General features: G+C 37.1%; 6 protein-coding genes and 1 non-coding gene across 7 annotated transcripts; 2 read left to right on the top strand and 5 right to left on the bottom strand.

Moving 5' to 3' along the window:
• Positions 1-5,135: 5,135 nt before the first annotated feature.
• LOC106136165 (uncharacterized) lies at positions 5,136-6,922 on the bottom strand. Its single transcript, XM_013336624.2, has 2 exons — positions 6,574-6,922; positions 5,136-5,888 (listed from the first exon to the last, which is right to left on the bottom strand). The coding sequence occupies exons 1-2, from the start codon at positions 6,779-6,781 to the stop codon at positions 5,143-5,145; spliced, it is 954 nt and encodes a 317-aa protein (XP_013192078.2). The 5' UTR covers positions 6,782-6,922; the 3' UTR covers positions 5,136-5,142.
• A 1,931-nt stretch (positions 6,923-8,853) lies between these two features.
• LOC106136210 (ribonuclease P protein subunit p21) lies at positions 8,854-10,063 on the bottom strand. Its single transcript, XM_013336681.2, has 3 exons — positions 9,938-10,063; positions 9,384-9,475; positions 8,854-9,096 (listed from the first exon to the last, which is right to left on the bottom strand). Exons 1-3 carry the CDS (start codon positions 9,989-9,991, stop codon positions 8,874-8,876), a joined length of 369 nt encoding a protein of 122 aa, XP_013192135.1. The 5' UTR covers positions 9,992-10,063; the 3' UTR covers positions 8,854-8,873.
• A 379-nt stretch (positions 10,064-10,442) lies between these two features.
• Positions 10,443-25,550, top strand: LOC106136245 (polyribonucleotide nucleotidyltransferase 1, mitochondrial). Its single transcript, XM_060949055.1, has 13 exons — positions 10,443-10,716; positions 10,880-11,085; positions 11,659-11,869; positions 12,574-12,740; positions 15,114-15,270; positions 16,023-16,236; positions 17,425-17,552; positions 18,212-18,402; positions 19,277-19,431; positions 21,702-21,889; positions 22,913-23,036; positions 23,525-23,758; positions 24,777-25,550. Exons 1-13 carry the CDS (start codon positions 10,604-10,606, stop codon positions 24,927-24,929), a joined length of 2,241 nt encoding a protein of 746 aa, XP_060805038.1. The 5' UTR covers positions 10,443-10,603; the 3' UTR covers positions 24,930-25,550.
• Positions 20,311-20,399, top strand: Trnay-gua (transfer RNA tyrosine (anticodon GUA)). The gene is given in 2 exon segments: positions 20,311-20,347; positions 20,364-20,399. It is a non-coding gene; the product is annotated as a tRNA-Tyr (tRNA).
• Positions 25,551-26,470: 920 nt separating the features above from the next.
• On the bottom strand, positions 26,471-38,148 carry LOC106136246 (3'-5' ssDNA/RNA exonuclease TatD). The gene is made up of 6 exons (XM_013336734.2): positions 38,013-38,148; positions 37,763-37,941; positions 37,312-37,410; positions 36,585-36,748; positions 30,606-30,952; positions 26,471-29,174 (listed from the first exon to the last, which is right to left on the bottom strand). Exons 2-6 carry the CDS (start codon positions 37,902-37,904, stop codon positions 29,012-29,014), a joined length of 915 nt encoding a protein of 304 aa, XP_013192188.1. The 5' UTR covers positions 37,905-37,941; positions 38,013-38,148; the 3' UTR covers positions 26,471-29,011.
• Positions 38,149-41,294: 3,146 nt separating this feature from the next.
• Positions 41,295-65,594, bottom strand: LOC106136257 (cyclin-dependent kinase-like 4). Its single transcript, XM_060949114.1, has 9 exons — positions 65,349-65,594; positions 62,521-62,710; positions 61,467-61,586; positions 56,794-56,959; positions 45,793-45,900; positions 43,881-44,023; positions 43,335-43,430; positions 42,878-43,009; positions 41,295-41,503 (listed from the first exon to the last, which is right to left on the bottom strand). Exons 1-9 carry the CDS (start codon positions 65,480-65,482, stop codon positions 41,402-41,404), a joined length of 1,191 nt encoding a protein of 396 aa, XP_060805097.1. The 5' UTR covers positions 65,483-65,594; the 3' UTR covers positions 41,295-41,401.
• Positions 65,595-66,104: 510 nt separating this feature from the next.
• LOC106136258 (gloverin) lies at positions 66,105-66,846 on the bottom strand. The gene has a single exon (XM_013336747.2). It carries the CDS (start codon positions 66,801-66,803, stop codon positions 66,261-66,263), a length of 543 nt encoding a protein of 180 aa, XP_013192201.1. The 5' UTR covers positions 66,804-66,846; the 3' UTR covers positions 66,105-66,260.
• Positions 66,847-71,907: the final 5,061 nt, after the last annotated feature.

The following is a 71,907-nucleotide window of genomic DNA, read 5'->3' as shown; positions in this document are numbered from 1 at the left end:
ATTGTTTGCCTGTATCGAATAGCAGACACCTATCGCCAACACTTTTCTTTTAATCTTCTCAAGAATTTATTGCCAAAAAAAATTACTCTGTTAACATCACACAATTGACAAAAAAAAATATAAACTTATTTGTGTATCCGACACATCTATCGTCAAATCTAGCGTCAATGTATAGATTTGATACATACATAAACTCACGCCTCTTTCCCGGAGTGGTAGGCAGAGATTACATCTTTCGCTTCATCCACATTCATGTCGCTCTTCATAATTGCTTTTGCCAGGACGTCCTTAATTGGATCAAGTTAAGGTAAGAATTGAAACTATTGCACGAAATTAAATGTACAAAACGCGGTCTTAATGCCACATATCTATGTCCCTTAGAAGCTTTTTGGTATCTGGTATTTATGTAATAGTACCTATAGGTATGTTACAACAACATCGTTACCGATATGTAGGTGGACTATACGGCTGGAAGTCTGCCAAGTATGGCTGCCAAAAAGTTTTCAATTTGGTCATACAAGTTATGGTTATACTTACAACACTAATCCCTTTTTTTAAATACTAGTATTTGCCTGAAGTTCTGTCGACGTCGTTTTTATCGCGCGAAAATCTGTCGCTGTTTTAAGCGAAACATCGATAGTTTTTCTACGAGGGCTAGATGTACATATTATGGTTGCGCTTTGACAACGGTGTAAGCTTTTTTTAGTTATTGCAAAATAAAGAACAAAATGTGTGTCGTGTCATATCATTTTACAATTATTTTTTTTTTATCTATAGTCATTTCGCAATTATAAACCTTAATAGCAGTAACTAAAGCTGTATACTATAAAAACTTAGTTGGTAAAACGTGTGGTTCCCGGCACCAATACAAAAAAGAATAGGACCACTCCATCTCTTTCCCATGGATGTCGTAAAATGCGACTAAGGGATAGGCTTACAAGCTTGGGATTCTTTTTTAGGCGATGGTCTAGCAACCTGTCACTATTTGAATCTCAATTCTTTCTTAAAGCCAAATAGCTGAACGTGGCCTATTAGTCTTTACAAGACTGTTGTCTCTGTCTACCCCGCAAAGGATATAGACGTGATTATAAATATCTTTTTTTGTATAACAAATTTATACCATCGGTCGCTAATAACACTCGAAACTAAATAATACTTAATTGTTAAGCTAAAAAAATCTTAATGCTTTTTATGCCATTTCATCTTATACCTAAGAAGTAAATAATATTTTGTACCATATTATAGAAATAAAGATCTCTCCAATAACTTCAATCCTTGAGTAAAAACTGAGCATTTTATTATTCTTATTATATTGAAATCATCATTGAGTTAAATTTCCTTTAGAAAATGTTTGAAAATGTTGGGACTGCTGCATTCACTTAGCATAACGGAGTATTGTCCTTTAAACTTTATGGACTCGCCACGTCTAAAACTTAACGTAGTTGTAACCCTTAATGTTACTGCGCTAAGACACAATTAAAATCGAAAATTCCGACACATTTTTAGACAAGTACAAACAAAGCCGTTGTAAATTAAACTCTATTGGTTTCAGATAAGGTTTCTTGAAGTTCTTGATGTCAAAATCAATATCTTGTGTGGATGGCAAGCAATAAATTCGTGGTCGGGACATTTTGGCATCACTCCAGTCGTCTTCTGACACCTAACTGATAGTCCTCCCGTGACATGTTCACTTCCAGTTAACAACTTTTTTTGGACACTTCCTGTTATATTTTCTCACATCCAAAAGGCTAACTACGTCTACCACGTTTTATTCACGGTGATTTCTACATTTTTGTACTTATTTATTTTTTATTGAAATCCAATTTTTTGCATTCACAAGAACCTTTTTCAATGTGTTCGTATCGTAAAGGAAGTAACAGCACCTACTTACATTGAAAAATGCAAATGAATTTAACCGATATTTTTGACATGTATTGTAGATACAAATTGTTACTATACGTTGTAGCTTTTCTGGTCAAGAAAGACTACACGCTACGACCGTCGTAGCCTGTAGTGGTCGTAGCCAGTTCTCTTTGATTTTGCTCGTAGTTTTCAAAGAACTCTATCGACTACGCCCATCGTAGCCTATAGTGCTACGACATAGCTTATTATTCTCGAAGTTGTAACACGTATCGTTTGATATCGCTACAAGCTACGACCTAAGTAGCCTGTAGTGTAACGTCGTAGCTTACATCCCAATGTTGTAAAATGTAACTTCGAGAGAACGCTACGAAACTTCCACAGTCGTAGCCTATTAGTGCAAGGCTACGTTTCAATATTGTTAGATAATGCATTCCATTCCATTATGCAACCACATATTTTGTAATAGTCACTCGCCATACAATGAACCTGTAAAACTACACGTACATTCATACATATAATAAGTAAGCAAATTTTTTTTTTCATAATTACATCTATTAATTATATTATTATTATTATTTTACTCATATAAAATTTGTTTTCCTACCATTTCCACTTTATATTGATAATATAACTACTGCATTTATAATAAAAAAATTGCGTTTCACTTGCGTAAATTTAATCATTCAGCCTTTGCACTACTATAATACATTATGTAGTATTTTCAACACGACAAGTTGCTCTCCCAAGACGCCCATGCATCATAAAGTTTGGAGATCAGTTATTACTTAACATCTATCATACTATCATATCAATACATATAGTAAAACTGTAAGTGATCGATATTTGCTAAAGTATCTTACAGAATAGAGTGGATAAAATGTACGATTTGTTTGTAAGATATTGGATTACTGAGTTGAAATCCCTTGTAGCCGTAAACGTTACAACGGGTTAAAAATCGTATTGTTTTAACGCAAATATCTACTTACCTTTATTTATATAGGTGCTGAATTATAACAAAATATTTTTCTTTTAATTACACTTTATGAGTTAAATTTTTCACTATGACTATGACTTGATATTTCTATCGGAATAGGCGACGAATTAGCAGGCGATAAATTATAAGTAATATGCACCGTAGCACACACGACGCGGTTTTCATCGCGCGAAAAACTATCGCTGATTCGCTTTTTACTATGATGTGAAACGAGACAGCAATAGCATTTCGCGCGATAAAAACGGCATCGCGCGTGCCATGCTACGGCGGATGGATCTTCGTAAAGACCAACACCCATGACCGAAGAAGGTTTAAATTGTTCTGTTAATGTACTCGCATACATTATGCCAGAGTCTTTTCGTGTCGTAACTTACCCCCTCCTGAATTGCGAATACAGGCGATTTGCTCCTCTCCAGAGTGGATACCACCGAGACAAACGTCAGGACGATAAATAGAAGACTGTACTAACAAATCTACGTCCAAAAGGAAGACATAAAACCCCCACAAGCTAACGATCGTACATTAATAAGATAACATTTCTGCAAACACCCATACCCATCGAACCATGTCGCACCCACTCACTTAGAGACACTCAACGTTTAAAAACCTGACGTAACTAATTTAGGATCATGGTCGTAAGCGCGCGGTCTCTCAAACGAGTTAGGTATAAGGATGCAACCGGGCCTAATGATGATTTTTTTTATGTAACTACGTATCATAAACGTATTCATCTCTCGTAGTCGAGCTTTTTCGTTTACAGTCGCATTTCTTTCAGAAATTAACTGCTGTCTGAAGTACAATGTTGTTAATAACATAGTTGATTTACATAGTACCAAGGATGTATGGGTGCGATGTCCATTAAAAGCAAATGTTACAATAATGTTGTTTAAGAGCTCTTTCGCGCGTTTATTGGGCAATAACGACCTATAAAGAAAAATGGCAAAGTTCCTTGTCCTATTTCCAGGAAACAAATTGAACTGCGTGCATCTAGACCAATAACTTACAATAAGAAAGGAGAGGCAGAAACAATTTCGTGTTTTTTCAAAAAACACTACATTTTAAATTTGTCAAACATAGCATCTTGTATGGATTGAAACAAGTGAATGAAAAAAAAACATCCTTATCAATACAATTATGTATGTCTCCCGTTCCGATTTTGACGAAGTTTTGTTTGAATATAGTAGTTGTAGATAGTAGTTCTTTTCCGCGGTCATAAAGGCTACATGCTATGAGAACGATAATACAATACTTGTTGGTAAAATAACATAACATATCATCACGTCTTCAAAATTCAAAATTCAAAATTCAAAATTTTTATTCATTATTATAGGATATTATTATATCGCTTAATAATTGTCGTATGGTTTAACAACTTGGTTGACGTCAAATAAATTACTTAAAAACTAAGTTTACTGCCGCTTCCAAGGCGTCAGTGCAGAAGAAGCGGTAACAAACTGCACTGCAGCATTTTCATCAACAACGTCAACTTCACAATATTAAATTATACTTAGAATAGAATGTGGACGGGAGAATACATTGTTCACGGGAGATTTATATATTTATGAGATTTAATATTGAAAAAAGAAAAATATATATATATATTATGGATTGCCAATTTTAAAAAGATTTATGTACAGAGTGTACTGAAATTTTGATTTAAGTTCAAATTAAACTACAATTAATTACGAGGTTCCTGTGCCAAGCTCGAGCCAGATGTTTTTATCATTAAGGTAATCATCAGTCCTATAATAAGCCTTCCCACAAAGTACTTTCAATTTATGTTTATTACGTAAATTTCTATCAGTTGTGGCACTAACTTTTTGAAAAAAAGAGGTATTTTTCCTAACATACATTATAAGATCAAAAATGTACTGGGACGCTACTGTAGGTATGTTTATGTTTAAGTCTATAGTTTAATAGTCTATAGTCGTAGACAGAGCCAACAGTCATCAAAACACTGAAAAGCCACGTTCAGCTGTTTGGCTTTATGATAGAATTAAGATTCAAATAATGACATTTTGCTAGCCAATCACCTAAAAGCGGAATCCCAATTATATAAGCCTATCCCTTAGTCGCCTATTACCACATCCATGGGAAAGAAATGGAGTGTTCCTGTCCTTTTTTGTGTTGTGTGTGTTGTGCGGTATGGTTCCCGGCACCAATATATACATAAAGAGGTAAAATAAAGCAGGTCAAAGTGTGATATTTAAATTAAACTTACCTAACCTAACCAAAAAGCAAGGCAAAATTAAACATCAATCGAAACAATTTACACCGTTATAATTTCAGTAATAAAACATACCGTACTCCACATCGTAATCGAGATAATCAAGCGACCCGCTCCGCCGCTTCACATTAACATTGATGTACGACTCCAACTCGGGATATGCTTCCATCAGCATCCTCGCCATTTGCCTGTTCAGAGTCCCATTCACGATTATATCCCTGAATGTTTCGTTCTTAATAAAATCCTGATTCATTTGGAGGATCTCGTTCAGTTTCTTCATCAACGCATCATCTATCTTTATTATCTCGTGCTCGTGTATATCTTGTACGGCTTTCTGGTCTTTTTTGTACTGGCGTTTCAACATCTCTATAAACTTCTTGAGCTGTTTAGTCTTCCTCTTTCGCGCTTTCGACGCATTCCTGTCCTGTCTGTTAATGATCTTCCTTATTTCTCTCTGTATTTTCTTTATCTGCCTTCTGATTAGCCTCTTTCGCCTTTTTCTGGCAGCTTGCCGTCTCCGCTTTTCCCGCGCTTTGTGTTTCTTGAAGCTTTCTTTGGATCCTTTCGCTTTGCCTCTCTTCTCTTTGGAATCTGTTGCTAAGCCCGAATCTTCGAAGGATAAGTCGAATCCCTGGTACATGTCGTAGGCGGTGAGCTGCAAGGCGCAGCAGACGAACTGAGTCCGACCGCAGTTGTAGTCCCCTCGGTAGATGCGGTACTCGGCGTCGCATTCCATGGGCATCATGCAGGTACCCCAGGGCATGTCGTGTTGGTTCGGATCACCGCAAGGGACTCCCCAAGGCCCTGTTGCATTTTGTTGACGGAGAAATTGAAATTTATTTAATCTTCATTGCACGAAATTCAGATGAATGTTACAGTGGGCTGAGTTCTTATTATCTACAGTCAAAATATTGCGTTAAATAACAGTCTACGTAGTATTATTTACCCAATAATTGACTGAATATGGGCGCAACTCGTAAATGTAGTCAAATTCGATTACTCAATCTAACAAGACGTCAAAGACTCCAGTCGGTCTTTCGCAAACTAGCAATCTTAACAGAGAAAAACAACCCGTATATATCATGGTTACACATATACATATGTAGTTGCCTGATTGTGCAGGTTTTCTCACGATGATTTCCCTCACCGTATGAGCATCTTATTTATATATTTATGTACAACAAGGAAAATAAGAGAAAAAAAACTTAAAATAAAGAGAAATTCAGAACAAGGGCACTACTTATTTATAGAGAAATTTCTTCCAGCAGGCCCACGACAGGATCTCTTATTAGTAGATATAGTGGTAGTCCAGCTAAACTATACGGAATATAGAAATGACACCCTAACAATAGCCTTTTTCGACATTTTCTGATGAGGTTTGAAAATCGACGATTTGGAACACCTGATGAAGTACCACATCAAAAATCGATCAGCCACGCGAACGAACTTGCGGGCTTCAGCTAGTCTAAAAATAAAAAGGATTGCTCACTCGCCGCGACCATATTCACTTGGTCCCCAGGCAAATAGGACGAGTTGATGGCTTCAAATTTCTTCTGGATCCAATGCTCCCTCCACTCATTCTTCCAGTTGAGCATCTCCAAGCTAGAGCTGGAACTGCGATCTTTGGAATCCGACGAACTCTTCTTTTTTCCTGCCAATATATAAATTTCACACTGTACACAGCTACGCGACGCCATGCACACGCGTGCATCGAAAAATCCTGCTCATTTCCGTTTCCCGCGGAAGTTTTGAGAAATTATCTCTAAGCACACGCCTAGATCACAAAAGAAACTAATAGAATACCAAATTTCTGGATCAAGCTATTTATGTTTTTTTAATATGTGAGTCAGTAAGTCAATCAGTGTTCTGTTTTTGTCCTCATTTTTATAGATAGATAGATTTATAATCACCTCAAAGTTAAACTTAAGATAAGTATGTATATCCATCATGCATATACCTATACTCTATATACATCACGTTTATATCCGTTGCGGGGAAGTCAGAGCCGTCAGAACAAGACTGAAAGGCGACGCTGAGCTGTAGTTACATATGGCTTTTTGAAGGAATTAAGATTGCTAACCCATCGCCTACAAGAAGAATCTCGAGCCTTTCCCTTAGTCACCTTTTACAACATCATTTCATGGGAAAAAATATAGAATGGTCCTTATCAAAAGAGCCGGGAACCACAAGGCACCATAAATCCGACTATCTTGCAGTTCCTGCGAGTAGAAACTACTCCACGATTAATACATGGTATGGTATTATTCTAGAAAGTATTCTATTTAAAATACATGATATAGAATATTACCGCTTCTTCTGACAAAATTCAATACCGGGTCCAAACGGAAATGCGCCAATTCGTTTTTCTCTTCTTTCTCGTGTGCTCTATTCACCCCGCGACTCTCTTTCGCGAAGAACGGGTATTTTTTATTCCCTTTTCGCATATTATTATTTTCGTACATAGATAAAACATTTGCTTTGGGGTTGCCATGGTTTATTTTCGACCGCGTTGTGGTAATAAAAATATGCGTTGCCAAAATATATAGAATGAACTTCATTTTGAAGTAGGTATTTATAAATTATTAAAATTAAAAAAACAGATTTAAATACTTAACAATAATATGCGAACTACATTTTATACAATTTTGTCAAGAACTCTAGTTTTTTCGAAATTATCAATAAAAATATTTATGACAATAACTAAATCGAAACACGCAATGTTGATATGTAAGTATTATTTTATTGCAATAAATTTATAATTTATCCACGTGCTGTTTTATATCCGTACTAAAAATAATACGAAATTAGGTGTGTTTATGTTACTTTCACACGCCGCCCGTCCGATTTGAATGGATTCTTAGACGTAAACCATCGCTTCGAAAGGCGAAGGCGTAAACAGATATTTTCAATAGAATACCAATTTAGTAACGAAGTACGCAATATTATTTGAAACGTTAATTTCAATGAGAATAATAAAATAGTATTGGAAAAATTTTGAGAGCGTTGGTGCCCGATAAATGCTTGGAGGCCACGTCTGCTATGTACCAATGATTCTTTACTAAGTTATGTACATTAGTTTGAGTGCTAACGAATGCTCTTATCGTGAGGAAACTGGCACATTGTGTAATACATGTTAGGTTTTCTGCAAAGGTTACAGAGATCAGATTGCAACTTTTTAAAAACCCTGTTCGATATCCGGTTCCGTATCTGACTCACCCAATCCAGGATCAATAGTCCAGGGCGTACCCCGGACTCCTATCAAGAGTGGTGAAGATATAACTGACGCTATTGCTACTAGCCAGGATGAACAACTAGAGGTGGCTGATAGCTGCGTTAAACCAAAATTTCGTTGAAAGCCGTTCTCGCGGGAATTTTGGGAACCCCTTTGTCAATGCAGCTCTAGACCACATAGAGACCTACATGCCAAATATAATTTTCTTGACCCAGCAATTTGGGCCGGGCGTCGTCAGTATGTCAATCAGAAATGAAAGAGTTTAATATAAACAGATTTATCTACAAAACAGGCGGTTCAAAATACAAGGTGTCACCATAACTAGACTATAATTATATCTACTACCATTTTTAAAGCACAAGTGTGAAAGAAGAGGTGGAACAAACTACACTGCAGCACTTTTACCAGATGGCAATTTACAATTAAAAATTTTTAATCTAAATTGTGGACAAATGTACATTGTTGTACAGTACAATATCCACTATATATGCAAGGTTTTTATAAGAATTACAAAAGTGCTAAAAAAAAAGTCACAGAAATACTGAAATACTTATTATTTATTCCTGTTTAATAACTTCTACAACAGCTTCTGGTCTATCCACCCATAAACTATGGTCATCATCTTTACTGGCTGGAAAAGTCCTTTTTGTACCACATGATTTGCACGTCCACTCTATTATCTTTGATTTATTTTTGTTTTTAATTTTCATCTTGGCTGTGGTGTTGTAAATGAGCATGCATCGGCATTTCTTGCAAAGCTGCCTTTTTATATCTGGGTGTCTGAAAATAAAAATACATCTTTTTTATAAAATAAAAATTAAATTATGTTTTCATAATTAATAAGACCACTTATTCTCACTCTTTAGATCTCATACAGACATACACACTAAACTCTTATAGAACATCATAATTAGTCTATGTGATATACATTTGTTTCTAACTGGAAAGAAGAAGAAAGAATATGCAATTTGAATCCAGTGACTTTTAACATAAATCATGTTTTCAAACTCTAACAGAGTACACTGAGTTGACAGTCTTCGAGACTTTTGTATCCCAAATTAACTTACATTTTCAAAACATTCTTCTTAGCTATATTGACTATTAGATTTCCGTAGTATGAAGATAGGGCGGCATTATTTTCTGATATACATTTGCTGGCCTGAAACAATACCACATTTCTATTACACAATGCTATCATTTCAAAGAAATTAATGAGCACCTAGATGTCTTTGCCAAATGGGCCAATAACTATGTATAACTTGCCAAATTTAAACCTGACATTTGGACAGTAAAGCATTGAGAGTTATTAACAGGGACATAGAGACCTGCCTTGCCGCGTTGGGGATATTATCACCAATGTTTACTTTCTTTGAAGGAAAGATAAGGTTTATGGATACTAAACTTATATAGGATGAATCTGTATGGTCTACAAAAAGTTACTACACCCTAAATCGGAACTAAAATAACTATAACTCAGAATTACCTTTATGAACCGACAGTGAATTGACTAGTTAAGCATAGAATATTGTTATATCCCTATATTGGCATATAAACATAGCCGAAAGGTATTTAGTATTTTTAATTCAAAAATGGAATAAACAATATAAATTTATTTCCTTGCCTGATACAAAAAGTTAATACGTTGGAAGGCATCGTTTCCCTGTACTTTCTTCATAATTTAAATGTAATAAATAATGTAAGATGTGAACATATCCTTACTCTCTTATCAGTCAAATCAAATTATTTACCTACCTTTAATTTTGACATTGACATTTCAGTGTGTAGTATTGCCATTTAATTTCAAATTATCCTTAAATAACAAAAGAATTCATGTATTTTATTTTCCATAATTCAGGCTAAATAGACTGTTTATACGTGATACGTATTAAGTGACTAAGTAAAAATACTTAATAATTAATAACCCAGACACAAATCATTAAAAGTCGAAGAAACACACATTTTGGGCAAAATAATACAGCTCAACCAACATGATAAGGTTTTTATTTCAGCTAACAGTGACATTTACTTAGCCTGACTATGACAGTGACATTTAATCTTATGATTTGATTGATTTGATTTGTGTAATCTTTCGGGTCGAATTCAAAATAACCTAATTTTTTATTTTATTATTGATTCATAATACATATGCACTTCACTTATTTCTTTATTCCCACTATTAAAATAAAGTAGGCTAATATAAACGAATCTTATTTAATTATTATTAAAAGTATTTTTGATACTTTCATGACCTTTTCTAATTTCAACCCGACAAAACTGATTTAGTAAAATGCTTAGTAGAAAACGATTAATTTTATCAAAAATTAAAGCCCGTGCCCGTTTATACTGTCGTTACTTCTCATCAGAATCTGTAGGTCATGCGGACGTATCATTTTCAAATGGGTAAGTAAAACTTAGAGGTTATGTTCAGGGTTATATTATGAAACCATAAAGGTTAAAAAGTACGTCAACAAATGTATTATAAAATGCTTATAAGAAAAACTAAGAGCCCAAAGAAAACATCTGCTCAGAAAAATGGCTTTATTTAAGATCTTTTTGTTTTTAGAACATCTCTCAAATTATCAACCGGCCAATATGCACGCTTTGCTGACGGCGCGTGTGTAGCTACCCTTGGAAACACCAGCGTCTTATCCACTGTAGTCTCCAAAGCCAAAGCAAGCAACAGTTCCTTTCTGCCGCTTGTGGTGGACTACAGACAGAAAGCGGCGGCTGCTGGACGTATTCCTACTAACTTCCTAAGAAGAGAATTAGGTATTTTTGCTTTTAATTTATAGAACATGGAAAGCAACTCCATATTTTTCTCAGAGATGTTGTACAAGGCGACTAAGGGATAGGCTTTAAAACATTGGATTCTTCCCATAGGTTAGCAACCTGTCAATATTTGAATCTCAATTCCATCATAAAGCCATAAAGCTGAATTGTGGCCTTTCAGAGTTTTTTAGACTGTTGGCTCTGTCTACCCTGCAAGGGAAAGTGACTATATGTATGTAACATATAATGTGAGTTCTTTACTTTGGACCATCTTACGATCAAATAGATAAAATTATTTAGATCAGGCACAATTTTAAAGCCTTATTCTGGTTGATCTATCATTGGAGAGGACCGAAATCTAAAACTGAGATTGAAACCTGACAGTCAATTTTACTTTTGCTTATGAATTGAATATGTGTGGTGTAGTGAACATTTAGCTGTCTGCCAATGACGCTCTGCAATCAAAGTATGCAGTTCATTCCTATATTTCTCCACATTTTCCTCCTAAACAAACTGATATGCACAACTTATATCTTTAGGAATGTTTTCCCAAATTATCTTTTCACGTTCCAGGTCCCACAGAACGAGAGATCCTAACATCCCGTCTCATAGACCGCTCTCTCCGGCCGCTTTTCCCTCAGAACTACTTTTACGATACGCAGATAGTTTGCAACATGTTAGCAGTAGATGCTACCAACCCTCCGGAGACAATAGCTATCAATGCAGCCAGTGCGGCTCTTGCTTTATCAGACGTGCCTTGGAACGGCCCTGTTGGGGCTGTTAGGTAAGTTACATACATACATACATATCATCACGTCTATATCCCTTACGGGGTAGACAGAGCAAACAGTCTTGAAAAGACTGAAAGGCCACGTTCAGCTATTTGGCTTAATGATAGAATTGAGATTCAAATAGTGACAGGTTGCTAGCCTGTCGCCTAAAAAAGAATCCCAAGTTTGTAAGCCTATCCCTTAGTCGCCTTTTACGACATCCATGGGAAAGAGATGGAGTGGTCCTATTCTTTTTTCTATTGGTGCCGGGAACCACACGGCAATTTTACGGTTAGGTAAGTTTCCCACCTTTATTTACTGTGATGATAAACTGTGTCCTTATTTGCTTTGCTTTTTTGAATTTTTAATTTTACTTAATATATACAAAATTTTGCGCTGGGCTAGTTCTAGGAAATTTAAAAAAAAACCTATGTTATTCCTTAAGGTCTTTTCTATCTCTCTTCTGATAAAAATTCAAAAAGAACTATATTATGTACGTACATACATACATAATGTCACGCCTTTTTCTCCAAATGGGTAGGCGACGACTACCTCTTTCCAGTTGCCACGATCTCTGCATACTTCCTTCACTGCCTCCACATTCATAACTCTCTCACGCAAGCTTGGCGGTTTCGGGTACTCCTGACCTGACCTTTTGCCAGGACGTGATGTATTATGATGTGCTGTATTACTTAATATTCTTGTTATTCTCTCACAGAATAGGCCAAATTGACAACGAAATGATTATAAACCCTACCCGGCGTGACCTTGAGAAGTCTAACCTCAACCTCGTGATATCGGCAACGAAGAGCAACCTGGTAGTCATGTTGGAAGGCAGTGCCAATGACATACTGCAGCAGGACCTACTGAAGGCCATCAAATTAGGTACGAAAGTAAGTTATTTTCATACTTATTTTAATTTGTTTGTTGTCTGAGTCTTCTGGGCTGAAGAACAAATGAAGAGCACCTAAATGGACGAGCTTGCGTGAAGAATGTGAAGTGAAAGTGGTTTTTTTTGACGTGACCACATCTTATAAGCCGGCTCGCACGAGAAAACATGACCCATGCGGCGTTACCTCGCTCTGAGGCGTTCCATGTAAGGCTTGCACTAAGCGAAATCGCGGAACGAGCGACAAAGAGGCACAATCGGTCTTCGCGTTCGGCAGCGTATACTTACCTCCTTGTCTATATACATACATATCTATTATCTATATCTGATTGACAACAATCTTCTCAATCAATATCAGTCTGGTTTTAGGCCCGGTCACAGCACAACTACTGCTCTGCTTCGTGTTACTGATGACTTAAGAAATTGGTGTTAATTGATTTTAGTAACGCGTTTAATACTGTCGATATCGATATTTTATTAACTATCCTAACCCGTTGCAACGTCTCCCCTTCGGTGATTGATTGGTTCTCGAGTTATCTTCGCGGTCGTCGGCAGCAGGTTCGCAACGGCGCGGAGTCATCCGACTGGTGTGATCTGAAAGCCGGCGTACCGCAAGGCGGCACGGCATTTTATCTCCTATCCTTTTTTCTATTTTTATTAATCTTCTCTCGTCTCATATTACATGCTCTTATCACTTTTATGCAGACGACTTGCAGCTTTATACACATACTAATATAGACGACATAGATAAGTCAATATCCGTAATAAATAACAATTTAAATATTATACTGGGGTGGTCTAAAAACTTTGGGATCCAGGTTAATGTTAAAAAGTGTCAGGCGGTTGTAGTTGGAAGTACCTATCAAATTAATAATTTAGACCTCAATAGTACGCTGCCTGTGATGTTCGACGGGACTCCGATACCTTTTAGTCCTACTGTCAAAGACCTCGGTCTTCTCATCGATTCAAACCTTTGTTGGAACCCATATGTCGTTGAGCTCAGTCGAAAGGTCTACGGATCTCTACATTACCTGCAACGTCTGAAACATTTTCTTCCCATCAAAACTAAAGTAATGCTGGCTCAAGCACTTGTTATACCCATTATTGATTATGCTGATGTGTGTTGTCTGGATCTAACTGAAGAACAACTGAATAAGCTTGAACGTCTTCTCAATAATTGTATCAGATTTATTTTCTGTCTTCGTAAGTATGACCATGTCTCTGAATTCCGTTCTCAGCTTAAGTGGCTGCCCATCCGACAACGTAGGAATCTTCATATTCTTTGCCAACTTTATAATATTCTTAATAATCCCCTAGCTCCAGGTTATCTTAGATCTGAATTTCAACTTTTAAGTTCCACTCATGAAAAAATCCTACGTTCCTCTAACAGGTTGACCCTTGCAACACCTTTTCACCGTACAGGTTTTTATTCGAATTCTTTCGCTGCTACAGCTGTTAGACTTTGGAATGCACTTCCCGATTCCGTTCAAGCTTCTCCGAGCCGCGCCAGTTTTAAGTCGCACGTGGTCCAGTTGTTCCTGACCCAGTCATGAGAGAGTAAATAATCTCTGTATGTAATCTGCTGCAAATATATGTATATGTATATATATATATATATATATATATAATATATATATGTATATGTGTATGTTTAGTGTAGTATATAGGTATATATTATGTATAGGTTTTTAGTATATATCGTATAGTAAGTATGTTTGTTATACATTATTATTATCACCCACACAAAGGTTCTCCGCTTTACCCAATGGTAGACTGTTAGATAATGCTATTAGCATTAAGTCCGCCTATTGTACTTTACAAATTGTAATTGTTACAATAAAGAATAAATAAATAAAAAAAAATAAATATTAAACAAATGAAATTAAAATTTTCTTTTGATAAATGCTACCATTCCATCAGTATTTTCTTAAGACGTTGTCACGTTCAACTATCGTAAGTAAACCGTAAAGTCGGTTTACTGACGATAGTTGACAACCAATTTTTCTTTTGTTATTTGTATTAGGTATATCAAACAGCTGAACATGACCATCGTTTAGTATTCAAACAAGTGTACATAACTTTAGAAATACATAGTCATTGGTACATGGCTAAATTAATGTTTTGATACACTTGAATAATTTGTCTGTATCAATATTAATTATTATTAAAATCGGTTCAGCAGTTTATGATAAACATACATACATACATATATATAATCACGTCCATATCCCTTGCGGGGTAGACAGAGACATCACTCTCGAAAAGATTGAAAGGCCACGTTTAGCTGTATAACGATGTAATTGAAATTCATATATGTAATTGAGAAATTTGTTTTTTTTTCATAGAAAAAATTATGTACATTATTTCAGGGACGAAGGAAGCCCAACACATAGTAAGAGGTATAGAACAGCTGCAGAAACTGCACGGCAAACGGAAACGGGTGATTGAGGAGGCGACGCCGGTGAGCAGTGACGTCATAGACTCCATAAAGACACTGTCCACCATGAAGATTAGGGAGATACTCAGGTTAGTTAACCGCCTTCATGGAAATAGAAGAGGTTCTCAGTTTGACATGTATGTATGTTTGTTTGTTTGTTCGCGATTATATCGCGTTTCGCTGAACCGATTTTCGATGCGGTTTTCAGGATTAATGTTTGTAACAATTTGGAGAAGGTTAAGGAAGGTTAACCAAATTTAAATAGGAGGTATTGGTTGGATGCCATTCTCTGTTTTACAAATATAACTTAGAAGAAGAATAAATGTCAAAATATTTATGTTAATACTAATGTCAACAGGTTGCTGGTGGGATGGGGCATAGTGACAGGTGAAAGACTGGATTGGAAAAAATTTAATGAGCATTTGGCTAACTTGGGTAGACCGATCACATCGCCTAACTAAAGAATCCTAAGTTTATAAGCCTATCCCTTAGTTGCCTTTGTCGAGATCCATGGGAACGAGATGGAGTGGTCCTATTCTTTTTTGTATTGGTGCCGGGAACCACACGGCACTTGTATTGGTGCCGGGAACCACACGGCACATTTACTTACTTACTTATTTCGTAAAAGGCGACTAAGGGATAGGCTAACAAACTTGGGATTCTTTTTTACGCGATGGGCTAGCAACCTGTCACTATTTGAATCTCAATTCTATCATTAAGCCAAATAGCTGAACGTGGCCATTCATTCTCTTCTAGACTGTTGGCTCTGTCTACCCCGCAAGGGATATAGACCTGACCATATATATGTATGTATGTATGTATGTACTCACTTATTTTACAGCGACCACAGTCACGACAAAATGTCGCGCGATCATGCGATTTCAGAGCTTCGTCAAACGGTTCTCAACCAACTGCGGGACACTGATATAGACGTGGGAACGCTACAAGACACCTTCAACTCTCACCTCAAGCACACGTTCAGGGAGATGATCTTCGAGACAGACGTCCGCTGTGACGGCAGGCACCTGGACCAGCTCAGGGACATCAGCTGTCAGGTGGGTTTCCTTATATATATACATACATACATATGATCACGTCTATATCCCAAGCGGGGTAGACAGAGCCAACAGTCTTGAAGAGACTGAATGGCCACATTCAGCTTTTTGGCTTAATGATAGAATTGAGATTCAAATAGTGACAGGTTGCTAGCCCATAGCGTAAAAAAGAATCCCAAGTTTGTTAGCCTATCCCTTAGTCGCCTTTAACGACATCCATGAAAAAAAATGGGAGTGGCCCTATTCTTTTTTCTACTGGTGCCGGGAACCACACGGTCTTAATAAAACAATTGAAAGAATCCTCTTAAAATAGGTAGTGTGCAATAAACTCTTGTATCTCACCATCAGCATTAGTCAAATGGACGAATTAAAGTCATGCTCTCGACTAATTCCACTTTCACCCTCATTTGTTCCTAGTTTGGCCATCAGTTGGCCAAACGAAGCCAAACAGCTGAAGTGGCTATTCAGTCTTTTCAAGACCGTTGGCTCTGTCTACCCCGCAAGGGATATAGACGTGACCATATGTATGTATGTCTCACCATCAGCATTAGTCAAGTGGACCAATTAAAGTCACGCTCTCGACTACTTCCACTTTCACCCTCATTTTACTCCTAGTTTGGCCATCAGTTGGCAAAACAAAGCAAATAGCTGAACGTAGCCATTCAGTCTTTTCAATACCGTTGGCTCTGTCTACCCCGCAACGGATATAGACGCGACCATATGTATGTATGTATGTTGGCCATCATTTTTTTTATTTTACAGTTATCGGACCACCCGTACATCTAGCTCAGTTTGGTCCAAAGGTTCGACTGGCAGAGAATGCCTTGTGGCATTAAGTCCACCTGTTGTACATTTAAAGTGCCGTGTGGTTCGCGGCACCAATACAAAAAAGAATAGGACCACTCCATCTCTTTCCCATGGATGTCGTAAAAGGCGACTCAGGGATAGGCTTACAAACTTGGGATTCTTTTTTAGGCGATGGGCTAGCAACCTGTCACTATTTGAATCTCAATTCTATCATTAAGCCAAATAGCTGAACGTGGCCATTCAGTCTTTACAATACCGTTGGCTCAGTCCACCCCGCAAGGGATATAGACGTGACCGTATGTATGTATAAAGTTTTAATAAATAAATAAATCGGCAATTGCACGCTTCGGAACCCACTTTTAAATATGATCATTGCATCAGGTGTCTCTCTACGAACCGCTACACGGCAGCGCCTTGTTCCAGCGCGGGCAGACTCAGGTGCTGTGCACGGTCGCGTTCGATTCCCCGGACAGCGCTCTCAAGATGGACACGCTCACGATGCTTACCAGGTATTGTAATTAAAGTAGATAGTACAGATACACTGTTAGATTTTCAACTCTATTGTTAAGCCAAAACGGCTGAACGTGGCCTTTGTCAGTTTTTTTGAGACTGTTGGTTCTGTCTACCCCGCATTGGATATAGGCGTGATGGTATTTATGTATTTCACTGTTAGATTTACACATTAAATTCGACTCCGCCCATAACTATTATTTTAAGAATTTCAATTATCTTGGTGGCAATTTCTTCTTTAGTCTGCCTCGTAAGGGATATAGACGTAATATGTAAATATAATACATACATAGATATAATCACGGTTATATCCCTTGCGGGGTAGACAGAGCCAACAATCTTGAAAAGACTTAAAGGCCTCGTTCAGCTGTTTGGCTTAATGATAGAATTGGGATTCAAATAGTTATAGTGACAAATACAAATACACAAAATGGCAACTTTGAAAGAGAAAGGCACAAAGAAACATGAGTACTTTATAAAAGAGATAAAAGAATAAAAGTATCTAGGGATTGTGGCAAGTGCATAAATGTAGTTTCTGCCTATTATTCAGTTAAAAAAACGTGATCATACACTAATTTCATCTCTTATACTTGTATAATTAAACCAACTTTAGCTAGTTATACGATAGTCCAAGTAAAGTAAAGTTCTTTTCCACCAGCGGCATAAAAGAAAAGAACTTCTTCCTCCACTACGAGTTCCCGTCGTACGCGACCGGCGAGGTGGGCCGCAGCGGAGCCCCGGGGCGCCGCGAGGCGGGCCACGGCGCGCTGGCGGAGCGCGGGCTGCGGCCCGTGCTGGCGCGCCAGCCCTACGCCGTGCGGCTCACGGCCGAGGTGCTGGAGTCCAACGGTGAGGTTGCTTGCTTCCTTCTACCAGAAACTACTATTTTCTGCCAAAAAATTACTATTTTCTACCAAAAACTACTATTTTCTACCAAAAACTACTATTTTCTACCAAAAACTACTATTTTCTACCAAAAACTACTATTTTCTACCATAAACTGCTATTTTCTACCAAAACTACTATTTTCTACCAAAAACTACTATTTTCTACCAAAAACTACTATTTTCTACCAAAAACTACTATTCTCTACCAAAAACTACTATTTTCTACCAAAAACTACTATTTTCTACCAAAAACTACTATTTTCTACCAGAACTACTATTTTCTACCAAAAAAGTACAATTTTCTACCAGAATGCCGGCTAAAGCTTAGGTAAACCTAGTACCTAATTTTTTTTTAACAAAATCTATCTATGCTTTTATTTTCTCCCAAGCTTCTGCTTGCATTACAGCTCCAGGCTACATGGTTCTGAGGACTCTGCAAGAAGCGTAAACCTGGTTAAGAAATACCAGTTATACTTTCCCACACTAAAATTAACTTCGGATTTCTGCCAAACCTGTTTAGAATAGAACCACTCCATCTCTTTCCCATGGATGTCGTAAAAGGCGACTAAGGGATAGGCTTATAAACTTCTCTTCTTCTTATCTTCTTGATAGGATTCTTCTTTTAGGCGATGGGCTAGCAACCTGTCACCTCTATTCCTACATCTTTATTTGAAACTCAATTCTATCCAAATAAAGCCAAATAGCTGAACGTGGCCCATCAGTCTTATCAAGATTGTTGGCTCTGTCTACCCCGCAAGGGATATAGACGTGATTATATGTATGTGTATGTAATTCTTATGTAGCAAACTGAATGAACCTTGTTCGTTTGTCACAAGGTTCAAGTTCCATGGCGTCAGTCTGCGGCGGGTCGTTAGCGCTGCTGGACGCGGGAGTCGAACTGGCGTCCCCCGCCGCCGGCGTCGCCGTGGGGCTCGTCACCCGCACCTCAGAGGGACTCCTCACAGACTACCGCATCCTCACTGACTTGTTGGTGAGTTTAGTCTACGCATCGCTCCCGTAAAAAGAATAGGACCACTCCGTCTCGTTCCCATGGATGTCGTAAAAGGCGACTTAGGGATAGGCTTATAAACTTGGGATTCTTCTTTTAGGCGATGGGCTAGCAACCCGTCACTATTTGAATCTCAATTCTATCATTAAGCCGAACAGCTGAACGTGGCCTATCAGTACTTTTCAAGACTGTTCGCTCTGTCTACCCCGTAAGGGATAAAGACGTGATCATATGTATGTATGTATGTATCGCTCCCGTAAAATCTTGTTAAATATGTTTTCTCATCGGTACTTCACAATATTTAATTTCTCCTGCACCGTTCAAATATCGACATGTGCCATTATGTACCTACTTTCTAAGAGGCAACAGTCTTGACTTGAAAGACTGATAAGCCACGTTCAGCTGTTTGGCTCAATGCTAGAATTGAGATTCATATAGTGACAGGTTGCTAGCCCATCGTCTAAAAGAAGAACCCCAAGCTTGTAAGCTTAGTCGCCTCTTACGACATCTATGGGAACGAGATGGGGTGGTCGTATTCTTTTTTTATTGATGCCGGGAACCACACGGCACATCACACAGTATTAACATCTATTAGAAAACTTACTCCATTCAATTAAGTATTTTATTAATTATTATATTTTAATAATTCGAAATATTGAAACAAAACGGACTGTAATTCATACAATACATATTATGTATATTTTAATTACATAAACAAATAAATAAACTAACAAACGTACAAATATATTATATAGTACAGAAACCTCGTCACGAGTCAATTTGTATGTGAAACTTGTTTCCCTTTCACCGTAATTACATAATGCATTGAATGCGATATACATTTTGCGTGGTGATAATGAACCTTCGATAGCTCAGTTGGTAGAGCGGTGGACTGTAGTTGGTTAGAAATTGGCATCCATAGGTCGCTGGTTCAAATCCGGCTCGAAGGAGTTTTTTTTTTTATTATTTCAAATGCAAATTAAAAATGTTATTTGCATAATGAGAGTACAACATGGTATTAAATTTGTATAACCCATTTTCATATTTACCCTTTCGGATATTGCAAACATTTATTTATATGTACAGTAGTATACATACTAACTAGAAACTAACGTAGGTATACATAAATATATTTATTTTATTATCCGTGAACTTGTACTAACGGTACGAATTATTTTGGTTTCAAATGACTAAGATAAATATTACATACGTAGGTACATACCTACCATCACGCCTCTTTCCCATTGGGATAGGCAGAGACTATGGAATTTTACTTGCTACGAAAAAAAAATATTACATCCATTTTAAAATAAGACCTTTTACTATAAAACTGTGAAAACTGCATCAAATTAAGTATTTTTTTGATGAACGTGATTTGTGAATGATAAATCTAGATATATCTTATACAAATACGTTTTCTTTAATAGACCTTCAAAGGGCCACAATTTTCCCCCAAATTTTTATGTTCCAAGCAAACTCAAAACCTTCTAAACCGATTTTTTAATTAAGTTAGAAAAAAAACATACAAAGGTTTATATGAGGAACCACACGGCATCTTCTAAACCGATTTTTTAATTAAGTTAGAAAAAAGCATACGATGGTTTCTGAGCTTTACTTTTCTTCATGGCATTTTACATGCATAGGGACATATCCCTTGCGTGGTAGACAGACCCAAGGGGGGCTCAATTTTTTTTGTTTTTTTTTTATTCATTATTATAGTATACTTCATATCGCTTAATAATTATTGTCAAAACGTATGTTTTAACAACATTGGTTGACGTCAAATAAATTACTTAAAACTAAGTTTACTGCCGCTTCCAAGGCGTCAGTGCAGAAGAAGCGGTAACAAACTGCACTGCAGCATTTTCTTCAACAACGTCAACTTCACAATATCAATTAAACTTAGAATAGAATGTGGACGAGAGAATACATTGTTCAGATTAATATATTTATATGAGATTTTAATATTAAAATATATTATATTATTATATATATATATATATATATAAATAAATCGAAGAAGATAAAGAGGTCCCGGGTTCGAATCCTGGCCAGGGCATGATGAGAAAAGAACTTTTTCTGATTGTCCTGGGTCTTGGATGTTTATCTATATAAGTATTTATTATAAAATATAGTATCGTTGAGTTAGTATCTCGTAACACAAGTTTCGAACTTACTTCGAGGCTAACTCAATCTGTGTAATTTGTCCCGTATATATTTATTTATATTGATTCATGATAATTCCCCCCCAGGGTATAGAAGACTACATGGGCGATATGGACTTCAAGGTGGCTGGTACAAAGAAGGGCATCACAGCTTTGCAAGCCGACGTGAAACTGCCGGGTATACCGCTCAAGATAGTGATGGAGGCTGTGCAGAAAGCGTGCGATGCCAAGAGCAAAATTATCGATATTATGAACCAGTGTATCGATAAGCCTAGGTAAAATTTTTCCCGGTTTTTTTTTTTTTTTTGAATCTCAATTCTATCATTAAGCCATTTGGCTGCTGAACGTGGCCATTCAGTCCTTTCAAGACTGTGGGCTCTGTCTACCCCGCAAGGGATATAGACGTGAACATATGTATGTATGTAAAATTTTTCCCGTGCAAGATACGTCTTCTCGTCTTAGTTTCGATGGCGATTGTCCTTTTTTTCACAGTCTGTAAGTCGGTTTTGGTCATCTAAATTGTCAAGTCAAAAAGTGTTTGTCCATGGAGGCTGAACGGCCGCTACAATAGGTAAGTTCGAAGTGTTTTTTCCGGCACTATAGAATAAGACCACTAATATTTGTTATAGGTGTCGTAATAGGCGACTAAGGGAGAGGCTAATAAAAGTGGAACGCGTCTTGTGGGCGATGGGCTAACAAGCTATCGCAATTTGAATCTCGATTCCATTATTAAGTCGTACTGAATGTGGCCATTCAGTCTTATGAAGACTGTTGGCTCTGTCTACCCGGCAATGGATATAGTCGTGAATGTATGTATGTAAATTTAACAATTAGGGGAAAATGAGAAGGCCTTTTTCCAGAAAATATTTTAATAATTCCCTGTCTCATCTTTGCCTTTTTTCAAAGGCTGCTAAGTGTGAATTCAGTTACGCCGTAGTTTGAAACGCGCGACGCCAATTTTATCGCGCGTTAGACTATCGACAATAGGCATGATGACAATTTTTTTTGTGTTTTGGACTTAATTTAGTTTCACAACAACTAAAACATTGGTCAAATAACGGCATAAATAAACAATAAACTACCTAGAGATATACGAAGTAACATAACACATTATTTGGACTAGTCCAAAACGCCCCTTACAAAACGCAACTCAAGTGTGACGTCACACTAGTAAGAGTAAGAGTAGACAAAACTAAAACGTATTTAATTACGTGTATTCTATCATGTTATTAAATCATTAATATTGTTTTAAGACCTCGTCATCATCCCTATTATAATATATTTCGTACTGGTTCCAGGAAAGGTCGCAAAGAGAACATGCCAGTTATAGAAGAAATGGAGGTGGAGCTACACAAGAGGCCGAAACTGCTCGGCTTAGGAGGAATAAATTTGAAGAAGTTATACGTTGAGACTGGAGTTCAGGTAAATGAGGAATTCTTTAATCGCTCGACCACAGATAATTTCTAGTGTAGTCTAAAACTTGTAAATGTTAAATCTACCTGCTTTTTGTACCGTGTGGTTCCCGGCACCAATACAAAAAAGAATAAGACCACTCCATCTCTTTCCCATGGATGTCGTAAAAGGCGACTAAGGGATAGGCTTACAAACTTGAGATTATTTTTTAGGCGATGGGCAAGCAACCTATCACTATTTGAATCTCAATTCTTTCATTAAGCCAAATAGCTGAACGTGGCCATTCAGTCTTTTCAAGACTGTTGGCTCAGTCTTCCCCACAAGGGATACAGACGTGATTATATTATGTATTTATGTTAATTAATTCCCAAAACATAGATGTCTTTACAGTGTACCTGCAAATCAGGTTTATTTTTATATTTATCTATACTTCGAGGCTAACTCTGTCTGTGTAATTTGTGCCGTATTTATTTATTTATTTAATTTCTTATTCACAGGTGACACCAATAGACGAAACTAAATATAGTGTGTTCGCGCCATCACAAACTGCCATGGAGGAGGCCAAAGCGCGCATAGCGACATGGTTGACGTCGGAGCGAACTCCAGAATTAGAGTTCGGCGCCATTTATAAAGCTAAAGTCGTTGAAGTGAAAGATATAGGAGTTTTGGTGACTTTATATCCGGGAATGGCGCCCGCTTTGGTTCATAACTCGCAGTTGGATCATAGAAAGGTAAGCAACATAAGAATTTTGTCCAACATAACATATAATCACGTCTATATCCCTTGCGGGGTAGACAGAGCCGACAGTCTTGATAAGACTGATAAGGTCACATTGTGCTATTTGGCGTAATGATAGAATTGAGATTCAAACAGTGGCAGGTTGCTAGCTCGTCGCCGAAATGTTAAATACCAAGTTTATAACCCAATCCCTTAGTCGCCTGTTACGACATCCATGGGAACGAGATGCAGTGGGCCTATTGGTGCCCGAGAACCACACGGCACATTTGACCAATATTAAAAAGAACAAGCTAAAAATACTTGACCAGATCGAGGATCAAATAAATATATAAGAATATTTCTTTTGAAGAAAAGTAAAATTTTGACCAATTTCGAAAGATTGGTCACGTCGAGCGATGACATAAATTACCAAAATCCAATTGACTGTGTGACGTCATACCGCCGGTCTCTGTCTACCCTGCAAAGGATATAGACATGACTATATTATGTTTTTACCTAGCACTCATTCCCTTTTTTATAACTTACTTTTGATTATCTGTTTAAGACAAAACAAATAATTAGGTATTGTCATTCACCTTGTGGGGAGAGGCTGGTGCACTGAGATACAGGCTCTGCTTAGTTCAGACACGAGTCTCTCGCAATCTTTTGTTATATTCCTTACCTGTGATTTGTTTGTTTATACACTTACTATAAGATTGTAGAGAAAATAAAGAAATTTTTGATTTTGAAATTTTTGATATGTATCTATCTATTTAGAAAGAAAAGAAAGAAAGAAAAATATTTTATTTGATATCACAAACTTAACTATACTAACTAACAGATTTTACAATTTGTGCGTTTTTGTGAATATCAAAAAGGCTTCCTCTCAGCATAATGTTGCGGTGGTAACCACAACGCTGGTCTTCCGAGGACACCATTTTTAAAAATTAAAATTATACACTAATAGTCTATTAATTTTAAAGTTAATATATTTATGTATGTATGTATTAACATTCCATTACTTGTTCCAGATAATGCATCCTTCGGCTTTGAACCTGGAAGTAGGATCGGAGATACAAGTGAAATACTTCGGGCGGGACCCCGTCTCGGGGCAGGTGAGACTCTCCCGCAAGGTCCTGACATCCCCGCCGCCGGCGCTCGTGAGGAAACTCGACAAGAGCTAGTGATTGTGAAGTGATTTGATAGTGAAGTGATAGTGACTGATGTGAAGCTTCTAATTTTTGTGATAGACTATTGCTTGTTATTTCGTGTATGCCCAGTGTAGTCACGTCCCTTTGTATCCCTTACGGGGTAGACGGAGCTTATCAGTCTTCGTGGGACTGATGGCTCCGCTGTATGGCTTTAATATGGAATTGAGATTCAATAAGTGACAGGTTACTAGCCCGCCGCTTTAAAGGAGTCCAAGTTTATTAGCCTATTCCTTACATCCATGGAAAAGTGATGAAGTGGTCCTATTCTAAAGTGGCAGGAACTTCTAAACAGCTCCATATATCTATATAATCGCGTCTATATCCCTTGCGGGGTAGACGAGCCAGCAGTCTGGAAAGATAGGCTATAGTCGTTACACGCATGGTATAGTTCCATGATGGACCTACTGACGACTACACAAGAAAATAGTCCCTTTGTAAGTCTTCTCTACATGTGTGAGACAAATTTTAAAACTGCTTTGTCATTATTTTGATTTTATGTTACGAATCACTATTTTTGTAAATATGTTTAATGACTTTATGTTAAAATTATAGTAATAAATTACTGCCAAAATTAAAATTTATAGATATTCAATACATTTGCTTCTATATTTAATGTCCCTTTAAAGGTGAGATGTTAATAATAAACATAATCCGGGGTGCATAGACCGGTGATATCAAAAAATAATAATGTTGCAATCTTAGGGATTATTTTTTCAACAACGCGACGTGTAGCAGTGGATTTCATGCCACTATCCTTGGCAAATGAGGAGTGACGTAAACCCACAGACATGAGTACCAAGAATCGCAAGGATATATGGATGAACAGGTTTCATGAGCGGTACTCAACCGGGCCTTAACATGTCCCGATAAAATTCTGCAGGCCTAGATACCAGTAGCTCGAGTCCAATTCCGCTGCTAGTAGATAACAAAATTATTTTTTATAAACAAATATTATAAAACTAGAGGCCGCCCGCGACTTCGTCCGCATGGGAACCCTATCAATCCCGCGGGAACTCTGAGATAAAAAGTAGCCTATGTGTTATTCAGCTATCCACATACCAAATTTAATCGTAATCGGTTCAGTAGTTTTTGCGTGAAACAGTAAAAAACATCCATACTGACATCCTGACATACAAACTTTCGCATTTACATATAATATTAGTAGGATATTGATTTAAGAAATTTTTATAAATAAATGAATAATAATTCTTTATTTCATTCCAAATTCACTTAAACATGGTTAAGCAATTCGACTGTTAGACACTTTTAAGATAAGTTACTAAACAACTTTACGTCAAGTGTGAAAGAAGGCCGGCATGGTGGCTTATTCATGAAGTAAGAGACTGCCACGATCCCTACATACTTATTTCGCTGCATCCACATTTATGTCTTTTCATGAAAGCTCATCAGTTTCGGGTACTCCCGACCTGACCTTTTAATATGAATACAGATATTTTAACAGCGCTTTTTTTCGTAATGAGTCGCATATTCAAAATGTAAAAATAAAACACCAATTTATTCTCATTTGTATATTGAAAGAAATATTCTGTACAATCTATGAAAATATTGTATCACAAAGGACGTTTTGTCGAAAGGCACTGCGTTACGTAGGCCGAGGCCTTTCCTTTAGTCGGAGTTTACTAGAAAATATCACATAGCTATACAATACTCCTATAATCACAATCTTACTGTAAGACATAGACTTTCTATAGCCTGTTATTGGGTTTTCTGTTACGTTACTAGGATAAATAAACTGTTTCGCAAAAACTTTAACGTATACGAACTTTACAAAGTAACTTGAATGACCGTTAACAATTACTCCTTGTTCTAACAAGTTACATGAGTTGTTTTTTTTTTTTTTGTATTATGGTCATGGATACGCATAATTTAATTGCACAATAAAAATAGATTTATCATGTTATATTTCCAAGTAAACTCCACTCTTATAATCTACAACAAAGTAATTGTCAAAAAATAAGGAATCAACAATACTCCTATACATTTAAACGATTAAATACGTAAAAAAATTATTACAATAAAAAAAACATAATAGTAAACATGTCAAATTCCACTTAATTTCACAATATTAATACTTGCAGTCTTTGATTTCGTTGTGACTACAGTATTAATTATAATTAACAATAATTATCTATTTACAATATTCGATGTAATACATAATTCGAATAGGAATGCTCTGCGCAGAGCTTATCAAAAAAAATACCTAACACCGTGCTAAGATATTTTATACAGTGGCAACGGATTTTAAAAAAAACTTAGCTACTAGATAATCGACCATATTGTCAAAACAAGTGAGTACTTAAATTCTAAAAATAAGTTCCAATATTCATAAAAACGATTCGTAAATATTTATATTTCTCTTTTGTAAATCGGTAACATGTACAGTCGAGCGCATAACTCCATAATAAAAAAAAAATGTTTTTTTTTTTTTGCTCTTGCCTGCATTCCCAGTTATTATACATTAAAAAAATTAAAAGAATTACTGTTTTGTTAAACACAAGCCGAATGCTTATATTTTCAGTCATTCTACATGAGATCAGGTCGCCATTGCCACTGTTGCCTGCGTGCAAACCACAAAAAGCAACGCATAACGTCAAGAAAATATAGTTATTATACACAAAAATATTATGCATCTGAGTGATTTTTAAATGACTATAGTGGCTATAAATAATTCACTTTTAAAGCGTGTAAAGTACGCTAAAATCAAAGAGCCTTTTACACTTGTCAATTCTCGAATAAATCCCAGCGAAAATAAAATACTGGCATAGTGTAACAGGCTCCTTAATTATTATTATTCATGGACATCGCTAAAAATATTGATTTGACAACATCATAATTGTAACATCATCTTGGAGGCAAGATACATTCGTTCGCAAGTCTTTTGTTGTAATACTACGTTAGTTCACAGAGGCTTGTTAGTTTTATTATGTATCTATATTATTCGTTGGCAAGACTTGATATCTTTTCATAGCCTCATTCAGTGTTACCCGATACAAACACAAAATATTGCACATAAATGCGAAATAACTGCATTTCTCCCTTTAGGAGATTCTTAGGCGCAACGCATACTATGCTCTTTGTGGGTTTTGTTGAAGTAAGGTTACCTTACCTTTGGTATTCTACACTAAACACAACGTTCTATGTCTCGACGAAATTTTACCCACAGTATGCTCCGCGCCTTATTTGTGTTAAGGATAACACTGTCATATGATTAGGCAGTTCAAAAATGTTAATTGAGTATTATTTCGAAATGTTTCGTTTACGACGACGTCTGAAGAAACACTGTTATTATTCTATTCTTCTTAATCGTACAAATCTATATAACATGTAATAAAATCTTATTGTAATCCCAAATGTAAGGCACAATCATGAAAGGCTTAATTTCGATTCATTTTAAATTAAGAAGTCGCCATCTTAGCTACAATATCAGATATATATTTTCAATCATATTGAATTGTGCTCTCATGTAGAATCGTTAGGGCTTCTAACTAAGACATCTTTACGACATTTAACAGCTCAATTTTAATAATAATTTTAGCTTACTAAAACCGAACAACTTCAAAATCCCATATCATGTATGCATCAAAGCTAGCAGTGGACATAACAATTAACAATAGGCCATTTTTCGGTTCAATAATACGATATTATTCATAGAATCTTTGAAGGCAATAAATGTAGATTTTTCAAAAACTTTACTAACCTTCAAAGCATTTATAGCGATGGCCAGTGCTCCATCCACATGACTCCAACCCATGAACCCTGACGATGACTGACAAAGAACACCACCTAATTCACCAGCAGTAGACATAACAATAATTGGGTACTATGATATCTTTTTTATCCAATTCTCTACATCTCACTGGCTAAGCCCGAACAACTTCAGAGCGTTGAAGGCGGTGGCGAGCGCTACGTCCTCGGGACTCCGGCCCATGAACCCTGCGACGATGACTGACAAAGGACACCACATATTTCACCAGCAGTAGACATAACAATAAATGATAATTGGATATGACTTTTTTAATCAAATTCTCTACATCTCACTGGCTAAGCCCGAACAACTTCAGAGCGTTGAAGGCGGTGGCGAGGGCTACGTCCTCGGGACTCCGGCCCATGAACCCAGCGATCAGCTCGACGATGGCCGGCAGGGCGCAAGGCTCGTTGCGTTGGAACGTGCAGTACCGGTTCACGAAGTTCATTGACCTGGAAATGGTAATTGTCTTGATTATACATATATATGTACATATAAAATAGAATAGATTTATTTTCAAAATTGGATACAAGGTATCACTTATTGACGTCACATCACTTAAATCTAATTATAACTACAACCGCTTCCAAAGCGCATGTGTAGAAGAAGTGGCGGAACAAACTACACTGCAGCATTTTCATCGGACGTCAATACACAAATAAAGATAGATCTCTTAAATCTAAATCATGGACGAATGCCATTGTCTACATTAAAAAACATGAATGAATGTAGAACTATAATCACGTCTATATCCCTTGAGGGGTAGACAGAGCCAATAGTCATGAAAAGACTGATAGGCCACGTTCAGCTGTTTGGCTTAATGATAGAATTGAGATTCAAACAGTGACAGGTTGCTAGCCCATCGCCTAAAAGAAGAATCCCAAGTTTATAAGTCTATCCCTTAGTCGCCTTTTACGACAGCCATAGGAATAAAACTAGTGTGTGTGAGTGGTCATATTCTTTTTTTATTGGTCCTTTTTCTATATATGTATTTCAAGCCCTTGATATAGATATTGCAATCTTCATTGGAAGAAAATCAAAGTTAAAAATTTAGTCGCTTTTTGCATTATATAGATAGAAGCACCAAATTGCAAAGCGTGTTAGCCATTTTTATTACACAGATAAATACAATCGATCAATAACATAAAATACATACGCGATAAGGCAATCATGATGTTATCTCTACAAAATGCACCTGTTTTCACGCGGGTAGAATTATATTTTGGTCCAATATGATTAAGACACACAATCAGGTTGGAATTTATGTCAAATGTTAACGAGATAAAATGTGATATAAACGGGAATACTTGATAAACAAATATGCACATGTTTTTTTATAAAGGCATTGCCTAAAGAGGAATTCCTACCACCATTAAGACACTCAACTGAACTTGGCCTTTGAATGAATGAATGAATCTTGAAAATGTCTACTCTTTCCACCCCTATATCTGTATGTTTGTACACATTTAAACAAAGAAAACATTATTGAAATTTTTGACTCTTGTCTACCCCGTATATCTTGAAGGTTAGTAAACATTTAACAAAGAAAACATTCTTCAAATTGTTGACTCTGTCTACCTCGTATATCTGTATGTTTGTAAACATTTAAAACAAAGAATATATTTTATAATACTTATTAAGGGATACCATATTAGCACTGCCAAATCATGTGTAGTTTTGGAAACGATTTCACTTGATTCAATAAACATTACGAATTTATACTGTATAACTGTATAACTTCATGATGGAATAGATATTATAACACCTTTACAACTAAGAATAAGAAATATATTTTATATGTAAGTCTTTGCGTCTCAGTTTGTGACTTTCGGCTTTATATACCCGTAAGAGATATGTGTATGTGTTTGTATGTATGTCCTCACCTCTCAGTCAACGAGTCCTTAACATGCAATGGCAATTTCGAAGCCCTCATATTCGGGTACATAAACGGCGAATCGGTTTCCACCAGCAACTTGTCCAACGGCAGTATACTCTCAGATAACAACCGTCTGATCCCTCCATCGGACTTATCCTTGCAAACGTACCCTGTAATCCCTATATAAAATCCTTTTTCTATATATTTCAAGCCCTGTTCTACTGATCCTGTGAACGAATGTATCACAACGGGCGGAAGACGGTTGGCGAATTCTTCTAGAATTTTTAATAAGTCTTCTTGAGCTTCTTTCTCGTGAACGAATAGAGGTTTGTGGAGGTCGCATGCCATTTCCACCTGGAAAAGTAAAGTTTTATTATTTTAAGGCTTCGATTAATGAATTTATTACTTTGAGAGAGGTCAGTGGTTGAATCGGTCAGGTACGGTCGCGTTCATAATTGCAGTCATAGTTCGCAAAACTTTATAGCTTGCAGTCACCGCTGTCACTCACACATTCACACAAATAACACAATAAACAACAAGCGGTGAAACGTTGGGTAACGCGCCATCAAGAAGAGGGTAGTGTAAAAAGTCGACCGCTCAGCGACCGTCGTCCGCTAATAATCAACACAGCGACAGCCACACAGCGGAGATCCATGGTGGAACAGTACGAAAATAATGGCTTCATACCGACCAGAACATTTGCGGAACAGTTCGACACATCAGTGGTTACTGTTCGTCGAGTTTGCACCGTGAGGGACTATTCCACAGACAGCCAGCAAGAAAGCCGTATTTATCCGAAATAAATAAGCAAAAACATTTAGAATTTGCTCGGCAGTATTTGGATTTTGACTGGAACACGGCGATATTTACGGACAAAAAGTTCGTTTACGTCATCGCAACACGGTAGGCTTCATTTATGGCGAAGAAATGCAACTCGGTATGAAGAAAAAAATATTGTGCCAAATATGGAGTCTGGACGCATATCTGTAAATATGTGGGGCTGGATGAGTGCTGCTGGACCTGGGGAACAGGGGTGGATAGCAGGACGCGCTACAGCTGCTCATTATGTGCAAGTGCTGCAAGAAACCATGTTACCAACTGTGCGGTGTATTTATCCGATTGATGATATGCAATATCATTTGTGCAAGACAACTATCCTGTGTATCGAGTCCATATAGTGCGTGAAAGGTTCTGCCAGTTTATATTAAAACTACTACTTAGATAGTATTTTAAGGACAGCTTCAATATCTTTTCTTTACGAAAACGAATAATTAAGCTGTAACCTTAATAACAGGAGATAGGTAAATTAGTGTAATATGCTGTATGTATACCTTTATATAATCATCAATATGTAAACAAAACTATAGGTAAACTGTTTCAATAAAATTTACTAATTTTAATTATTGAGTGTTTTATTTTGCTCCCTCATGTTTAATATTTCTTGCTGATTTCCGTGTTTGAAGACACGGGTATCGTAATTCTTAGATATCAGTTAGTTACTTAGTCAGTCAGTTACTTAGTTCAAATGGCACCTTGAAACATTAAAAATTGTCAGTAACAATATATTTTTTTTTTAATAGACAGAAATTCCTTGAATAACTTCGGAATCCGCTAGTAACTAGAACAAGCGAGTGTGAGCAAGCGAGATTATCTAATATATCTTAGATCTCACTTGCACAAACGAAGTAATAAAATTACTACCCAATAACTTTCAAAGGAACCACTACCTATGTTAGGGTCGTGTGCAGACAAACTTTCAACTTTATTGAAATGACATAAGTCTGGCAGTCGCAGGCTTCCCTCTATAGGCAAATCTTATGCAAATAATGAGAGACAACGATATCTCGATCGACAATTATCGGGCCCAGTTCGGACATCGTTGATTACCCTCTCTTTCTGTTTTGTTATGTTATATGTCATAGAATAATAAACTGTTTTACTTAGTAATCATTGGTATTAAAGACCGTATTCATTTGAAGGAATATTTATTCTTTTTAAATATGCATGTGTGTGTGTATCTACTGGAACCACAGTGCACGCTATTTTAACCCGTAAGAATTTTAAAACTATGACTGCAGATATGAACGCGATCGTACATACATACATATAGTCACGTCTATATCCCTTGCAGGCTAGACAGAGCCAACAGTCTTGAAAAGACTGACAGGCCACGTTCAGCTTCTTGGCTCGATGATAGAATTGAGATTCAAATAGTGACAGGTTGCTAGCCCATCGCTTAAAAGAACAATCCCAAGTTTATGAGCCTATCCTTTAGTCGCCTTTTACGACATCCATGGGAACGAGATGGAGTGGTCCTATTATTTCGGATTTTTATAGAAGGCGCAAAGGGAGGTTTCTCAAAAATCCCACAGAAATAAACGCTTTTAAGTTTTACGCATATATATAGTAGGTACCTACTATGGTGTAATTTTGTCATAAATAAATAAAATTTATTACGAGACTCAATTTCCAAAAGGTGTTTCGAAAGGGATTACATGATAAGATAAGTGGCTCCTTTTATGTATCACGTAATTTAAAATTCATGTTAATTATGTTCGCCGTGAGGGAAAAATATCTTTAATTGTCAACATATTGTATGATCGGGGACGTCCTGGAGAAAGGTCAGGTCAAGATTACCTTACCGACGATGTTGTATGAAGAGAATTAACAATGTAGATTAAACGAACGAACTATGCAAGGTTCGTGGCAAATGGAAATATGTCCCCGGGAAAGAGGCGTGATTTTTTTTATGTATATTACGAGATTATTTTTCGAGATATTTTTCTGTCTTTTGCCGTGTGGTTCCCGGCACCAATACAAAATAGAATAGGACCACTCCATCACTTTCCCATTGATATCGTAAAAGGCGACCGAGGGATAGGCTTACAAACTTGGGATTCTTTTTTAGGCGATGAGCTAGCAACCTCCTGTCACTATTTGAATCTCAATTTAATCATTAAGCCAAATAGCTGAACGTGGCCATTCAGTCTTTTCAAGACTGTTCGCTCTATCCACCCCGCAAGGGATATAGACGTGACCTTATGTATGTATGTATTTTACGAATGTTGTCCTCCTGACTTCACTCTATACGTAAGTACGCAAAACTTATGGAGATTATTTTCAATTTTTAAAAATTGTGAAGAGGCAACAAACATACTGACTTACGCATTTATAATATCAGTAAGTGTTTCATAGTAAACTTCTATAACAAGTACACGATTTGTACAAGTCTGGCGGACCGCCAAATTGCAGTCAAGGACGCCCGATGTAAACCAGACGCCGGCGAGATGCGCTCTTAATTATACCTACATTTACATTACATGACTTACCTACTGCTTTGTGTGGTACCCAGTACTTTTGAATAAGACCACAAACCTTTATTTATTTACTAGAGGCCGCCCGCGACTTCGTCCGCATGGAAACCCTATCAATCCCGCGGGAACTCTGGGATAAAAAGTAGCCTATGTGTTATTCTGGGTCTTCAGCTACCTACATACCAAATTTCATGGTAATCGGTTCAGTAGTTTTTGCGTGAAAGAGTAACAAACATCCATACATCCATACAAACTTTCGCCTTTATAATAGTAGTAGGATTTACATGACTTAACTCGTTTCGTTACATGGAAATATGCAGAGATAGTGGCAAGTGGAAAGAGGTAGTCTCTGCCTACCCCTCCGGGGAAGAGGCGTGGTTTTATGTATGTATGTATGTTACTGTTTCGTGTGGTACCTCGCTCTTTTGAATAAAACCACAAACCTTTATTTATTTATTTGTTTCTAACTACCAATAGGTACATTTTTAACCACAATGTAAGGTTTGCCAAACATTTCATCATATCGTAAGGTTCTTGCTGAAATAAAGTTTGAATCTGAAAATGTATTTCAATCAACAAATACATTTCCAAAACGAAAATAATTAATTATGATATTTTTAATTTAATTTTGTGTTGTTTTGTTCTAATATGCTTTAAATAATTTAAAAATGTATATTTCAACAAAAAGGCAACTAAGAATGTTTATTTTTGTTTCTGTTCCCAAACAAATGGACTTCTTACACAACTCTATGCTATTTGTAACCGTTTTGTGTGATTTTAGAATCTCCGGGCTTTTCAAAATAAAACAAGTCAGATTCACTGATAAAAGCCGGTTAACATCCGGCTAACTTATTACTAATCTTCATTTCTAAATACATAATTATTAAGAGGTAATGATAGTCAACAATAAATAAATAAACAAACAATTAATTAATTAATGCATAAACAACTAATTACTGGAAATGTTACGAATGGAATCTTTTATATTGAAGACTAGCTGTGCCTGCGACTTCGTCCGCGTGGAATAGTTATTTTGGACATAATTGAAGGATGGATAATTTTCCCCGTTCATTTCACATTTTCCATTATTTCTTCGCTCCTAAAAGTTGCAGCGTGATGTTATATAGCCTAAAGCCTTCCTCGATAAATGGTCTATACAACATAAAAGAATTTTTCAATTCGAACCATTAGTTCCTGAAATTAGCGCGTTCAAACAAACAAAACTCTTCAGCTTTTTAATAATAGTATAGATGACATATTTATCGCTGTGTAACAGGTAAGTAGATTTGAATTTGATTGTAGTAGGCATGACAAACTTGAGCCGCGTGTGCGCATGGAGTAAGTATTGTTTTGATCGTTTAAAAATCGTTTACCTACCGAATTTTATGTACGAATCCGTCCTTAATTTGTAAGTTCTCAGAAGTGAATTTGTAGATTTTTTTATGAGAATAAAATCTCTTTAACCTCAATCGAGAACCAAGATGCAGTTCTCCCGTAGTCTCTGACTCACGCGCGCACTCAAAAATTAACACCATTTCTGACATAAATCATACTAATTACCGCCTTTCCTGTGTATCATTCATTGTCTTGATCTCTAACCAAGATGCGAGAAGTAATCTCTAAACGAAGTGCATTCAGATTAAGATAAATTAACTTTTTATGAAAATGTATAAGAAATGCGCGAAGTGCGATATACGAGTATGGTCATTCACACGACACGGCAAGTAAACTTACATACATAAAATCACGCGTCTTTCCCGGAGGGGTAGGCAGAGACTACTTACATCTTTCCTTCGCTCCATTCGAAAGTAAATATAATCAGTTTATAGCAAACTATCTACCTAGGATAGGACCACTTATAAGGCGACTTAGGTAAAGGCTTATATACTTGGGTTACTTCTTTTAGGCGATGGGCTAGCAATTTGTCACTATTTGAATCTCAATTCTATCCCTTAAGCCAATCAGCTGGACGTGGCCTATAAGTTTTGTGACGTGTTTTGTCTAAAATCTATCTCATATAGACGTGATCTAAGTATAATAAAGGAGATAGATATCAAACATTAACAAAATCCGTCCACAACTTTCTGATACAGTTAAGACATGCAAACCAATGCGACATTATAGTTTAATCGTAAATTCTACGGACAGACATCACACTTTTTTTACAATAAGATGAGTATCAGAGCATGAAACTTGTTCGAATAATTTAATTATGCAAATCTCAACTTCCATATTCACTACATTATAATTGTGAAAGTATTTGTTGCACTTTCATGCCCTTTTTTGGTCCGAAATGTTTATTATTTTTTACCGAAAGACGAAAAGTAGAGTGTTATTATCCAATCAAATAAAAGAATATCGGAAAACCGCCTGGTATCAGAACGAATGTGCTTCTGTCAGTCTTTACAAGACTGTCAGCTCTGTCTGCCCCGTGAGGAATATGTATGTATGTTTTTTGCATAAGACTTGTTAGAATAAGTGAAAGCAGAGAGTGCAGTGAGTATGTTAGTTTATTTCATTAACATAAAATCTTAGATACACATAAGACATGACACGGCAGATGACAGAAGTGAATAAGAAGTAGTTCTTATTTTTAATCTACTTGACACAATATACAATGGCCAGGATTTTCATTATTCATATTGAAACCATGAAGGTTTAACAAGACTGACCTGTCGTTTGAATATCTCCCTTTGCACATGTGGCTCCGAGAAGTCCTTGCTGTAATTGAGCCCGCACTCGCCGACCGCCACACACTCTGGGGCGCTCGCACTCTGCCTCAGTTCCGTCCACATGTCTTCTTCAACCATCGATTTTGCATCGTGCGGGTGGACGCCTAAGTGAAATTAACGATTGTATATTGATAAATTTAATTGACAATTGTAATTGCCGATTGATATTGTCAATTTTTCTTGTCAATTGTAAATAACCAGAGTAAATCATTTTTTCATGTTCTAAAGAATTGTGAATACACAACATATATATAATACATTAAATATTCAAGAAACTTTCAAAATTCTAAAATTAGAAAGAACAATCAGAGCACAACTTAACGTGAACTTTATGTAACAACTGTACAAAAAATACTCAATCATTATTATCTTAATAAAGAAGATTTATGGAAATTTGGTTATTTAAAAAGAAGATAAATACAAATAAGTATTAACGTCATTAGTAATGATTGTACAATAATCTTTGTAAGCACAAAATTAATGACTTTTTAGTTTGCATTGTACACTGCTGTCCCATATGACTTTGGGTTCAAAGTGAAATTATTAATAAATGACTTATGGTATAAAAAATAAATATTTTTCACCCACATCAAAAAAGAAGGAGATTCTCAATTCAACCATATTTTTTATGAAGGAAAAATTTGGAAACAATCTAATAGCCACTTACCAGCAGTACAATATATAGTGCCGGGATATAGGCGAGTCAGTCTTAGGGCTTCTTTACTGTTCCTCACTGATGTGCCCGTGACCATTATCTTTTGGACACCTAAAATATAACAGGTATTTAGTCTCTCATCAACTAATATATCTCATCAAACACCATCATCATCTCATCAAGCAACCTGATATAGACATTATTATTTATATAATATAATGTTTCTTCAACGTTAGATTAAATGAAAAATGTTCAATTCTCATATTTATGGCAGTCCCAACTAAAATATGCCTAGTATGCTATCACAAGTATTCCACATAAATTACTTAAACAGCAAAAGTAATGAACATCGGCGTTGTAACACTGCCGCATATATTACTTATTCATTGCATTATTACACGCAATTTAGGCCACTTTTTACCCAACTGTAAAAAGGGAGTGTATTGTTTAACCGAGTACGTACCTGCATCTTTTGCCCTTTGTATCACAGAATCGAGATCACGGCCGTATTTCTTATTTGTCAGGTTAGCGCCCACGTCGATTACAATAAGATTTTCATAACACCCTTTCAGCTCTTCAGATATTTGTGTTTCTTCAGACGTCATCTTCCAATCGGATGAAGCTTATTAAAATGGTGTTTACCTGGAATATATTACTGTTGTTATATTTTGTTTTGATAAATATGTAACTAATTGCTTACACTAACGACTTACAATTTGTATCAAACACTCAAACAAAATAAGCTTCGAAAAATTTAATGACTAGCCGAAATAACACCTTCTTCACTGAACTGCCACCATGTTTCTGTTCTGCCTGTCAGCGTCAGCCAGTCTGTCACCTTGATTTGTCAGGCAGTGGAATGAGAGGAGAATAGAGGTGAGTGTCAATACTGTCAACTTGTGACTGTGACAGTAAGTCAAACGTCAATCAGTCTATTTCACGGAATTCATTAGCACTTGAATGGAATGAAATTTTCATTTAGTTCGTACAAAACCCCTACATGATCCAATAATTATACACACATAAAAACATGAACAATGTCCAACCTGAATAGTCGTAGTCGCTTATTCAGAGAAATAAACATTACGACTATGTAAAATTTACGCATTCTCGTCTTTGCATAACCTTATATTTATTTCTTTTTGTTTCCATTGGTTATATTTTCATGTGCGTAAAATTGTAATGAGGTTTTGTATGAAAAATATTGAGACACCACTTCTATTAGTATTGTTATAGCACTCCGCTACATTTTAATTTGCTTTCGTTTTTTTTCGAACTGTATGTCAAATCAATGTCAATAAACAATAATTTGTCAAATCAGTTGACAGCTGCCTGATCTGAATTGCTGTCAGCTGATCTGAAAATAAATAAAAAGAAAATTATAAAATTGTGAACAGCCTCTAACAATCAGATAGCAAACAGTTTTAAAAAATGAAGCCCCTATTATTCATTAAGAAAAACTTGGTCGTCTTGGTAATGGTGCCATTTATTATCGGCGGCCACTACACTTGGTACAAAATACAAGAAGACGAACGTCTTGTATCCCCTGAGGAAAGAAGTAAACTTCCATTTATGAAGGTAATTTATTTTAAAGGCATTTCAAAATTATTTTATGACCATCGTCATTGTAACGTCTCTGCGCCTGGAGAGGAACCAACGCTTAATACCGGGCTCGAGCAGTGGGAAGGTTAGGTTCTTACAGGGAAGAGACTAGTCTGTCCACAATGATCCTGATAAATCTGACCATAAGACGTGTACGTACGTGACGTAACAGTCACATGCAAAAGAAATTTCAAGTTTCAACTTTAATTTATATACTATTAAAACTTTAATTTATTTAATTTATAACTTTAATAATATCTTATGAGAATATGCAATCCAGTGACTCTGCTGCTGCTGATATTGAAATGAGATTAATTTCTTCTACAGTAATTCTTGGAACATGTAATGTTTGCAAATTGTGTAATAATTATATAATTATTTTTTATTTATATTTCATAGTCATTTTGGAACACAAACACAAATGAGCCCTCACAATAACTACACACAAAAAGACTGTAAGTTGCAGAGAAACTGAGTTAAAGCATGTGACAACAGCTATTTTAGAAATTACTCTAAAAATATGCATGCCTTATTTATTATTGTTTTATCCTGCTTCAAGCTTTACTAACCCGAAATGTTGTGACCAAAATATTTCCCTTAACTTTTGGCTTTTACCCAGCATACTAACTATATGTCTTTGTATTTGTTTCAATTGTGGCCATTCATTCTTTTCGGGACTACTGGCTCTGTCTACCCCGTAAGGGATATAGACGTGACTATATGTATGTATTTTTTTCAATAAAATACTTGTATGGTATCCTGAACTTGTCTTCTTAATCATTTACCATCAGGTGAGATGGAAAACAAATGCCTAATCCAATATTGAATAAAAAGATAATGATAATGTATGTATGTAAATAAAAAATCTTAGCATTAGATCAATTGGCCATTTTCAGACATCAATTTTCCTGTAAGGCTGTAGGCTGCATGATAGCATGCCTGCTATCAACACAAACTTATAAAATGTTTCATAATTATGATCAAATCAAACTATGTGTCACATATGCATGCATAAAATTATGCCTTTTCCCAGAGGGATAAGTGGATGCTACATCTTCATTTGCCACTATCTCTCCATTCCTATTTCACTTCAACCACATTCATGCTCTTTTTACGCAAGCTTATCGGTTTCGGGTACTTGACCTATTGTCATCAGCAAATACATTTATATGTGTCTTTTTATTTTCCAGCCTAATCTCGTAAACTACTCACCAGTGCCAGGCGAAAGTCTCCTGAAGCCTGGTAGACATTAAATTCAAAGTTACACAGACCTACATAAATGGAAATACCAACATTTTTATGATAACTTCTTGATGGGTAGATGAAGTAACCATTTTTATATTTTTGTACAATTAAAGAAGTCCAAAAAGTAATTTTACATTGGATGATTAAATTGCATTGTAATAAAAGTTTCTTGTGAATATAGATAGGTAATATGTAAATTCGTTATAGTTACATAGTAAAAGCAGTCATTGTTATATCACTTGTAATAAAACTAGTTTAATAATTAAAACAACTTTAATATTTTCTGAGCTAACCCAGTACAATGCAACTGAGTTTCATGGACTAGTAGCTGGAGCAAATTGTTTGGCTAGACCGCCACCAAAGGGAAGATCTTCCGCCAGACTAAGTGTGCGACTCCGACGATGTGTCGGAAGTTTTATATATGGTCCAATCCGTGAAATCTTTGCTTGCGCGATTTAGACCATTCATTGTTTTTGACTGATAGCGTGGCGTGATTGTTGTGGCTTGTGGCGTAGAGATGTCGCCGACCTTCTTTTTATTGTTTTAAACTAATAAAAGTTAAAAAATAATTTACTGTACCCTAGTTTCTATCTAGGTAATATATATCTGGAATTAAACTCAAAAATTGGTAAAATTTACACTTTACTCTTGACTTTTTGTCTAGTAGGTATGCCATCAATCCATAATAAGCTGTATGGCACATATATCAAAACATCTTCAGGTAGTAATTATATGGACAGAAAGATAAATGACAAAAGAGTGTACCGTTTAATATAAGACTCAAACAGTTCGGCTGTCGCACGGTAATCAGAAAACACCGTTTCTTGGTGCCCATACTGACAAGCAAGCAGGTGACTTCACACGTAAGTTCAAAATTGCACTTCGTCTCATAATCAGCTTTATTAGGATACAAGTGGAAAAATAAAAGACAATAATAGAGTTGTTGTAACGTTTAGTTCAGTGTAAAGTAGGATACAAGTGGAAAAATAAAAGACAATAATAGAGTTGTTGTAACGTTTAGTTCAGTGTAAAGTAGGATACAAGTGGAAAAATAAAAGACAATAATAGAGTTGTTGTAACGTTTAGTTCAGTGTAAAGTAGGATACAAGTGGAAAAATAAAAGACAATAATAGAGTTGTAACGTTTAGTTCAGTGTAAAGTAGGATACAAGTGGAAAAATAAAAGACAATAATAGAGTTGTAACGTTTAGTTCAGTGTAAGATCACAATCAGTTCCGCTGGCGCGCGGGCGGCAGTCAGATGGTGGGGAGGTGGCTGCGCGCGTCCAGCTCGGACTTCTTGCCCTTCGGCTGGTGGCGGTCCACGATCAGCTGTGGCAGGAGTGGGGACGATTGCACCTGGAATTTTGTACGTTCGTATGATTTATGTCACTTCGTTTTAATGCCAACCACACAGCCCTGTGGTTCCCGGCACCAATGAAAAAAGAATAGGACCACTCCATCTCTTTCCCATGGATGTCGTAAAAGGCGACTAAGGGGTAGGCTTACAAAATTGGGATTCTTTTTTTTAGGCAATGGGCTAGCAACCTGTCACTATTTGAATCTCAATTCTATCATAAAGCCAAACAGCTGAACGTGGCCATTCAGTCTTTTCAAGACTGTTGGCTCTGCCTACCCCGCAAGGGATATAGACGTGACAATATGTATGTATGTATGTCGTTTTAATCATGAAGGAACTTAGTGCCGGCCAGTAACAAATGAAGCCCACGTTTTTCCAGTAGAGATGAGAAAGCAAGGGACTCACGCCAAGACCACGATGGAAACTTGTAACGTTATAAACAATTAACTTCCTTATCCATTGCGGGGTAGACAGAGGCAAAAGTTTTGAAAGGACTGCAAGACTTCAGCTGCAGGGCTCAATGATGGAATTGAGATTCAAATACCCTAAAAAAGGATCCCTAGTGTTCAGCCTCCATCAGTATCAATAATCAACGTTATTGGTAACCTAATTTAGCTGTTATTTCTTGGTTTTCTTGGAAGATACGGTGGTAGCACTACGTGATTCCGCCGGCTCCGTCTGCTGCTCCTGCTCTTCTTGGTGCCTTCCCTGGAGCTCTCGCTGAGTCGGGAGGATAGAGGAATAAGATTAGAAAGGATTTTATTAATTAGGAATAAGGAAATTTAGGATTCAGCGACCTAAAAAATGACATTCGAAAAAAACGAAGGTATATCTATGTGCTTGTACTACAATGTTACTAGTACTTATAATACTTGGTTAAGTAGAATTTACTTATTTGATTGTGTAACATTCTGGAATCTATCGCGTTCGTCTTTAGTTCAGACTAAAAATTGACCACGAAGACTCGAGAGAAATGATGTACCTATATCTTTAATTGAATATTAGAGGAATGTGCACAAAATGTATGAGTACGGAATAGAGGATCTGGTTAAATGTGAGGTTCGACAAAGTTTCAAATCTATACTAATATTATAAAGCTGAAGAGTTTTTTGTTTGTTTGAACGCGCTAATCTCAGGAACATTTGGTTCGAATTGAAAAATTCTCTTTGTGTTGAATAGACCATTTTTATCGAGGAAGGCTTTAGGCTATATAATATCACGCTGCAACTATAAGGAGCGAAGAAATAATGGCATATGTGAAAAACACGGGGAAAATTATTCATCTTTGAGGGCTTCAATGCTGCCCAAAATAACTATTCAACGCGGACGAAGTCGCGGGCACAGCTAGTAACTAAATAAAGTAATTATGTTACCTGTGCTCTTCTTATTTTCTCGAATTCATCATGGTCGGAGGGAGGCACTGTGAACAGAAAGTTCTCGAAGATGGGGTGCCTCAGCAGCTGCTCGCATGTCCATCTCATCATGGGGTCCTTATCTAGGCATTTCTGTTAAACAAAATATAGGTATAATTCATATGAGTTTGATGACAGTCTTTATCTTATAAAACTAACATTTACAGTTATTTTTTACATATCATAGCATTCGTAGCAAATAAGTCGTAGCGTTCGTAGCGACAACGTAGTAACGTTTGTAGCAATATCGTAACGTGCGTATCAACGCCGGAGCGAACTATGAAGTTGTTTTTAATTTTTTTAAACATACTTACATAAAATCACTACTTTCTCCCTTACAACAGTCACAAGAAGACTGAAATGCAACGTTATTTTTTAAAATGTTAAATTAGGATATTGACCATATTAATAACCTTACCTTTAAAAAATCTATTACCAAGTCGTTATTAGCATATCTCTGTGGTATTTTCTTTTCTAATGGTTCGAACATCGTTGGTTCAGGCAACGCCATCCCCTGAAAATATGATAAAACGTGTAAGCGCATGAAAATAAGTAACTATATTCTTTTTGTATTGGTACGATACGATTATAAATTCTACTTTCAAGTCATTAAAGAATAAATATTAAGTATATACTTATAGGTATATCGTGGGGCATTCGTTTATCATAATCATCGAATGAGTGTCGGTAGTCGAATTCTGTCGAATCGGTAAGATAGTTATAACGCGTATTGCCCATAAAGACACCGGTTCGAATCCCGATGCGGCCATGTACAAACCAATGACTGTTTCCGAAGGTCATAAGTTTGATAACTAACAACAAAAACAATGATCTTACGGTTAGGGAAAATATCGCGAGGAAACCTGCTAATTCAGGCAACTGGCAAAAGCCTCTTTCGTTGTAATCTACGAGTATGGCTTAAACTAATCTGTCCTATTTGTCTTCTCATAAACATCTTACTTACTTGAAAGAACGTGTTTTGTGAGAATATAGTCATGTGCCGTGGCAGAAGGTCGCCCAGAGTCTTCCTTATCAGATACAGCTGGTCCAGGTCACTCTTTCCTGGCCACAGAGCCTCGCTTGACAACAGCTCGGCAAAAACACAGCCTGAAATAAGCAAGTTTCCATTTCAGAACAACTGAAACATGATAAATGACTTATGTTATGTGGTTTCCGACACTTTCGATATCTTTTTCATGGATGTCGTAAGAGGCGACAAAGGGTTATGCTTATAAACTCGGAATTCCTCTTGTAGGAGATGGGCTAGCAAAACCTGTGATTATTTGAATCTCAATTCCAGATCTTCAGTCTTTCCGAGACTTTTGTCTCTGTCCACCCCGCAAGGAATATAGACTTATGTATGTATGAATACCTAATCTACTATAAGTCATTTAATAACTAAATTCGATTAATAATCGTACAAGGTCAAGTTGAGGTAAGGAATGAAGGTAAATTACGCCTAGAGTTTTACCACAGCAAATAAATTAAAAACATTAACATTGCTTGTTTAATTACATAAGTTTTAGTTTCATTCGTAGGGTAGTAGTACAATTAAATGAACTGAATAATAAAATTACTAGAGTAATCGATAGCATTGCGTGCGAACATGAACACTTGACAATTTACACAGAACAAATCGTTTAACTCATGAACAGCCGCAGTCGTCATTTTTTTTATATCAATTTGAGTGCGTTCGACCTCAATCAACCTGGTGGTAAGCAAAAAGAGGCCTTAGGTGGTGCACGCAAACTCAAATAATGCCTACTCACTCTTGCCTTGAAAATTCCCAAATTGTATCGGGGAAGAGAGACGCGGGGAGGGAATTCCAAATCAATACATACATACATATAATCACGTCTATATCCCTTGCGGGGTAGACAGAGCCAACAGTCTTGTAAAGACTAATAGGCCACGTTCAGCTGTTTGGCTTTAAGATAGAATTGAGATTCAAATAGGTTGCTTAAGAATGGGATTCTTCTTTTAGTTTATACGTTTATCCAAATCAATGCGTTTCGCAATTCAAGATTTTGCGAATCGTAAGGGTGCGAAGGGTGGAGATCTCGACTATAATATCGTGTAAGCACGGTTCAAGCTAGTTCAGGTTTCCTCTTAGTATGATTCAAGCTGGATCAGGTCGGTCATACTTGTGCATTTCGAACGGGAGACGCTTCGTGTAGAAATCTGACTTACACCAGACTGCGAACTTGTGGCTTCTTGAAAGAGAGAAGAGAATGAAACCGGCATTAGTGTCTAGAGGATGATGAGATACAATACCTATGGTCCACACGTCGACCGGCGTGCTATACAGGGTGACTTTTAATTCAACTGCATAAATTTAACTGTTAAGTGTACTCATCTAAAGGATATTTAAAAACGTTAAAAGAAAAATATCGGTTCATATTTCAGAAAGTACGAAAAAAATAAAAGTATCAAAATCCACGATCCTACGTCATATCACCCCGGCCGGCGGAAAAGCGACGCGTAAGATTCAGAGGTCAACGACACAATTCATTCAGCTGAGCGATCTCGACAACTCTGTACTTTACTTGATCTTGATACTAGAAAAATAATTTATTTTTCAGACATATTTATTTACATACTCAGTATCACCTCGTCTCCTTTTTCATGTAGCTCTCTTCTTCTTCTAAGACACTGGTCAATCTCCATAGCCTTGCCCTGGCCAATCAAATTCTTCAAACCACCTTTATCCTTGACCTGACCTCTCCAGTTTCCTACTCCGAGTCTACTTTTATCTCGTATTCCATCTAGCCACATAAATCTGCCAAAGGTATTCCTAAGTTCTACATGACCAGCTTATTGGAGGCGTCCCACCTTTGTGAACAGTTGCTCTCGCCGGGTTCGAACCTGAGACATACCTATGGCCCACACGTCGACCGGGGTGCTGTACATGGTGTCTCCGACAAGCAGCTCGGGGGCTCGGTACCATCTCGTCGCCACGTAGTCCGTATAGCTCTCGCCGGGGCCTGGGCATGTATAGCGGAAAGATATCTGTTAGTTACACGTAAAAATAATGTTCAAATTTTCGGGTCGCATCATCAACAGTATTGCGTCCACTTTTGGTAGGTTTAAACTGTCAGCTTTCACGAAATTGGTTTTTATTAGTAAATACCTATGCTATCTGAGCAATCCTGAGCGATTAAACACTTATAAAATCTTGAATAATAATAGCGAACACCAAGGAATTTTACCTACGATCCACAGTCTGTTTATGCGTAATATACGTCATAATAGCCAATCACGGTCGTTTTAGTCACGTGACAGCTGCATAAAAAACCTAATTTTCGGGGACGGATTTTGTTAAAATGATGCAATATTTTTATCTCGCGTTATTACAAATCGCTCCAAAAAATAATATTAAGACTGATGACATAAAAGAAATGTATATTTTTATTACACTCAAATAGCCTATTGCCGCGTGGTTCCCGGCATAAATAAGAATACGACCACTCCATCTCTTTCCCATGGATGTCGTAAAAGGGGACTAATGGATAGGTTTATAAAGGCGATGGGCTAGCAATCTGTCACTATTTGAATTTCAATTCATGGCCTGTTAGTCTTTCAAGACTGCTGACTCTATCTACCCCGCATGTGATACAGACACACTTTATGAATGGATGGATAGTATAAGTGCCAGGAACCACAGGGCCAAACAGATTGAAAAGAATATACCTATCAAATTAATAACCCAAATTAAATCAAGTCTTCGGAGCTCTTTATTGTAGAATGTCAAAGGTTTTAAAAGCATTGTGTTTAAGTATACACTAAGTATACGTATTATTTACGATCTTTATCGTGGTATATATTTCCATTTCATTGCCAGTACGTGAAAGGTTAACTTGATAGATGATGTGTTGACCTTGATAAATTGTAAGGCATATATCTCTATTTTTATCGAACTGATTCAGTCAGTCTGTTACAACTATTATGCAATATGATTAAAGCTTATATGTATGAGGCAGCTAAAGCTTAAATTATAACGGTGGAAAGTTCTTTTTTATCTAGATGTAGGTATCTCTGAAACACCATTGTCATGACATTATTTTCATTTGTACCTACCCATCTTTTAGCAGTAGTTCGATTGTTAGTCTGGTTGACTGGGAATAGAATAGAATAGAATAGATTTATTTTCAAAATTGGATACAGGGAATCACTTATTGACGTCACATAACTTAGGAATCTAATTATAACTACTACCGCTTCCAAAGCGCATGTGTAGAAGAAGCGGCGGAACAAACTACACTGCAGCATTTTCATCGGACGTCAATTTACATATATAGATCTCTTAAATCTCAATCGTGGACGAATGCACATTGTCTACATTAAAAAACATGAATGAATGTAGAACTAACTGGGGTGGGGCAACTTTTGGACTATGAGCAGTAAGTAGTTCAATGCATAATTCCCAGATGACGAGCCCATGACGAGAAACAAAACGGACTGAAAAACTGGTCTAACCTGAAAATACGACTGCAAACACGCAAGGATAGAGGGGAGAACAGAGAGAGGATCTTAGGAGTATGTTTTTTGCTACGTAATTTCTTTTAAATTATTCTCTGCTTGAAACATGTGAACGTGCGAAGATTTGGTATTGCGATGTCGCAAAATTTCTTTGCTACAAAAGCAACTGCTTACAATAATATTATGCTGATGGTCATTGAGATTGCGTTCAAATCTCAACAAAATCTGTGTTTCTCAATGTTTGTGATGGCGGCCGGTTGGCAATGAACAGTTGTTGCAACACTTTCAACAATTATTTAATTTAATGTTATATCTGCTTGTATCTATAATTTATTCGTAAAATATTATAATTCATAATAGTTCCTCCTCAGCTTTTGGGTAGGAGTCCGGGGTGCAACTGTAGACCATGATAGTGGATTGGGTTAATCACGTTTTTACACAAAGCTACTCCAGAACCCAATTCATATTGGACCATGATTTCACATTCAGTTCTACAGCAGGTTTCCTCACGATGTTTTCCCTCGCCGTAAGAGCATTGGTTAGCACTCAAACTAATGTACTTAAATCAAACTCACGGGTCGTAATAGTTTTTACCGAAAAGAATCACTCCTTCACCCCTTCGTTTCTTCGTCAAGTGTATTGTAAGAAGCTATTAAAAACGTGTTCAACAAGAATTTTCAAATCCTTTCTTATTGTGCCGTGTGGTTCCAGGCACCAGGATAATAGGATCACTCATCAAAGAGGAATACCATGTTTATAAGCCTATCCCTTAGTCGCCTTTTACGAAATCCATAGGACGATATGGAGTAGTCCTATTCTAAAGTGTCGGGAACCACACGGCGAAATGATTGTACTCGGAATGTAATAGAAAATACGTCAAAGATTGATATACTTTCTCGCTAGGTACTATTTAATATGCAAGTATTAAAATACTAGAGCGGAATGTCGTTGCGGCCAAGGTCAGGGTCACATGGACAGTTACGCAACTCAATGGTTGAGAACCAGTTGCGCACGCGCCGGAGCAACGACCTGGCATCACGTGATCTAAATGCATCGCTACTGGTGATGGAGTGACATTCATATAATAAATTGATCACCAGGTCAGGATCAAGAACACCCTGAACCGACGACTTGCATGAAAGGAGTTATGAAAATGGGAGCGATAGAGTATGCACGGATCATTGTAAGATGAAGTCTCTGCCTTACCCTCCGGGAAAGAGGCGTGACTTTATGTAGTACCTAGGTCATACGAGTATACGTCTCCACTGCAGGAACATAGCCCTCACTGTACTTTCAGAGCGAATCATCTTACTTGGAGATTTTGGCCTATACTCGTCAGTAAAATAGTTACTTAATACCTACGCCTTTACGGTATCCATGGGAAAGGGAAGGAGTTGTTCTATTCTAGGCAATAAACCACCAGCATCACGAAACCATACTTAATTATGGCCTTTCGGTATTTTCAACACTGTTGGCTCTGTCTACTCCGCAAGGGATATAGACGTGATTATATGTATGTATGTACCTAGGTACGCGAGGTGCGTACCTATCAGTAGTTAGTAGAAGTTTGTATAAAAACATATTATAGATACTTAGGTAGTATATTTATCAATAATACAGGTATTAATCGCGCAAGTACCTAACGAATCTTTATTTTTATCTCGCGTGTTTATATAGAGCGACCAGTTGCTTGGGTTGATAACTGATTATTTATAAATAGTATAATGCAACGCAAAAGTTTAAAATCAGTTTAATATAGCTACTTAGTTTAGGTAAAGACGTAAGAGGAATTTTTGTGACTAGATATACAGGGTGACATTTAAAACAACTGCATCCTTTTAAACATAGACCCCGATACCCATGCTTCTGAGCCATTTGAGCCTATTTTTATTTAAATTAAACGTCATCATTTTCACATTTAAAAAACCCTCAAAAACTACGTCACACGCTTTATAAAAGACCAATACTACAAAAAGAAATTAAAACTAAACATGTAAATAAAGGTCTGAAAAAAAATTATTTTTCTAGTATCAAGATCAAGTAAAATACAGAGTTGTCGAGATCGCTCAGCTGAATGAATTGAGTCTTTGACCTCTGACTCTTACGCGTCGCTTTTCCGCCGGCCTGGGTGATATGGCATATTTAGGATCGTGGATTTTGATACTTTTATTTATTTTCCTACTTTCTGAAATATGAACCGATATTTTTCTTTTAACGTTTGTAAATATCCTTTAGATGAGTACACTTAACAGTTAAATTTATGCAGTTGAATTAAAAGGCACCCTGTATAGGGTACTTAAGAGTAATTGAACCCATATCGACTAGCCAGCAAGTTAAGCAATGGTGCTTAGCAGAAATGCCTCGATATTGTTGCGAAAAGTTTTCACACTAGTGCGAGATGATAAAATATGCCACGGTCAGACTGTACCTATGTTTCATTAATTTATTGATAGTTTGAGCCGCCGATAGTAATTAATATAGCCATCGATAGTATTTATAATATCAATTGAGTTGTGATGAATTACCATAACGTTTAATTTAAGTGAAAGTTGGGTTTACATCGAACAACAACAACCCTGACCTGTAATCAAATCCGTCACCGATAATGTGAGTCTAAAGTCTTACAAAAATTTGGGAATTTATTTACATGTAGGTACCTAAACTATCGCTGTTTCGCTTTTTATTATGACGAGAAACGGGATAGCGCTAGTTTTTCGCGCGATAAAAACGGCGTCGCGCGTGCAATGCTATGGGAGCTGCACCTCACTTAGTTTTTTTATATATTTTTTTTTATTTTAATTTATTTCGAAAACTAGCAGTGCTTATAACTAACATAGTTAATACTGGAATCATAACTGAAACGCAATTATCAAGTTGTCACATACATATTGGTATATCTAAATGTTTGCTTGTAACTATTTAGAAGAATACACTTTGAAGATAAATTCAAAAACTTTTCCTCTACTATGTAACAAGACACAGCTGAAACTTTTAGTAGTACTATACAGAACAGCAGATATATATATATATATATATATATATATACCATTAAAGCATAGTCTAGCTAATACGGTCTACTTAACCAAACAAACTAAAAACTCTAAATAACACCAATTTTTAGGGAGAAATCATAATCGATTAGGATTATAACCGCGACGTGGTTGAATTATGAAAAAGATAATGAAGCGATACCCAATCGGAAACGAAGGGGAAACACAAACAAACAATAAAAAGTTATTAGTAGACGTAAAAAATAAAAGTTGATGCGTCACCAGTTCGTTTCGTTAGAAAATTTATTGAATCGGTAGTCTCGTGCATGGTAAATGTTGAGGTAATTTCCACCCTCATAATGTAAAGGAAGTTACGCTTTCTCGTTAAGGATGTGAAAAATTGTTAATAATTTATATTAAGCCGAGCAGTGTGGTTTGCGGCACTAAAAGAAAAAAGAATAGAACCATTGGATATAATTCCATTAACTCCATAGAATCAAATCTAAGGTACAAGTAATTTAAGCCTTCCATACATGGATACATATAATCACGTCTATATCCCTTGCGGGGTAGACAGACCCTACAGTCATGAAAAGACTGAAAGGCCACGTTCAGCTCTTTGGCTTTATGATAAAATTGAGATTCAAATAGTGATAGGTTGCTAGCCCATCACCTAAAAGAAGACTCGCGAAGCGAAAGCGAAGACGCCTTTTACGACATCCATGGGAAAGAGATGGAGTGGTCCTATTCTTTTTTGTATTGTTGCTGAGAACCACACGGCGAAGCCTTCCATTGGCTATTAAGTTTTTTTATGATTCCCAAAGGATTCGAAGGCACGACCCTCGAGCCTCAAGGAATCGCCTAGGCCACGTGCGAGGTCGCATAAATAACTAAGCAACTTCAAACAGCTGTGAATAACAGTTTTACTGTAGATTGAAGGTTGATAAGGAGAGCTTTTTCAGGTTAGGTACCGCTTATCGGCAATCGACCTCAATGTGGGGGTGACGCGAACTATACATACATATAATATAATAGTATACAAATATATTACCGGTCAAGAAGAAGTTTCACTAGAGTGTTTAGGGTGTCATAGATACCTTTTACTACAAATAAAACTATAGCAGATATAAATGTTAAGTAAGCTAGGTGCCGTGTGGTTCCTGGCATAAGTACAAAAAAGAATAGGACCACTCCATCTCTTTTACATGGATGTCGTAAAGGCGACTAAGGGATAGGCTTATAAACTTGGCATTCTTCTTTTAGGCGAAGGGCTAGCAACCTGTCACTATTTGAATCTCAATTCTATTATTGTGCCAAATAACTGAACGTGGCCGATCAGTCATTTCAAGACTGTTGGCTCTGTCTACCCCACAAGGGATATAGACGTGACGTGATATGTATGTAAGCTAGATTTTTATACGAAGCGACTCCCATCCGACATTCTCAACCATGGTAAATACCTAAATCTGTATTAGACAAATGAGCTAGGAGCTTTCACAAGGTGCGACTGACATTTGACCTCCACAACCTTTGCAGGGGACCTAACCCACAATGGATCATGTTTACACACCCAGTTGTCTGAAAGTGCCAGTCTCTTTCACCATAAAAGCATCAGTTTGCAATGAAATATATGTAGGTAGGTATGTAAACATCTCAGAAAAGTGTCATCGGTAGGTATATATATGAACTATTTTTTGGGTGTCCTTAACTCTTCGGACTTCGATGATCTATCTAGATCTATGTCACTGGTTTTCTCTCAGCCTATTAGTAAAACTGATGATCAAATAAAGAAAAAAGTCATTGCGGAAGGCTGCTGTAAGACTTTAATCTACAGCACATTTTTTCAGATGCCTTAACCCTTCGGTCACCGACGACTTAGCTAGAGGAAGGGTAGGCTACCTGCCTACCCCTCCGGAAAAGAGGTGTGATTTTGTGTTAGCTAGATAATTTTCACACTTTGCGGCGCGGCACTTTCTAAAAAAGATGGTATAAATGGAGCTACGGTGATAACCGAGCCATGACTATGGAATCATCGTATAGGCCAAGATATACTGGCAATCTGTGATCTACTCAACTTTCGCTACCGTCAAAGTTAAGTATTAAAAAAAAACTCAAACATACCTAAACGCAAACACCGGAGTGTCATACACATATAACCGCTCTGCGGCTATAGCCGTAGTTTTTCGAGGTAGAGTATATTTTGTACTATTATAACAGTACGGTTATGTCCGTGATGAAATTTGTATGGAATTTTTGGCGTCATTTCATGAAATTGTTAGGTCGAACTTCCGCGTCGCAAAGTGGTAAGTGGTTTTTCCTCAGCCTATGATGAATAAAAGTGAATAAGAATTAATAGTTACTAGCTCTTCTCCTGACGTCCACTCCGAACGGGATCATGGTGTGCACTGAGTATTCCGACGAGCAGTTGCCACCTGGGGAAGGAAAAGGATAGGAATATAGGATGCTGGAACGAGTGAGAGGAAAGGATGCTAATAGGGAATCATAAGTACATTTACACACAGCTATTAATCTAGAAAAGGCTAAAAGGCCACGTTGATGGAATTAAGATTAAAATAGTGAAAGATTGCTAATCCATCGCTTTAAGGAAGAACGCCTTCTAAGTTCATTAGGGAATATATTTGAAGAATAATTTAAAATGGAACGCCTGAACAGCTTATATTTCCAACTATCCTACTTCCTACTAATATTATAAATGCGAAAGTTTGTGAGTATATCAGGATGTCAGTATGGATGTTTGTTACTCTTTCACGCAAAAACTACTGAACTGATTACGATGAAATTTGGTATGTAGGTAGCTGAAGATCCAGAATAACATATAGGCTTCTTTTTATCCCGGAACCTTCGAGCATTGTTTCAACTTTCTACTAATAAGCAGCTGAGGGGTCACTCGTTAAAGTTATGCCGCTCGAAAGCTAAAAGAATCACTGCAAAATTTTCTCCCTAATCGTGTTGTTACAGACTGGAACAAGCTTCCTACGAGTGTCATAACTGCTCCTTCAGTCAATTGTTTTAAGAATCGGCTAGACAAACTTTAAAGATCTTCAAGCATCAAAATTCACGTGCATCAGCTTGATGAGCTGCTAGTGTGTTTAAAGTATATAATAATAATAATAATTCCCGCGGGATTGATAGGGTTTCCATGCGGACGAAGTCGCGGGCGGCCTCTAGTAAACTATAAAGTCTAAAGACACCTCGCATATATAAATCGGTTTAGCTTATGCCCAAGATTTCTTCCGAACCTAGGATATTTCGTGATAAAAGGTACCTAGTCTAATCGTAAGGTCTAATGTTCGTCTGAAATTTCATCAAAATCATTCACGCAGGTATTTGAAAACGAAACGCGTTGCGGACAGTATACCTTATTTTCGTAACAAAACTATTTTATTATACATAAATGAAATGCCGTGTGGTTCCAGGCACCAATGAAAAAGAATAGGACCACTCCATCTCTTTCCCATGGATGTCGTAAAAGGCGACTAAGGGATAGGCTGACACAATTGGGATTCTTTTTTTTTAGGCGATGGGCTAGCAACCTGTCAATATTTGAATCTCAATTCTATCATAAAGCCAAATAGCTGAACGTGGCCATTCAGTCTTCAAGACTGTTGGCTCTGTCTACCCCGCAAGGGATATAGACGTGACAATATGTTTATGTTTGTTTTAAATGAAAAGGTAATTACTACGCGTGACCATGTGGGCAGCAATAATTTATAATTCATATATATGATGTCTCAAGGTTCTTTGAGTCACTTCCTGGTTCACTGTCAATTATCACTAATCACTCGGGTTGACAGGTTTACCCTATGTAATGACACAGATTTTAATGGATGAATTAACTTTACCTTTTACTGCAAAATACCTACCTACCTGTAATACATATATAAAGTATTACGGGCGGCCATCGCTTCGCCATTTTTATATACATATATATAATCACGTCTTTATCCCTTCCGGGGTAGACAAAACTAACAGTATTGAAAAGGCCGAAAGACAATGTTCAGCTGTATGGCTTAAAGTGGGAATGAGATTCAAATAGTAACTGCTTGCTAGCGTATCGCCTACAGAAAGAATCCAAAGTATATTAGTTTTTTCCTTAGTCGCCTTTTACAACATCTATGGGAAAGAAGAAGTATTCCTATTCTAAAGTGTCGGAAGACTAGGCCCGCGGTACATTCATAGCCCATAACTCTATCCACCCGCAGATTTTAGATACCTAATGTCCCTTTTTGGAAACCATTTCCGAGATTTTTTCTTTTCATTAAGAAGGGTTAAAGGAGATATTTTTTGTGTTTCTCATACAATTTGTTCATCTTTACAAATTTACGCAACAGAATTAAGACTAAGTACTTATAATAATTAAACAATTAGTCTGAATTTCAGTGCTAGTTCCGAACTTGAGTTCAGAAACGTGTAAAGAATGGGAGAATATCGTGCCTAGCGTGTAGTGCGTAGCCTTCAACCAGTCAGCTTCCATAGGCTTAGGAATGATGGGTAAAAAAATCAACGGTTTCAGTAGAAGGTAGGTAGGTACTTAAAAGGCACAAAAATTTTGGGGTTATTTAGTATCACAGTACGTAGTACACACAAATATGTTGCAAAGCTAACGCAAGCTAAATCAAACGGCTGAGGGTGCAATTCTAGGGGCTAATTCGGATTTTGAAAAGGGTAATCTTTGTCTTACATTCCTTCTCTTTCTATCTCTTGGGTTTGCCGAAAAAAATAGAGAAAGGGGGAAGAAATATGCCTTTTCAAATTAGTGAATTGCCTCATAAATCGTGGAGTCGGAATAAGTGCCATAACATATAAAGTTAAGTTTCTAATAGGCAATAATAACAAGATTTACTTAGACGGATATAGGTTGAAATACTAAGTGTTCGTCATTATAATTATGTACCTATTTTACTTTGTATCATCTCATGCAATGCAATCAATTACTCAATAAAATAGCTGTTGAGAGTAATTACACTATCATTAAATAGTAACACTTTTTTATTGCCTCGATTCATTTTCCTTTGAAAAACCCTGTTATTACTAGTATTATCAACTTCCGTGATTAGCGAATCTCTACTATGTAGGTAAATTAATTATCTAAATTTGTTGCAAGAATTAGACATGTTTAAAAAATGGCGGTATTCATAAGTAAGTGAAAAGTGCAAAGGTTTGTTTTTTAATAAATATGTTATCTGACAGCCTTTGTGGCTCAGAGGCAGCACGCTTGTCTGTGACACCGGAAATCCCGGGTTCGAATCCCAGCCAGGGGATGATGAGAAAATAACTTTTTCTGATTGGCCTGTGTCTTGGATGTTTATCTATATAAGTATTTATTATAAAATATAGTATCGTTGACTTAGTGTCTCGTAACACAAGTGTCGAACTTACTCCGAGGCTAACTCAATCAGTGTCATTGATCAAATAAAAAAAACAAAATGCCCCATATAACCTTATGATTTACGACTGCCCAATTTACATAATGCACTTTTAGGGTTACGGGGAGCATAAAGAGTTAGATTACCTAGGTCATGTCATGATTATATAATTGTAGTGCAAACCGCAAACAAATTGCTTTGCATGCATAATACAGAGGTACCATGCTCGTGTCAAGGCCTAAACCACAGCTTAGTGATTTATCTCAATCTAAAATGTCATGGTTAATCTTGCTGTTTGCAATTTAACGTCTACGGAGATGAAGATCGTAGTTGAGTCTAACCTAAATATTTGCCGACCAGATTCTTTTGATACCCCACAAAATCTTTCGTTGTTACTCACCCCTTATTCTAAAAGAGGAGGCTGACGATACAAGTTACGCCCGCCAAACCCTTTATCCTAAAAACTGTTATAGAAGAACTTAAATAAATATCAAAATACGCACTGAAGAGACCCGTATCATAATGAAGGCAAAGTAACAGAGTTTGACTACTCCGAACCTGATGAGCAAGATGTTTTAAGGCTTTACGTCGCTGACAGTTGTGTCGGTGGCTGTATCCTAACATTACCCCAAACTAGCAACCAGTATAATGAACATATGGATGCCTTACATCTAACAGTGGGTGAATTATATCGCTAATGTTAAAGAAAAGAGCCAAAAGTTTCATTTTTTAGTCTTCATTCAGAAGTGGACACAATAAAATGACTTGATGATGATGAAAACGATGTTACCCTAGACACCGTAGTTATGGTTGAAGTTGGACTTAAAACTGAAGATGATGAAGAAGACAAAGTGGAAAAAGAACTTTCCGAACGCCAACTCCAAGCCCCGAAACAAAATTGCAGAGAACAGTTGATGAAGTTACCAGGAAAATACATATCATGGTAGAAGGTACTAAAAAAGAACAAAGCATGCAAAGACGATAGAAATATAGAAAATTCAAACAATAAAGATGTACGCACTGATCATCCTGGCGAAGCCGAAGTCGCAGAGTTTGACGACCCCGTCGCTGGTGAGCAAGATGTTCTCGGGCTTCACGTCCCTGTGGATGCAGTTGTGACGGTGACAGTACGCCACCCCCTGCAGCGTCTGCCAGATGATCTGCTTCGATAGGTGCTCCGGACAACCCTGGAGGATTAAAAAGATACATACATACATACATAAAATCACGCCTCTTTCCCGGAGGGGTAGGCAGAGACTACCTCTTTCCACTTGCCACGATCTCTGCATATTTCCTTCGCTTCATCCACATTCATAACTCTCTTCATGCAAGCTCGGCGGTTTCGGGTACTTTTGACCTGACCCTTTACCAGGACGTCCTTAATTTGATCAAGATACGATTAAAAAGATAATATTTAAATAATTTAAACAACAAAAGGCTACAAAATAATAGAAAATTAAACTTTGAATACGTATGTCATAGGCGTAGGAGATAATTGGGTACCTGATGTTCTACCTACATCGATTGCTGGAGCTGGTGCCCCCCGGGCGCGCCACGCCAAAAAGTAGGTATACATACGTATATATAATCACGTCTATATCCCTTGCGGGGTAGACAGAGCCAACAGTCTCGAAAAGACTGAATAAAGTAGGTTGTTTGAGAAAATATAACTAGGTAGTCATCGTCACAAACTCTCTGATTTTATTGCCTTATAAATTTGAAAACTCTATTAACATATCCGACATACCTCTAAAATTTCATCAAAATCGGACCAGCGGTTCGAAAGTTATCACGTTACAAACATACATAGAAAAAATGTACTCGTATTTTCGCCTCAAATTGTACAAAAAAAGGTAATCTTTCAAAAGACATCAACGAGTGCGAAAGACAAAAATTCGATTCACAATAACTTACCAAATTCTTACGCAAATGCAAGGGAACGGTTGGAACATCGAGGTCAAAAAGTGCACTACGCACGGAGTCGTGATGGTGAAATATTTGAATATTGTTTGGAAATGCTTTCCCACCTATTCTACTATGTCAATGGATAAAACATCAGCCTTAATACTTATGCCTTTAAATTTAAAACTTTATAAATACATGCCTAGTCTACGTATATCCCTTGCGGATTCCTTACATATAAAAAATAAACATAAATCTTTTCTCTTTACATACGATATATGCATAAGTTATTATGGATTATTATTAAGATGTGCCGTGTGGCTCCCGGCACCAATACAAAAAAGAATAGGACCACTCCATCTCTTTCCCACGGATGTCGTAAAAGGCGACTAAGGGATAGGCTTACAAACTTGAGATTCTTTTTTTAGGCGATAGGCTAGCAACTTGTCACTATTCGAATCTCAATTCTATCTTAAAGCCAAATAGCTGAACGTGGCCTATCAGTCCGCTCAGGACAGTTGGCTCTATCTACCCCGCAAGGGATATAGACGTGATTATATGTATGTATGTATTATTAAGATATGGATTTGTATGAAGTGAAATAAGCTAACTTTTCGTTCAGATATAGGTACGTTAATAAAACCTAGAAATACTTAAAAAGGATAGTTAAGAAAAAGGTAGCATATCAGAATACAAACGGCTTATAGTATCATTTTACCAACTTACTATGCACATAGAAGTTACTACCAACAGATGTCAAGAATGCTTCGCTTACATTTTCGCTTTGACGGCCTCTGTGGCGCAGCGGTAATTAGCTTGTCTGTGACACCGGGGGTCCCGGGTTCGAATCCCGGCCAGGGCATGATGAGAAAAGAACTTTTTCTGATTGGCCTGGGTCTTGGATGTTTATCTATATAAGTATTTATTATAAAATATAGTATCGTTGAGTTAGTATCTCGTAACACAAGTCTCGAACTTACTTCGAGGCTAACTCAATCTGTGTAATTTGTCCCGTATATAAAAAAAAAAAAATAAAAAAAAAAAAAAAAAAAAAAACATAGTTGCCGTCAAAAAAGTGCGTGCGATTTGTAAATCTGCAATTATTGCATTCCAAGGCACCCGCCACGTGTGACGACCGGCGAGGTGCTAATGTCCTATTGAGCAAACCTCGGTGTTGAAAGAAGCCAACGAAATCTCGTCCCCTTGACATTGGCTCCAGATTGGCCAACATTTGGTCTGAATGTTTGCATGGAATCGCCAATAGCGGCGCTTCTAGCTAAGGCGTTTGATTTTGTGATTATCCGGTTCGAAGGACCAAAGTCTATAATTGATCTAGCGAATGGCGCGCGATTGACGCGAAAAGCCAAGTTAAGGATGCGTTTCTAAAAGTCTCTACTTACGGATTTGAATTTGTATTTTTGTCTTTTTCTGCCTCAATCATCTTTTGGATTTTTTAACTTCATTCATTGTTACATTACTTCCGCCCGTATTGAAATACTTCAAAATCAAAAGTGAAAATACAATCATGGTTATTAAAAAAATAAATACCATCACTTTTTACAACAATTACCTAATGTACTCGGCGAATGTATAGGTATTAAGTATACGCCCTTGCCACAAAGGGACACCTCTGTAGTCTTAAATAAAACATCAAAATGCTTCAGCACATTTAACAAAGGTTCACATTTACACAATATTACTTACAACAATACAGGTCAGTGAACTACAAACAAAGTATAAAATGGATGACCCCTAGGGACCTCGTCTTGTCAACATCGTACATACATATTTCGCTTTGTGGGTTTGACTTTAATTAACATTTAAGTGGATTTTGTCGTGATTATTTTACACATAATGGCGCGATCTTGCGGCCAAAACGTTAGCAGTCTGACTATATCCAGTGATATTCAAGTGATGAAAAGGTATACCTAATTTGATAAAATTTAATACATACATATTGTCATGGTAGACAGAGCCAACAGTCTGAAAAAGACTGATAGACGTTCAGCTATTTGGCTTAATGATACTTAGAATTGAGATTCTAATAGTGACAGGTTGCTAGCCCATCGCCTAAAAAAAACGAATCCTAAGTTTGTCAGCCTTTCCCTTAGTCGCCTTTTACAACATCAATGGAAGAGAGACGGAGTGGTCACAGCAAAATTTAATGACGTAGGATAACAGGTCCACCTTTGACCATAATTCTGAATTAGGGAAGTCGGATTTTCAAAACAAGCGACTCCCGGGATATTTCGCAACCTATTCAGGGAAATCTTGCCCATTTGTGTCATGGTTTTTATGTACCATAAGATAAATAGTTTTCACTCAATTTAACATAAAAATCACGCCTTTTGCCCGGAGGGGCAGGCAGAGACTACATCGTCCCACTTGCCACGATCTCTGCATACTGATAAATATATGCATAATTTTCATCACTACATAGTATAAAACAAAGTCGCTATTTTAGTCTGTTTGTCTGTATGCTTAAATCTTTAAAATTATGCAACGGATTTTTATGCGGTTTTTTGTAACAGGTAGAGTGATTCAAGAGGAAGGTTTTAATGTATAATAACATTTTTAATTTTGCACCCGTGCGAAGCCGGGGCGGGTCGCTAGTTGATCTATATAATCAAGGCCTCGCCCTGTTTTTAACTTTGTTGACTGTACTTCCCCCTTTCTTTGCAAAGTAATTTGAGTCGCGTGCCTTCATCTTTCTATTTATAATTCGCGTGCGGTGTTATGACCGTGACCCTGCTAGTTTCTGAGGTTGAAAACACGAAATTACTAGTTACAAATTTTTTCGTGACCACCTAACGATTAGTTAAACGAAAAAAAAAACTAATTTGAATCAAATTCCATAAATTATTTTATACAACTAATATACAAAACGAAAACTCATTCCTTTATATACCTACCTAACATGTTTTAACAAAGCTGTGTTAAAAATACAAGAAACAAAAATATCTTTACTTAGACGAGGTTATTGTACTCTTTTTAAATAAAATTTTGACTCATCAGGTTACCTAGAAGTAAAGTTAAGTAAAAAGAATTTATTCATAAAACACCATAACAAAAAGACGAAAAAAAAAACAATAATACGAGTATGTATGTACAAAGATAAACATATAGTATGGTGCTCCCGAAAGGGTACCCCTTCAGCATAATCCTACCTACAGAAGTCGGCGTGGAAACTCGAGACCTATGAATGGACTACACCATCTACTGTAATACTAACTTCAGCTTCCTCATATAGCTGTAATGGTGCGATTGAAACTGATCCAATTCTCCACATGAATTTAATAAGCTAGGTACAAGAGTTCTATGGAAAAGCGGCACTCGATAGAAGGAAAAAGTTAATGCGATCATTGTAGGTATTGTTTAACTTAGGCAGTATAAAAGAAGTCTGGTAGAACAAGAAAATACATTTTCTGACGCGCCTAGAGTAAAACCACTCCATCTCTTTCCCATGGATGTCGTAAAAGGCGACTAAGGGATAGGCTTACAAACTTGGGATTCTTTTTTAGGCGATGTGCTAGCAACCTGTCACTTTTGAATCTCAATTATATAATTAAGCCAAATAGCTGAACGTGGCCACTCAATCTTTTGAAGACTGTTGGCTCTGCCTACCCCGCAAGGGATATAGACATGACCATATGTATGTATGTATCTTAGTGGAAAAATGTAGTCTCTGCCTACCCCTCCGGGAAAGAGGCGTGATTTTATGTATGTAATCTTACCTGAAGCAGAAAAATATAGGCGAATGAGATATGTATGGAAATTTGAAACAAATCTCACCGAAGGGTACTTCTCCAGCTCGTGCAGCACCGTGTGATCGCAATATTCGAACACGAGGTGTAATTTGCGCTTGCGCCGGAACACCTCGATCAGATTCACCAGGTTCGGGTGCTTCAAGTTCTTCACGAAAATAAAATGAAAATTTTAGAAAATGTGTTCTTTTCATTATAAAATTCTGTTTAGTAAGGTATGAGCTGAGCTTGCTTTTACCTTATCTTTGCTTATTAATAGGAGTTACATACATATTTTCACGTCTATTTTCCTTACAAGGTAGACAGAGGCAACAGTCCCGAAAAGACTGAATGGCCACGTTCAGCTGCTCGGCTTAATGATGGAACTGAGATCCTAGAGAGAGAGAATAATGATAGGTTGCTAGCCCATCGCCTTAATAAAAGAATCACAAGTATGTAAGCCTATCCCTTAGTCGCCTTTTACGACATCCATGGGAAAGAAATGGAGTGGTCCTATTCTTTTTTGTATTGGTGCCGGAAACCACACGGAATTTAGTAAGGTATGAGGTTGCTTTTACCCCAGCTTTGCTTATTAACAGAAGTTATATACATACATACATATTTTCACGTCTATTTTCCCTGAAAAGTCTGATCCACGTTCAGCTGTTTGACTTAATGATAGAATTGAGATTTAAATAGTGACAGGTTGCTAGCCCATCGTCTAAAAGGTCCTTCCGGGGGTCCTCTTAAGTGTGTGCTTGCGAAATTTAAACAAAATTGCCATAAGTTTCATTCGTTTTGTATTTTCCTTACATACACAACTAAATACTTAATGAAAGTGCATTTTGATGTGATTTCGACACAATTTATCAATTCCACTATCAAGTAATAGAAGTATAGCAAGAAACGATTAAATCGATCGCTTTCGCTTCTGAGAATTAAGTTACTGGCTTATCACAAATACAGTTTCAAGCTATGAAAATTTATTTATTAGGTACTGGCTTCCTTGTGTTCTGTATTTGCTCTAGGGTTACTGCTTTTCCCAAAATTTCATTGAATTATGACATCGTGCAGTTTCACGATCCAATTAAGTTTTTTTTTACCTTGAGCATTCGTATCTCCCTCAGCGCAATCTTCCTTATCAGCGGGTCGTCCTCATTCTCCACGAACTTCTTCACGGCGACGATCTCGCCCGTCTCCCTGTTACGACACTTGTAGACCAGGCCGTAGGAACCTTCGCCCAGTTTGGCCAACTTCTCGTAACGCTCCATCGCGCGACTGCTCGCACGGGATCTGCCAACAATACATGTACAATATACATACATACATAAAATCACGCCTCTTTCCCGGAGGGGAATAACATGTACAATATATTTATGTATTTAAACTTTATGCACGTAATATGGTCAAAATGCAACATCAGTCGTCTTTTGCCGAGGGAAGGAACTAATCTTTCCACTTCCGCGGACCCAATGTGAATGAGGCATTAATGTGGACACCTATGTATATCCTACTCTTGGTCTCTCTCTGGTCCTGAGTAGGTTTGACAATCGGCCAACATCTATTCCCCTTAGTGATAAGGATTGTCCACCCTTAACATTGATAAAGCTTTTAAGGAAATTGGGCCCTTTCACCAGAGATTTGTTGTATAGGTAAGTACTGAATGCTAATGCGAAGTAGCGAAAACGTGTGGCTGAAACCTTTTTTGAACGAAATTATCGGTGATTGTCTGATTTGAGTGGGATGAGATACCTATCATCAAATTCTTTTTTCAGATGGTAAAAAAATACTGGAACTGTAACATGAAGAGGACTATCATTTAAAGCAAGCAATTGATGTATGGAGGGTAATGTGTTGGGTTAACGTGTTGAGTTACAGCTGTATTTTGTTATTTAAACTTTCCTGAAACTGAAATGGACGACAAACATCGAAGACCCGGGCACAGTGACCTGATTGGCCCGGACTTACAATAACAATCCAATCTGGGGCATTCATTGATCGAACAATAAAACAAAACCCTTTATGCCGTGGTGGTACTTTTGTTTCGAGTTTGTCAAACTTTAGAGTAGGTAACAAAAGGTATATTTTGTTATTATATCGATAAAAACTTAGTTTTTATAACTTACACGCCATGCGCCTGTCCGAATCTAAAAGAGATTTCCGTTTTCAAAGATCTTTGATCTTACTCACCATGTTTTCCCTCAACGTATGAGCATCGGTTAGTATTCAAACCAATATACATAACTTTGAAAAGAGTCACTATAATGACGCAGTAAACATGCCACCAGGCCAGAAAAAGCTTCATTTACATGCGGCCCGGCAAGTCAACCAGCCTGATGGGGTACACACCAAGCAATCTAGGTCCAGAGTACTCCAGTAGAGCAGAAACCAGGAAACAGTAGCAGTAGCTAATAATAACTCGTACACTATAGTCAGTGTGCCTCTGATAAATCACCGGTTTGTTATCGCTCCCATTAAATCCGACTTTCGTTCGCCTCTACTTTCTAGCAATCAACTGAAATTAGTGTGGGCTTGGTGCAGTGAGTTTAGCCTTTTTAAAGGTCAGATAACACAGCTAAATGCCTGTTGCTTTAGCGATAAGACAGACAATGTTTTCTCGTTATCAACTTACTTTCGTTAGCTCTGGCGTTTGATATATTTGCATTCATTTCAGGCGTAGGATTTGCCAATGAACAAAATGTCAAAATTAGGAGATAGGCTGCTATAATGACAGCCGTTTAAATTCGCCTCCGTCACTCTTGTTAGTTCGTTAGATAATTGTTAATTCTACATTCATTCATGTTTTTTAATGTAGACAATGTGCATTCGTCCACGCCGCTTCTTCTACACATGCGCTTTGGAAGCGGTATTATTTATAATTAGATTTAAGTTATGTGACGTCAATAACTGATACCTTGTATCCAATTTTGAAAATAAATCTATTCTATTCTTGTAACGAAGGAATTTAATAAACTTTACGAGAATATAATAAACCCACAAAAGCGTATCCCTTGGCGAGTTTTAGATAATTATAGAGCCATGAGCTATACAGGTTACCTATAAGCGGAACTCACAAAGAAAAGAATGTGTGCTCTATTCGTAAGAGGCGGCTAGAGGATAAGCAGTAAGCACACCAACACTACTTAGTTACCTACTTGCCTGGAGCCAGCAGCCGTTTGTATAACGATTAACTTATCATATTCAACAGCTGAGAACTGCAACCGGGAATTGTGGGTTAAAATGTCAGTATCGGGAATACACTATCATATGAGAGAAAGAGAGAGCACTCCGTTACCTTTTAGTTACAACTTCTGGAGATATAATAGCCTTGTTCAGCTCTCCTGTCATTTTGATTCACTATAATTTTGGAGTCGACGCCAAAATTTGGAGATCAGCTTTCAGACATATAAACGGCAATTTTTGAGATAATGAGGCGGAGCTATGCCCAGCAATGGGCTGATGTAGGCTGAAGATGATGGCGCGGAAACCATGAAATATCTTTGCTTATATTTTTACATAACCTTCACAGGTTTATCTACTTTGGCAGACACCGTCTACTAGAATCATGCCAGAAGTATTTTTTGTAATTTTCTGTACCATAAACTAGGTTGCATCTTTGAAAAAAGTATTCTTTAGAGGTAGATAGACTATTATAGTTTAGATAGACTATTTTCTTTTCTGAGTTATATTGATACATTAGTTTGATAGCTAACCGATGATTTTACGGCGCGTCAACATCGTGAGGAAAGCTGCACATTCAGGAAAGTAAAAGTGTTTAACTACCAAATAGCGGGGGTCAAACGGGAGTTGCTTCGTGTAGAAACTAGAAACCCAAACTAATATAGTTGTCACAGGCCGACCACGGGCTCCTCCAGACCGGGACAACCGGGATTAACGCCTAGAAGATGATAATTTCTTGAGTCAAACCCACCTTCTAGGCAACAGCGGCAGATTGTTACCGAATAGCCACAACCGTTTATCACCGAACCATTTCTCCATACAGGACGCCACGTTTTTCCACAGTTTGAACTTCGAACAGTCTCGTACCACGATCGAATTATGCATTCGCGTTTTTGAATGGCACTAGCAAAGAGCGCATTTCCCGGAAAATTAAGTGTCAAAAAAACGCGCGAAAATTCTTTTTCAATGTTTTTTTATTTCTTTTGTGGCGGAGATGTTCTCGTTACGAAGACTTCAAAGCTTTTACTAGTAGTTGGGGGTAATATCGATCGCTTTTTTGTTTACAGTTTCTGTGGGGCTGTGTACATGACAACCATGGTTGGCAGTGGTTGGTGGTAGGGAAATGAATAGGCCAGTGGCCTGTCGTTCGGGTTTTTTGATTTTATTTTACATTTTAAATTTTTATGATCAGAATATGTCTTTTTGCTCGGCTAGCTGCAATAGAGGAGACACCATAGAGGCAACACGTAAATCATATAAGAAAATATGATCCCTTTATATCCTCCCCGTCCCTATTCATCTAAACTTAAACTTCCATCAATATCTCTACGAGTCCTCTCGTTTTCGCGTTTTTCAGTTGCACCCTCTGCCACTTTCTTTAAGGCCTGGGGTCCGCTTTTCCGATATATTTCCACTTTATTCTATCTCAATAATATCAACGAATAACTTTAGTAGCTATCTATGTACAGGTAATATCTATCAAATAAATAGCTATTAAAAAAATATATATAAGTTGAAAAACAATTTATTAGGTACTTATAATAAATTAAAGTCTTTATCAATTATGACCAAAAATGATGCGTACCTAACTAAATAATACAAAAAAATAATAATAATGAAATAAATCATAATCGCACATTACTTATCTTTACGTATAGCGCGCTTAGAAACGGTAATTAAGGCCAGCCCTGGCACCATAATCCTGGAAGGGGCCCATCCTGTTATAAGTGCCTTGCAAACTCACGTCTCCGTTCCTGCCGAGTGGCCACCTAGCTCCAGCCGCCGCTTCCAAAGAAGTCATGCCATGCATCTGCCTGCTCACGTCGAGTGATGCTTTAGAATGATCCCCGGTATAGTCAACGCGACCACCGAACTGATTTGACGATCCATATGGGCTAATAACATGAGTTCCGTAGCCTGTGGCATCTAATTTACCCCTGTTATCATGAAAAACGTTATGTTTATAACCCGCTTTCCCAAAGGCAGCGTCTCCTCTCGATCCGAGGGTGCCAAAGATCTGTCCACTGTCTGAAGTCCTGTGGCTGTATGTGACGTCACCAGTCTTGGGGTCGGCTGACAGTTGCCGACGATATCTGAGGTGCTCTGGACTGAGGTACCAAGTCGGATGGTCAAGTTCTTCCGGCTGAAGGTAATCTTGAGCTGCCACTGCTGCTACCAAGCAAACGAATGCACAAATTGTCTTCATTATTTGTTATTTTATTTTTCTACAACTGCTAAGGACTGGAGTGAACTTGTTGAACTGATGCCTAAGTCTTCCCGAGACAAGTATTTATATGAAAATATCCTACCACGGGACTGTTTCCAGTACGGTTTTGATTCAAGGATTATGTTATTCCCCTGAGTCGTTTTCATATCATTTATTTATTAATGTGTATGTTAAGGTTATCATTTTGACCCGAGAATGTTGCACATCTAGTAATATTCAACCTTATTATTATGTAGTTAAGAAATAATACATTATTAATAATGACTCAACGAGATGCATTAATCAAATTGATCAAATGTTATTTGCAAAACGGGATTTTGAAAGTCCCTTATCCACGAGCTTGAAAACTAAATCTTGTACCTTGTACCTTTATTTGTAACAGGAAACAAACTTTTTTTTAGAAGTTACTGTATCTTTATCTATTCCCTCATCTTTACATGTTCCAAAGTTGAACCCTGTTTTGAAAAACCTTTTCGGCTAGATTTCAGGCATCAAATGCATGATTCTAGTAACGAATATATCATACTTATAATAATAGTCCCATATGCGCCTGTGCACATTTTACATGTACCAACATAATAAATAAACTATAATCATACGAACTTAACCAGCTGCTTCGTACGTACCTTTATTTTGTTAAAGTCAATTAAGGCAAAGTCATATAAACTTGGGATTGTTATTTTAGCTCGTCAATATCTCTAAATCTCAAATACATAAAACTACGTTTCTTTCCCAGAGGCCTGTCTCTCCAAGAAAGAGACAACGAAGAGTTTTATGTATAGAGACACACTACTCACTCTACTCTCTACTCTAGATCTGTCTACTTGCTACAATCCGTTCTAAATCTCATCAACTGATATGAAAACTCATTGCTCTACTCATAGAGCTCCTTAGTTACCATGTTTATAACGTCACTTATATTGTATTTCAATACGTGCTGTTTTAAGCTGAATAAAACCAACGTTCCTTATGGTTTTGTCTTTATTCTTGTATCAATTTATTCAGCTTAAAAAAAATACTTATATGTAGTTATTCACAATGGCACTAAAAGAAGCAAACATTACTCGTTACTTACGACCCGAGAGATTTGATGTTGAACCTACGACTGCGGGCTCGGATCTACGATGGATTCACTGGCGGTATTCTTTTGAAAATTTTATTTCTGAGGAAGCGGCTTCTGCTAGCGGTGCGATTAAATACAAACTTCTTGTCAACCATATTTCGCCGAACATATTCAATTTTATACGAGATTGTGACAAATACACTGATGCCATCAGAGCTTTAGATAATGTCTATGAAAAACGACGCAATATAATTTTGGCCCGACATATTTTAACATCAAGACAACAAAAATCTGGAGAATCAATAGCCGAATATTCCAGATCTCTTACTCTTCTTGCACACGACTGTCATTTCAAAAATGTTACTGCTGAACAGCACCAAAACGAGACAATACGTGCTACTTTCATTGCGGGTCTTTCTTCAAACAAAATCAGAGAGAGATTATTAGAGAAATGTACTATGACTCTAGATGAAACTTTGAACCTTGCAATTTCTCTTGAAAGCGCGGAAAATACATCAAATATAATTGAGTCGAAAGCTAGTTCAACTACGTTTTCGAATGCTGTTCCGAACTCAAAATCGCAACTTCAAGAAGACCAGCGACAAAATACAGCGGCTATTCAAAATCAGAGACGAAAGTGCTTCTTTTGTGGTGGTAATGTTCATCAAAGAATAAAATGTCCTGCCTTTCACGCTGAATGTCATCTTTGCTCCAAAAAAGGACATTTTGCCAATGTCTGTAGAAATTCAAGGCAACGTAACACGAACGCCGCAATTGTTTCATCGGAAGATGAGACTCCTCTTCCGAATTCTAATGTCTCGACAATTTCAGCAGCGTCTCCATCGAGTCTGCACAAAGCTACTATCTCTATTATCGTTAATGGCTACCGTGCTGACGCTTTAATTGATACTGGCAGTTCCATTACTTTTATCGATAATGTTCTTGCGCAAACAATGAAGTTAAAGAGGAAACCATGTAAACAAGCTGTAACTCTTGCGTCGCTTAATCATGTATCTTATGTAGAAGGATTATGTCATGCAAACATACAAATTGAAAAACATGTCTATAAAAATCATCCATTACTCATCGTTAACAATCTCTGCGCTGACGTTATCATTGGACATGATATTTTGAGGCATCATTCATTATTGGAATTAAAATTCGGTGGAGATAAAGAACCGTTAAAAATTTGCAATGTCCTCGAGGCTACAGTCCCGCCAGCATCTGTTTTCACAAATTTATCACCTTGCATCAAACCAATCGCAATCCGTTCTCGACGCCACTCAGATGAAGATCAAGAATTTATATCGAACGAGATTTCAAATTTATTAAAAGATAAAGTAATTGAACCAAGCATCTCACCATGGCGAGCTCAAGTTCTGATTGCAGGTGGAGGGCATCACCGCAAACGATTGGTTATTGATTATTCTCAGACCATTAATCGCTTTACTGAATTAGATGCTTATCCTTTACCGAGCATTGACTCAATAGTTTCTCAAGTTGCGAAATACAATTATTTCAGCCAAATAGACCTCAAAAGCGCTTATCATCAGGTACCAATCCTTTCCAAAGAGAAACCTTACACGGCGTTTGAAGCCTGTGGAAATTTATACCAGTTTACCCGTATTCCGTTTGGGGTAACAAATGGAGTCGCAGCCTTCCAAAGGACCCTTCACTATATTATAAATACTGAAAAGTTAAAGGGAACCTTTGCTTATCTAGATGACGTAACCGTCTGCGGGGAAAATAAGCAAGATCACGATGAAAACTTACGCAAATTTATGGGAGCAGCTGAGAAATATCATCTCACTCTGAACAAAAATAAATGTACCTTTGGTGCGGAATCGATCAATCTCTTAGGCTATACTATTGATATGTGCCAATGTTAATAGTTCCACTAATAAACTACTAGAGTTACACAAGTCTTTATGTCATCCGGGAATTACGAGAATGATGCATTTCATTCGCACCAAAAACCTGCCTTACTCAGTAGAAGATGTCAAGAGGATGACCGCGGCTTGTGGTGTTTGTGCAGAAATCAAACCACGTTATGTAAAGAATGAAGGAACTTTGATTAAAGCAACCACACCCTTTGAGAGACTTAATCTTGATTTCAAAGGACCCTTACCTTCAGATTCGGCAAATAAGTACATTTTAACAATAATCGATGAGTACAGCCGTTTTCCATTCGCTTATGCCTGCAAAGATATGTCTGCTGCCACAATAACAAAATGTTTGAAGGATTTATTCTTTATGTTTGGAACGCCACTTTACATACATTCCGATCGAGGATCATCATTTTTATCTGAAGAACTACGAAGTTTTCTAATTAATTTGAATATAGCTTGCAGCCGAACTACACCCTATAACCCGCAGGGTAATGGCTTAGTGGAAAAACTTAATGGTACGCTGTGGAGAGCTATTCAGTTATATTTGAAGACTTATAATCAACCCATTTCTAAATGGGAAGTGGCGATGCCTGTTGCACTACATTCAATAAGATCTTTACTTTCGACAGGAATAAATATGACTCCACATGAAAGGATGTTTGTTCATCCGAGGCGATCAATGAATGGTCAATCTATCCCAACGTGGCTCCTCACACCTGGTTCCGTATTTATGAAAAAAAATGTAAGGAATTCTAAATACGATCCAGCAATTGAAGAAGTAGAGCTGCTACAAAGTAATCCTGATTATTCTTTTGTAAGACTACCCGATGGACGTGAAGCTACGGTCTCGAATAGATCATTAGCGCCTCTACCAGATGCTGAAATCGATGACGATGTACCAGACACTGGAGAAGCCCCTGTTGTTACTGATAATGAAGAAACTCCTGCAGCAATAGAAGGTACATCTTCGAGTCCGTCAGCAATTGCTGATAATAGTCACCTGCGTCGTTCTCAACGTGAGCGTAGGCCTCCCTCGCATCTCCAGGATTATGAAATGTTTTAACAGATGGAGAATGATATGAAAACTCATTGCTCTACTCATAGAGCTCCTTAGTTACCATGTTTATAACGTCACTTATATTGTATTTCAATACGTGCTGTTTTAAGCTGAATAAAACCAACGTTCCTTATGGTTTTGTCTTTATTCTTGTATCATCAACGTTGTCTATTAGTCTTATTTGCTGGCTTTGCCCAACCCGTAAAAAATTTTGTATATCATAGGAGATACTTTTTTTTTAATATTATATATATAGATTGGCCCCGGGTCTACTAATCACTGCGTGTACTGCAACCCGTCCGTACATTTCATATCAGATAACATTAAAGAATTATAGGTAAAAAAAAAGCGAAGGGGCGTGCGAGAGAACGGTATAGGTTCTACTCGATCGATATAAATGGTGTTCGATGTTTGAATGGTCTTAAAACTGAAGGCGCTGCGATCCGGACAAAATAATGTTGGCAAATGAACCCCAGGCCCCGAAGCATTGAGCGGAGGGTGCATTTGGGAACACGCAAAGATGAGAGATATTTGAATGGTTGCCATTAATGCAAATTGGTTGATTGGTCATATTAAACCCACTCTTTGTACTAGTTGGTTAAACCTACTTTTGTATGTAGGTGTATTTTGGTTATTTTCCTGTCGTGGGCCTGTTGGAAGAAATTTCTCTAGAAAAAATATTGCCCTTGTACTGAATTTCTCTTTAGTTTAAGTTCTAATTTTCTTTGCCTTGATGCACATAAATTTATAAATAAATAAATATGTAACTTAATGGTTTTCTTATGCATCATTTTCTGCCAATTAGTAATCCATCGCCTAAAAAAATATGGTAGGTACCTAGCTTCCTAACTTGTATTTTTACATCCCTAGTTATTTAGTTCTTCTATGCTATTATTAAAAGTGTCATGCAAAAGCAATAATAATTTGCACGTAGATTCGAGCCTGTCTACCCCGTTGGATTTGTACCTGTGTTTGAACCTGTATCTAATAAGATTTGTGTAAGTGGCACTGCCTTTGTGTTTGTCATAATTCAATTTAAAAGTTTATTAAACCATAATGGTAAATAAAACTTTT

This window comes from Amyelois transitella, chromosome 18 (genome assembly GCF_032362555.1).
Source record: "Amyelois transitella isolate CPQ chromosome 18, ilAmyTran1.1, whole genome shotgun sequence".
Classification (NCBI taxonomy): Eukaryota; Metazoa; Arthropoda; class Insecta; order Lepidoptera; family Pyralidae; genus Amyelois; species Amyelois transitella.
The sequence above is the reverse complement of the archived record's forward strand: the minus strand, read 5'-3'. Positions and strand labels throughout refer to the sequence as shown.

Excerpts from the sequence above, each read along its gene's own strand:
- LOC106136165 (XM_013336624.2), bottom strand. The coding sequence starts at position 6,781 with ATGGCGTCGCGTAGCTGTGTACAGTGTGAAATTTATATATTGGCAGGA. Across the intron at positions 5,889-6,573 it reads AGTGAATATGGTCGCGGCGA|GGCCTTGGGGAGTCCCTTGC; the intron begins GTGAGCAATCCT and ends AAAATGCAACAG.
- LOC106136210 (XM_013336681.2), bottom strand. The coding sequence starts at position 9,991 with ATGAAGAAAGTACAGGGAAACGATGCCTTCCAACGTATTAACTTTTTG. Across the intron at positions 9,476-9,937 it reads GTATTAACTTTTTGTATCAG|GCCAGCAAATGTATATCAGA; the intron begins GCAAGGAAATAA and ends GTATTGTTTCAG. Across the intron at positions 9,097-9,383 it reads AAGAAGAATGTTTTGAAAAT|ACACCCAGATATAAAAAGGC; the intron begins GTAAGTTAATTT and ends TTTTATTTTCAG.
- LOC106136245 (XM_060949055.1), top strand. The coding sequence starts at position 10,604 with ATGCTTAGTAGAAAACGATTAATTTTATCAAAAATTAAAGCCCGTGCC. Across the intron at positions 16,237-17,424 it reads TCAGGGACATCAGCTGTCAG|GTGTCTCTCTACGAACCGCT; the intron begins GTGGGTTTCCTT and ends TCATTGCATCAG. Across the intron at positions 19,432-21,701 it reads GCATCCTCACTGACTTGTTG|GGTATAGAAGACTACATGGG; the intron begins GTGAGTTTAGTC and ends ATTCCCCCCCAG.
- LOC106136246 (XM_013336734.2), bottom strand. The coding sequence starts at position 37,904 with ATGACGTCTGAAGAAACACAAATATCTGAAGAGCTGAAAGGGTGTTAT. Across the intron at positions 37,411-37,762 it reads ACAAAGGGCAAAAGATGCAG|GTGTCCAAAAGATAATGGTC; the intron begins GTACGTACTCGG and ends GTTATATTTTAG. Across the intron at positions 30,953-36,584 it reads GGGAGATATTCAAACGACAG|GTGGAAATGGCATGCGACCT; the intron begins GTCAGTCTTGTT and ends TTACTTTTCCAG.
- LOC106136257 (XM_060949114.1), bottom strand. The coding sequence starts at position 65,482 with ATGCATAATTCGATCGTGGTACGAGACTGTTCGAAGTTCAAACTGTGG. Across the intron at positions 44,024-45,792 it reads GGTCGACGTGTGGGCCATAG|GCTGTGTTTTTGCCGAGCTG; the intron begins GTATGTCTCAGG and ends TGCTTATTTCAG. Across the intron at positions 41,504-42,877 it reads AGAAAATAAGAAGAGCACAG|GTGCAATCGTCCCCACTCCT; the intron begins GTAACATAATTA and ends ACAAAATTCCAG.
- LOC106136258 (XM_013336747.2), bottom strand. The coding sequence starts at position 66,803 with ATGAAGACAATTTGTGCATTCGTTTGCTTGGTAGCAGCAGTGGCAGCT.